Raw genomic sequence first — 68,341 nt, 5'->3', positions numbered from 1 at the left:
ATGAGGGAGGGTCTGCTGCTCATTCAGCCTTATGACGACACCAGTCCCTCCCTGAGACACAAGGCAGGAGTTTGCGGGAGTGCCACGTCCTGCCAAGGCTTATACACATGAAAACACAATAAATAAATATATAAATAGATGAGTCCTTTAAAAAAAAAAGACACAATTTTTCATTTTCATCAGAATGTCACCATCTGAAAGGCAGTTGTGTGTGTGCTGTGTCTGGGGAGGTTTATATGCTGTCTCTCAGAGTGGGCTAGACCTGGGAAGTTCTCATTCTACCCTGAAACTCCAGGCTTGACTGAAGTTTGTGAGGGCAGTGAAGGAATATTTGCTGGACTTAATAGAGTGCTCGGGTACACTTTACCTAGAAGGAAGCTTTACACTTGAGATTTGTCTCCTCAACAACATTCTGTTTGCTGTCTCTCTGTCTGTGTACTGTGGCAGGACTTTTGGGTAGAATATGTTGAGAATGATGTTGGTTCGGTTCTGTTCCTTCGTCTTCTAGAATGAATAGACCCAGGCATGATGGCCCACCCGTTTAATCCCTGTACTCAGGAGGCAGAGGCAAGTGGTTCTCTCTTAGTTCTAGGCCAGCCAAGGGCTACACAGTGGTCTTGTGTAAAAGACCAACAAAAGAAAGGGAAAGGAAGAAGAAAATGTAATCCTTGTCTGACACAATCTGGAGGCTCCAGGGTTTGATGAAAATAATTTTTTTTTTTAACAATGTCCCATATTTCAACAAATGCCTGCTTTGAGTGAGAGTCACGTAGAAGAACTTGACTGGGGGGGGGGGGTAATAGGAAAGATGAGAAAGACGTTGCATTCTATTTACATCTTGATAAGAGAGCTTATTAAGTGTTTAGGGAGGAGAAGTAAAGATCCATACAAAATGGCATAATAGTCATAGTGGATCCTTTCTGCCCCATTTCTCTCAAAAGAAAAATGTTGAAATTCATACTTTTTAAGATAGTTGATCCTCACTGAGCCTGGTGGTGTAGATGTGTAATCCCAACTACTTGGATGGCTACATCAGAAGTTCAAGGCCTGCCTGGGCCACAGACTAAGGTGAGTCCAGGCAGCTCAGTGAGGCCTTCTCTAGAAGTAAAGGAGGGTTGGGGATGTAGATAGTTCAGCGGTAAGCTTAGTACCAAAAAGGGGTGGGGGGATGACTTGAGTTTATAAAAATCTAAATCTTTATGGGGCCTACCCCAGCACCAGCTTTGTTAGCCAGTGATTAACTGACTGAAGTTCTCTGCACTAAAGATGAGTGGGTACAGCCTCACTCACTGGTTTTAGACAGTAGCAGTCTTTCCTATAGTTCTCTGACCAGTTTTCTTGAGGAAATGGAACTTATTACAGAAAAATGGTGGTTTCATTTATCTAGATGGGATTACTGTGTGCGTGTGTGTGTGTGTGTGTGTGTGTGTGTGTGTGTGTGTGTACGTGTGTACGTGTGTACGTGTGTGTACATGTACATGTGTGTGTACGTATGTGTTTTTCCACTCTTGCTTCTCCTTAGCCCTTGTTGAGTGGATGCTTTTGTCCCTGACTGCTGAGTATATCGTTTGTAGATTCACTGAGAGCTTATGTAGTAATGCTTGCCTTATTTTTCTCTTCCACTCTTGTTTTATTTTTTACTTTTTTTCTCTGTGATGTGACGTTTTCAGCTGATGTTTTGAGAGCAAATCCTTCTAATTTGGGAGCCCAGATCACAAGAGTGAGTTTTTCTATAGTGTCTTTAGCTGTATATCTTTTTTGTGTATGTGTCTTTCTTCCTTTCCCCCTCCCAATTCCAAAAGATCTGAAGCACATTTCATAAATATTAGGTAAGAAAATTCCTCTGTCTGTTGAACACCATGCCTTTCTAAAGCAATGTCCACTTTATATTGGGTCAGCTCCCTTGTCTTAAGCTGTTGGGAGAGCACAGGCTGATGGGTAGGCCTTGCTTTCACTTCTCATGTTCTGGAGTGTGGTGCACTGTCTTCATTGCAGATGGGTATGTCAGACTCTGTCACCAGCCTGTCTCATGACATTTCTTTGGTTTTTGTTTTCTTTAGTTTTGAGGAAAATTACACAGTAGCTTCTGAAAACAAAAGGCCCATTCTGTTACTGAATTTTAAGTAACAGAATCTTCTACTTTCCTGTGTTCTTCTTCCCTGGTGTTCTTCTCAGGGCTGTGAAGGAATGGAAAGCTACATTTTTTCCATTTTAGCAGACAGGCTGGATGAAAGTGGTCAGGCTGAGTTCTGAACATGCCAGGGTTGGAAGACCTCTCTAGACTTTAATAATTATAAGAAACCTCTGTTATCACTAAAACCAGACAAAACCCCCACACTTTTATGGTGGGGAAAGAAAGTATTTCTGTTTGCTCTGATTCTGATAACCTCCCATGTAAGCTGTACATTGCTTTTTTTAGATCTTACACCTTGGGTAATTTTCTGTGCCAGCCTAACCCCTTTCTGTTCACTTTGGCCTGTGTCACTACGATTTATCTCACATGTGTGTGTCTGGTTCTGCATCCTGGAAGAGCAGGTGATTGGTCTCTTTTCTTTCTTCCCAATAGTCTAAAATTTGCGTGTTGCTTCTGAAATCATTTTGTTTTGTACAATAAGGCAAATGACTTGCTGTCCTAATTACAAATGCCCATAATCAAAGTGTCATGCTCAAAGTAATCAGCCATTGTGTTTCTGAGTACCATATAAATATAATAGTGTATTCCATGCCAGTGTTATAACATTGGTTCAGGGTAAATATTATAAAGGCTTTGCTTCCATATCTGTATGTTAATTAAAATTGCTCACCTTCTGTTTCTTTCTTTCTATTAACTCAGAGACTAAAAGATCTCAAGCAGAGAGAGTTTGCCCGAAATGTCTCTTCAAGATCCCGAAAAGACGAGAAGAAACAAGAAAAAGCCCTTCGGCGGCTCCATGAGTTGGCAGAGCAAAGAAAACAAGCTGAATGGTAGGGAAATTTCATGTCAGGAATGTTCTATAGATAAATAGAATCCTTAAGATTTAAACTTACAGGGCTGGAGAGACAGCTCGGTGGTTAAGAGTACTGACTGCTCTTCCAGAGGTCCTGAGTTCAGTTGCCAGCAACCACATGGTGGCTCACAACCATCTGTGATGGAATCCAATGCCCTCTTCTGGTATGTCTGAAGACAACTACAGTGTACTCATATAAATAAACCTTTAAAAAAAAAGATATAAACTTACAAATTTAAAATTGTAATTCCAACACTGGGTGTAGTAGCTCATGCCTATAATCCTAGCACTTAGGAGTCTGAGGCAAGAGTATTGCTAAGATTAAAGCCATTGTGGACCTGATGAGATCTGATCTCAAAAAATATATATCTTAAAAATATTTAAATTTTGTGATGAGGAAGTATTGTGGAAAGATGGCTCAGCAGTTATGAGCACTGACCACTTCCAGAGGTCCGGTTCAGTTTCCAGCAACCACACAATGGCTCACAACCATCTATGAAGGAATCTGTTGCCCTCTTCTGGCATGCAGGTGTACATGCAGTGCAGAATGCTCATATGTAAAAATAAAGTAGAAGCTCTACAAGTGTTTTCATTGGACCTGGTGTATATCTCAGTACTTTACATAAGGATATATAAAGCCCTAGGTTTGATTCTGCAGTACCGCAGAAGAACGTTGGCATATACCTGTAGTCCCAGCACTCAGGAAGTAGAGGCAGGTGGACCAGAAGTACAGGGCTATGCTTGGTTGTGTAATGAGTCTGAGGTCATCCTGGGACACCTGAGAATCTGTCTAAAAAGAGAAAGGAGAAGGGAATGAAGTGGAGAACTCCTTGGAGTTGTCCTGAAGAGTAACTGGCTTACTCCATTAGACACAACTAAAAGATGCTTGCAGCCATATTATGCCAACAGCCACATTGGGGCTGAGTGATGAGTAAATGACGTCATTGTTTCTGTTACAAGTTCTCCAGCACAGCCGTGTGGATAAGCACAGCACTCTAGTTTATCACTTCAACATCCTAGCGCGTCTTTTCTGAGTCAGGTAGGATCACTGCCTTTTAAACTTTTTTTAACTCTACAGTTAGCAGGTGTCATTGTGTATGCCCTAATCTCAGCACTCTGGAAGTAGAGATGGGTCGATCTCTGTAAATATGAAACCAAAATGATCTATATAATGAGTTCCATCATCTCAAAAACAAATCAAAAACTTAAAAATTAAAAAGTTTTATTATTAAAAGGTTTGAGCCAGGCGGTGGTGGCGCACGCCTTTAATCCCAGCACTTGGGAGGCAGAGGCAGGTGGATTTCTGAGTTCGAGGCCAGCTTGGTCTACAGAGTGAGTTCCAGGACAGCCAGGGCTACACAGAGAAACCCTGTCTCAAAAAACCAAAAAGAAAAAGGTTTCAGCCAGGGCTATACAGAGAATCCTTGTCTCAAAACAAAAAAGGGTTTATTGGGTGTAGGACAGGATAGAGCACCTCTTTAAAGGATCCAAGTTCCATCTTCACCATCAGGAAAAATAAAAGACAAAAATTGAAAGTGAGGAGAGGGGGCCAGGCAATGGTGGTTACACGCCTTTAATCCTAGCACTTGGGAGGCAGAGACAGGCAGATCTCTAGGGGTTCAAAGCCATGCTGGTCCACAGAGTGAGCTCTAGGACAGCCAGGAGTACACAGGAAAACAAAAGAAGAGGAATAGGATGAGACAGAGCCCTGGCTTGAACATTCAGAAACCTTTCCGTTCAACCTCCAAAAGTGTTAACACCCTGGCGTGGGAAATACATGTACACCTATGTGTTTGGGTCACTCTCCAGAGGAGAGAATGTTTGCTTTGCCATTCCCCTCATTTCTTGGTTTGCTCTTAGCCTATACTTCAGATTTCCATTGTGTGTTTAATTTGTTTAGTTTTGATTATATGTGTTTTTCCATGCTGAAAGGAACCAAACATAAGTGGGAATTGGAGAAAAAAGTACTTAAACAACCTATGAACTCTAACGTTGAATTATACCACCTATAACATGATTGCAATTTTTTTTCTTTCTTTTAATGTTTTTTGAGGTTTTTGTTTGTTTGTTTTTTAGTTTTTGTGGGTTTTTTGTTTTGTTTTTTTTATTTTTCTTTGTTTTCTTTTGTTTTGTTTTTGAGACAGGGTTTTTCTGTGTAACCCTGACTCTCTTGGAACTTACTGTGTAGACCAGGCTGGCCTCGAACTCAGAGCTCCTCCTGCCTCTCCTTGGAGAGTCCTGGGATCAGAGGCGTGTGCCACCGTGCTTGGTTGCAGTTTCTTATCTGACAAATTTACAAACTGCATTTGCTTACTGCGTTTATACATGGATTCATGTGCCATGGTGTGTGTGGATGAAGAGGACAACTCTGTGCAGTCTGGTCTGTTTATCCACGTGTTTATCTGTTTCCATGGGGTCTAGGGAGTAAACTCAGGTCACTAGTCTTCTACGGCCACCCTTTTCCTGCTGAACCATCTCACCATCCCAATTTGCAACTTTTTCTATAGTAAATGCATCTTTCTTTGGCATGTTCTAAGGATATCTCTATGAAAGATGTATGTCAGGCTACCTTCTGGTTCAGGACATATTATACTTGTTTTTCTTCAGAAGCAGCTTTTAGCTCTCATTTTATAAATTAGCAGTTAAAAGATGACCAAGTGGGAATGATCAGTATGTAGGTTACTGGTTTGGCACTGGGCCCTATACACGTGACATCGTTTATTCATTGATATGAGGTAGAGTATGACACAGTATGAACATGTCTTACTGTATATGTCTGCTTGGATTCCATCTTTGAACAGCAGCGGCACGTTCAACCCACAGCTAGTGAATATCTAACTAATTGTCTTTAGTTACTGAGTTCAGATTTCAGGAAATGCCTAGATAGTCCATATATAGCAAGATAGGCAGTAAACACTGGCTTTAAAGCACCATAGTAGTTCTGTTGTAGGAGCTGGAAGGTTGCTTGTTACAGGCATCATTCTGAGTACCCCCTAAAGTATAATAGTTCCTGCAGTTCAGCAGGGGCCAACAGGATGGCTCAACAGGTAGAGGAGCCAAGCCTGAAAGCCTCATCGAGTCCTGAAGCCCATACAGCAGAAGGAGAGGACCAGTTCTACAAGTTGTTCTCCGACATCCATACATGTACCATGGCTTGTGTGCATTCACACACAATTAATAAAATGTAACAAAAAATACATTTAAAAAAAGAAATACATTAAAAAGAAAATTATAGAATTATTAATAAGTTTAAGCTGTGTGCTATATATAATGCCTAAAAGATGAATCATCCCTTTATTCACTGTGTCCATGCTCCCTGTCCATTGATGGGAAGACAAAGTTCACGTTCCCATAGCTTGCATTATGATGCACTATTATAACTCCTCTTACTGTTAATCTCTTGGTGTGTCAGCTTATAAACTAAACTTTATTATAATGTAGCCTCTCTCTATGAGTGTGTACATGTATGTGGTTAAGTTAAATCCAGTGTCATGTACCCACCTGTGTCTGTCTGATTGTCTGTTCTTCCCACCCCACCCTCTCACTCTCTCTCACACACACACTCACACTAAATAAATTCATGTCATCTTGAAAGTGGAGGGGCTAGAGAGGTTGCTCAGTGGTTAAAGACCCCTAGATGACCTTCCAGAGGACCTGGATTCAATTTCCAGTTCACAGTCTTTTATAACTCCAATCCCAGGGGATCTGATGTCCTCTTCTGACTTCCAAAGGCAATGCATACATATAGTACACAGGGATACATAAAAGCAAATGTGCACGTAAAATTAAAATAAAATGAAAGGGAAAAAGTTTTTTAAATATATGATTGCTCCAATACATGATTTGCTCTGTCTGCATGTATACTTGCATGCCAGAGGGCATCAGACCCCTTTATAGATGGTTGTGAACCATCATGTGGTTGCTGAGAATTGAACTCAGGACCTTTGAAAGAGCAACCAGTACTCTTAACCACTGAGCCATCTCATCAACCTCAGAGAAAACTATTTTCATTAAAAATTTAAAAATAAAAGGCTTGGTAACAGATTAAAGAACTGTGAGATGGTATTGGTCAAGAACTTGAGCTGTAAGATGATCCTTTTTGTGGGGCAAATAGCTTAAAGGATAGCAATAGCTAGCTGGCCTTGGAAATTTAGCCTGGTACTTGAATCAAATGAAACTTTGCCTACCTCTGTTCAATAAGTTCCATTCTTCAGCACATTGCTAGGGGCATCCACTCTGCATCTTTGAGATCAACCTATGATGAGTGGAAGGACAAAGACGACGAGTATTTTATAAGATCTATAACTTGAATCCTCTCTTTTGTTTTCTCACTTTCTCAACCACTGTATAGTGCACCCGGAAGCGGGCCCATGTTCCGACCAACCACAGTGGCTGTAGACGAAGATGGTGGAGAGGAGGATAAAGACGAGTCGTCAACCAACAGTGGTGCAAGTGCTGTTCCTTCTTGTGGCTTTGGATCTGACTTCTCCACAGATAAAGGGGGCCCCTTCACATCAGTACAGATCACTAATACCACTGGACTGTCCCAGGCTCCTGGGTTAGCCTCCCAAGGTATCAGCTTTGGCATTAAGAATAATCTGGGACCCCCGCTGCAGAAATTGGGAGTGTCATTTTCCTTTGCCAAGAAAGCTCCCGTCAAACTTGAATCAATAGCATCCGTTTTCAAGGACCATGCAGAAGAAGGGACCTCTGAAGATGGAGCGAAGGCTGACGAGAAGAGTTCTGACCAGGGAGTGCAGAAGGTGGGAGATGCTGACGGCACTGGCAATCTTGATGGAAAGAAAGAAGATGAAGACCCTCAGGATGGAGGGTCCCTTGCCTCAACACTGTCCAAATTGAAAAAGATGAAGCGGGAAGAAGGAACAGGGACTACAGAACCAGAATATTACCACTATATCCCCCCAGCACACTGCAAGGTCAAACCTAATTTCCCCTTCTTACTTTTTATGAGAGCTAGTGAACAAATGGAAGGCGATCATAGTACACACGCAAAGAACGCCTCAGAGAACAGAAAAAGTAGTTCTCCCAAGCCTAAAGTTTGCTGTAAGGCAGCAGCAAGCCAAGGAGCAGAAAAAACAGTTAGTGAAGTTTCTGAACCTCAAAAGGAAGCCACTGTGGCTGAGCCCTCAGAGCCTGGAGGCAAAGCTGAAACAAAGAAAGGCTCTGGAGGGGGTGAAGGTGAGCTGAGTGAGAGTAGGGAGACTTCAGAGAGCCAGGTGTGTGAATCCAATCCTAAAGAAACTTCTCCGACCCCCCCAGCAACAAAAGCAGGCCAGGGACCCAAGCATCCTACTGGTCCATTCTTTCCAGTTTTGAGCAAGGATGAAAGCACTGCCCTCCAGTGGCCATCAGAACTACTCATTTTCACCAAAGCAGAGCCTTCCATTTCCTACAGTTGTAATCCTTTATACTTTGACTTTAAACTTTCAAGAAACAAAGATGCTAAAGCTAAAGGGACAGAAAAGCCAAAAGATGTCGGAGGCTCTTCAAAGGATCACCTCCAGGGCCTCGATCCTGGAGATGGAGGAGAACCAAGTAAAAACAGGGAAGGGGAGCAGAGTGTAATAGTCTCTTCTGAAGGCAGAGTGGATGAACCTGCTTCAGGGGCTAGCTGTAGCAGCCTGAACAAGCAGGAGCCTGGGGGTAACCATGCATCGGAAACTGAAGACACCGGAAGAAGCCATCCTAGCAAGAAAGAACCATCAGGCAAGTCTCACAGACACAAAAAGAAAAAGAAACACAAAAAATCCAGTAAACACAAACGTAAGCACAAGGCTGACATGGAAGAGAAGAGTTGTAAGGTGGAGTCTGGGGAGAAATCTAAGAAGCGCAAGAAACGGAAACGAAAGAAGAACAAATCAGCAGCCACAGCGGATTCTGAACGAGGACCCAAACCAGAACCTCCTGGAAGTGGCAGCCCTGCACCACCAAGAAGACGGCGTCGAGCTCAAGATGATTCCCAGCGGGGATCCCTTCCCGCTGAAGAAGGAAACAGTGGCAAGAAGGATGATGGTGGAGGTGGTAACAGTGCCCAAGATCACGGTGGAAGGAAACACAAAGGTGAACCGCCAGCTTCCTCCTCTCAGCGGAGAGCTCGCACCAAGCATAGCAGCCGGTCCAGCCATCGGAGCCAACCCAGTAGTGGGGATGAGGATAGTGATGACGCTTCTTCACACAGACTGCACCAGAAGTCCCCATCCCAGTACAGTGAGGAGGAAGAGGAGGAGGAGGAGGAGGAAGAGGAGGAAGAGGAAGACTCTGGTAGTGAGCATTCTCGTAGCCGCTCTCGATCTGGCCGGCGCCATTCCTCTCATCGTTCCTCCCGGCGTTCTTATTCAAGCAGTTCTGACGCTTCTTCAGAGCAGAGCTGCTATAGTAGACAGCACAGTTACTCTGACGACAGCTATAGTGACTATAGTGACCGGTCACGCAGGCACTCTAAGCGCTCTCATGATTCAGATGATTCCGACTATGCCAGCTCCAAACACAGGTCCAAACGACACAAATACTCATCATCTGATGATGACTATAGTCTCAGTTGCAGCCAGTCCCGAAGCCGATCTCGGAGTCATACAAGGGAGCGATCAAGATCCCGAGGTCGGAGCCGCAGTAGCAGCTGTAGTCGCAGTCGAAGCAAGAGGAGAAGTCGCAGCACCACAGCCCACAGCTGGCAGCGAAGCCGAAGCTATAGCCGGGACCGGAGCCGCAGCACCAGAAGCCCCTCTCAGAGATCAGGCTCCAGAAAGGGATCGTGGGGTCACGAGAGCCCAGAGGAAAGGCGCCCTGGCCGCCGGGATTTCATTCGTTCAAAGATCTACCGCTCTCAGTCTCCCCACTATTTCCGATCAGGTCGGGGAGAAGGTCCTGGAAAGAAAGAAGATGGCAGAGGAGATGACAGTAAAGGAGCAGGCTTGCCCTCCCAGAATAGCAGTACTGGCACAGGAAGGGGGTCAGAAAGTGACTGTAGTCCTGAAGATAAGAATTCTGTTACTGCCAGACTGCTGCTAGAAAAGATCCAGTCCAGGAAAGTGGAGAGGAAACCCAGTGTGTGTGAGGAGGTGCTGGCCACCCCTAATAAGGCAGGGCTCAAGTACAAGAACCCACCACAGGGTTACTTTGGGCCTAAACTCCCCCCATCTCTTGGTAATAAGCCTGTTCTTCCAATGATAGGGAAACTTCCAGCTACCCGGAAGTCCAATAAGAAATGTGAGGAATCTGGCTTGGAAAGGGGCGAAGAGCAGGAACATTCAGAGCCAGAAGAAGGGTCCCCAAGGAGTAGTGATGTTCCGTTTGGGCATCAGTGCTCCTCAGAGGAAACAGCTGGTCCCTTATCAGACCCTCCCCAAGAAGAGCCAAAGTCTGAAGAAGCTACTGCTGATCACTCTATGGCTCCGCTAGGCACCCCAGCACATACTGACTGCTATCCTGGGGATCCAGCCATCTCCCATAACTACCTCCCTGACCCCAGTGATGGGGATACTCTGGAGTCTCTGGATAGTGGCAGTCAACCAGGCCCTGTGGAATCCAGCTTGCTGCCTATAGCCCCAGACCTTGAGCACTTCCCCAATTATGCACCTCCCAGTGGGGAACCTAGTATTGAATCCACAGATGGGACTGAAGATGCTTCTCTGGCCCCTCTAGAGAGCCAGCCCATCACCTTCACCCCTGAGGAGATGGAGAAGTACAGCAAGCTCCAGCAGGCTGCACAGCAACACATCCAGCAGCAACTTCTGGCCAAACAAGTTAAGGCCTTTCCAGCCTCAACCGCCCTAGCTCCAGCCACACCAGCCCTGCAGCCCATCCACATTCAGCAGCCAGCCACAGCCTCTGCCACCTCCATCACAACTGTCCAGCATGCCATCCTACAGCATCATGCGGCGGCAGCTGCTGCCGCCATTGGCATTCACCCTCACCCTCACCCTCAGCCACTTGCCCAAGTCCATCATATTCCCCAGCCCCATCTCACCCCGATTTCCTTGTCCCATCTCACTCACTCAATTATCCCTGGCCACCCTGCCACCTTTCTTGCTAGCCACCCTATCCATATAATTCCTGCTTCGGCTATCCATCCTGGGCCCTTCGCCTTTCATCCTGTCCCTCATGCTGCCCTCTACCCTACCCTGCTTGCCCCACGGCCTGCTGCGGCAGCTGCCACTGCCCTCCATCTTCACCCACTGCTTCACCCCATCTTCTCAGGTCAGGACCTGCAGCACCCTCCCAGCCATGGGACTTGAGTTGGGAGTTGGAAGCCTATGTTGAGCCAGGGAAGGTGACCTATTCTTCCCTTGGGGGTGTTGAGCCATTTATACCAGCAAGTAAAAGCTGGAACGGGCAGTGTCTTGACAGCCAAAGAAATGAGTTTTGGCTTGCAGGGATGGATTTAGATTTGAGGTTTGCTTTGGGTTTACTATCAGGGATATTTCCCCCTTTCTATTAGTCCCTCCCTCCTGTGTTTCTAAGCTAGGGAACACCAGTAAGTGCTACCCACACTCCTCTGCAGCAACATCTCCAGACTGTCAAGTAATCCTCCTTCCTCTACTTTCTGATCCTCTGCACTTCCCCTCTGTAAGTTCAAAACATTTTCCTCCTCTAATGGGTTGTCACCGAAGCACTTGCCATGGGCCCATCTGGTCCTGCCTTCTCAGTGCCACAAGGAAGGCCAGGCTGTCTCTCCAGTGGTGAAAACTCCACCACTTTTCGGCAGTGTCTTTGACTATCCCTTTGTGACACATTATCCCAGGTGAGGTGGAAGAGGGAGTCTAACCTAGAACCAAAAGCAACTCAGGCTGCAATTTGATCCAGTTTCCTTACAAACAGAGCCATGCATTTGGCACTATTGTCCTCATGCCCCTCATCCCAGAAGAGGCATCTACATATCCCAGACAAGAAGATCCTATCGTGAGTAGAAGCTATGCTGAACATAGGGTCACCCATGTGCTTCCCAGCACGGAGCTCGTGTCTGAAGGGTATGTTTTCTTCTGTTATGTTAATGTTTTCTTCTTAATTTATAGGATTTTTTAATGTAAAATTGCACTGAATTCTATAAACGTAAATGCTGCTTTTTGTAGCTCATATTAAAAAGGTTCCGTATTTGTAGTATACTGCAATAATATTTTCTACATCCAGCTCTTTAAGTGATCCTTGTTCTGGTGGCTTTCTGTAAATATGTTTGCCCTAGTTGAATTAAGAAACTTTAAAGGTTATAAAATAAAAAGAAAAAATAAAGTATTTGTTTGTTTTCTGCTAGATGCAAAAATGAGTAAGCATGTATATTTTATCAACCTGTATTTTTTGAAGTTATGAACTATAAAAATGTTGACACATTTTTTTTCTTTTCTTTTCTTTTTTTTTTTTTTTTTTGCTGGGACAAGTGTTAAATAATTTGCAGTAGTGGTTGGTTCGTCCTGCACTGGGATTCTTGAGTTGATGAGCACCAGGCAGCTGCTGGTGTCTGGAGGATGCTCAGTCACAGTGTTCTCCCTGATGTGCTTTGTTATACAGAGAGACAGTGGACTGCACGGTGGAGGGGAGGATTGGTTCAACAGCTTTATTCTCTGGAAGCAGTGACACTCACTCGGTGATTGTCTGGGAAGAGGGACCCTTTGGTTTCCCTGGGTACCTTGTTCCAGGCAGTCTCATTTGCCTTCCTAGTATTTAGCCCCCTCTGACAATTTTTTAAATGTGCCTTTTGGGTTGGCTAGAAACTAAAATAGAAATAGACCAGAGGATAATAAGAGTTGGGACAGTTTTCTCCTTTGTTGGGAGGTGAGCACATTTACAGGTAGGTCAGGATTTTTTGGCTTCGCAGTTCTCTGCTATCTGCCCAGCTCAATTTCTTCTTCTCTCCCATGACACTGACCAGAAGTCCATCCATCCCTCTCCCCTGTGGCCTTCCCCCAGGCTCTCGGCCCTCCTTACCCTGACCCAAAGGTGCTTGTAATGCAGGCCTCATCTCCTTTGTTAGTGCTCTTCTGGTGACTAGAACTGGTTAAGCAGTCAACTGACATAAGCCCTACTTGCCTAGACCAGGGTTCTCTGTTCCTGCCTTCTCAACTCCCCAAAGGAACGGCTTTGTTAGAGAAGCAGGCGCTGGGCGAGTGAGGCTGGTCCTTGGCTGAGTGAAGCTGGGTGAGTGAGGCTCGTCCTTGGCTGAGCCCCTCCTACCTTTGTGCTCCTTGTTGACTTACAAGCATCACTTTTTGGATAACTAGCCCTAGAAGAATGGCATCTATTTGAAGTGAAGGGACTGGTTCTTCTTGCTTTCAGCCCGTGTAAATATTTAAATAAAACAGTATTAACACTTCATGCTGCTTCCTGTTAGGCTGTAGATGGAGCCATGCTCTGGCCACCTCTGCCTTCCTGGAGGCAGTTTTCTTTAACTTTCAGAATACTGATTTTAAAACTTCAACAACAACAAAAGAAAAAAAGAAAAACAAAATAACCTGACTTTACATACAAGCATAACAGATTGTATTTAACTTTATCACATATGATAGAGATATATATACTGTAAAATGAGGGAAAGGAACTTTCTAATAAACCAATGCTTTGTGGAAACTTAGTGGAGTCTGTTGTGATTGCTGCTGCATAAGCTGGGGCAGGTGGGAGTGTGGGTTATAAACAGTATCCTCGTGGACACAATCAAATAATAACCCTCTAGGCAAGCTTGGAATGTTGAAGATTGTTCTGAGCACTCAGGATACCCAAGGATCAGGATTAATTTACCTTAAGAGGGAAACCTCTGTCTTTCCAGTCTTAGGCAGGTGACTGGGAATGTGCGCTTTTTGTTTTGTTTTTTCGAGACAGGGTTTCTCTGTGTAGCCCTGGCTGTCCTGGAACTCACTCTGTGGACCAGGCTAGCCTCGAACTCTCGAACTCAGAAATCCACCCGGCTGAATGTGTGCTTTTTAAGAGCAGTGAAATTACAAAATTCATCTGCCCAGCCTTTGACCTCCAGGTGAAACTGTATTACCAGTTACCATCTTCAACTCTCACTACCACTGTAATGGAGTGCTTTTGCCTGGCCTGTAAGCCTGGAGCCAGCAAAAGTCTTCATCCACACCAGGAGGTCACATCAGGAGGGGCAGGGAGAGCTGGTATGGAAGGTGGTGTCCAGTGATCTCTTCCCCTCTTCCTCAGCCTTTCAGAGCTGTGCGATGTCTGTCTCCTCCTTTCTTTTGATGCAGTTTGCTCTCTAGCCACCAAAGCTGAGTGCTCAGAACTGTGCTTAAAATACCAAATGTCTGTGTTCAAACAGTGTTAGAAAGTGAAAAGTGTGTTTCTGAGAGCAAGGGAGGTGGCAAGGAAGGGCTGCATAGACTGCTCTGTGAAGTCAGTTGTTTTGTTCCGATAAGGGTTCAGCCATCTAGTCTTCAACTGTGAAAGTACTCCCTCTTTTACACCCTTTAACCCAGAATTCTGTCCTACCCAGCTGGTCTTAACCCAAGGTCTGTCCTTCTCCATTCCTTGTAGCCACAGGCAGCCAGTATTATATTCTAAGTTGGAACACAGTTTATTGAATCTCTCTGTCTTAAGATGTCTACTTCGGCGATAAATGGAAGGGAAAGGTTTTCAGCTTACACTTCCACATCACGATTCATTAACAAAGGAAATCAGGATTCCTACTCACTCAGGGCAGGAACCTAGAGGCAGGAGCTGATGCAGAGGCCATAAAAGGGTGCTGCTTACTGGCTTGCTCCTCGTGGTTTGCTCAACCTGCTTTCTTTCTTTCTTTTTTTTTTTTTTCTTTAAAGATGTATTTGTTATTTATATGAGTACACTGTCGCTGTCTTCAGACACACCAGAAGAGGGCATCTGATCCATTACAGATGGTTGTGAGCAACCATGTGGTTGCTGGGAATTGAACTCAGGACCTCTGGAAGAGCAGTCAGTGCTCTTACCCGCTGAGCCATCTCTCCAACCCCTCAGCCTCCTTTCTTATAGAACCCAGGACCACCAGCCCAGGGATGCTCCCACCCACAATGGGCTGGGCCCTTGCCTCCTACAACCCAATCTTCATGGAGACATTTTTCTTTCTTTCTCTTTCTTCCTTCCTTCCTTCCTTTCTGTCTGTCTGTCTGTCTGCCTTTTTTTTTTCAGAGGGGGGAAGCATTTTCTTAATTGAGGTTTCCTCTTCTTAGATGACTTTAGCTTATGTCAAGTTGACAAAACTAGCCAGCACAATCTCTTTCCTAATTTTATCTTGTACTTGGATGCTAGCAAGCCTGTGGGGCTGGTTCTCCTACCACCTTGTACAATGAGGATGGAAGTCTCACCATCAAGCCTGCAGCCCTCTGCTAAACCTGGTGACTTCATCTCTTATTTCCTAACATCTTTACATAGCTGGCCGTGTTAATACACACCTTTAATCCCAGCACCCAGGGAACAACAACAAGCAGATCTCTTAGAATTCCAGACCAGCCTGGTCTGCATAGTGAAACCCTGTCTCAAATAAAATAATCTTTAGAACGTTCCATCTCTGATAAATAGATGTTCAAATTGCTCAGCATGGCATTCAAGTTCCCTCCAGTGTTGTGAGCTCCTGTCTGCCTTTCCTGCCCTCATACCCCTCCTGCCCCTTTAAAGACTCTTCATTTAGCCCTCTACTTAACTTCCTGAGCTCTGGTCCCCTGCTCTGGTTGTTATTTGCAGAGTCAACAAGACAAAGCAACTTGTGTTTGACTCCTGCTTTTGCTGCCTGTTGGCATTCTACCCATGGACAGTGTACCCAGAACTCTTCTGAGGCTAGTTTTTTTTCTTCCTGAAATAGTCCAAGTAGTATCCATTTTCTAGAGCTGCTTCCTATTTTCTGTTTTCCAAGGCTTACTTGCTGTCCCTGGTCCCCCCACCCCACCATGGCAGTCCTGAGTGTCCTGGGATTAACTGGCTCTGGACTAACTTGAGATCTTTGACTCTTGTTTTTGTAGCTTTTATACCTCAAACAATAGAAATTGTTTTCTAAAACTCCAGTACATGGAACCGGAGAAACAGCAGTTAAGAGGATTTACTGCTCTTGCAAAGGACCCGGATTCAATTCTCTGCATCCACATCAGGCAGTTAACAACTGCATGTAGCTCCAGACCCAAAACCCCCTGGCCTCTGTGACACTTGTACACACATGGTGCAGATAAGCATACACACATGGATAATACATGGATTGTTTTGTTTTTTTAGAAAAAAAATCAAAAAGCCTGTCACCGTGGTGCACACTTTTAATCCCAGCGCTTGGGAAGCAGAGGCTGGCAGATCTCTTTGAGTTTGAGGTCAACAGGGTCTACAAAGTGTCAGAATAGCCAGGGCTATATAGAGCAATCTTGTCTTGAAAAACAACAAAACAGAATCGACTCCAGTGCATAAACCAGGGTTAGCAGTGGCAATCCTGGAATCTCAGCACTCCAGAGGTGGAGGCAGGAAGATCTGAAGTTTTAGGCCAGCCTAGGCTAAATGAGACCTTGATTTAAAAAGAGGCCACAAAAGGGTGGGGGTAAAGGAACAAGGACAGGGAGGAGGCTCAGTGAGTGAAAGCACTCAGTGCGAAGCCTGATAACTAGAGTTCAATTCCTGAGACCACATGGTAGAAGAAAACCGATTTTCAAAAGTTGTGACCTACCACGTGGTGTGAGTTAATACTGGTCTACACAGAATAGACCAGCAATGCAGGAAGCACTCATCCGGGAACAGTGGGGAGACGGAGGGTCAGCAGACGCTGGTATACGACTGCATACCTGTCATGAACTTGGCACTGGGAACACACCACTGAAGAAAGCCCTGAGTAAAATCCAAAGAGCTTTTTGCTTAGGGGTAACCTGTTCAGCTGTGTGCTGAGGTGAGGGATGAGAGGAAGGGAGGAGTTAGGAGTTTTTCAAAGTTGGGTGGGGTGGTGAAGTGGGATAAGGCAGTGGTTAATCAGAAATAAAGGTAGAGCTTGGGGGGACATGGCTCGGTGGCAGAGCACTTGTCCTGCGGTCATAGGGCTATCTCTAGCATGGCAGAAAGGGAGAAAAAAAGACTTAAAGGAGGGTGTGGCTGTATTCCTATATCCAATTGCTTTGGGGCAAAAGGTGTGCAAGACCAGCAGGGAATGGTGCTCTTCTGCTCCCCACCCCCTCCACCCCCATCCATAGAGAAGGAGCTTTCTACTCAGAATCTGACCTGTCTCACTTTGTTTGCTTCTTCCTAAATCCCTTAGGAAGACTTCAGATTCAGTCTTTCAGCAACACTACATGCTGGGCTGTGGGCTAGACCACAGCAGAAAGGGACAGCAGAAAGGACCCTTACTCTCAAAGGATTTGGGTACTCAATCCAGTAAAAAGTACCATCAGGTACTGTGCCCATGTGTGTGTATGCCAAGGTACCAACCTGAGAACTCAGGAGGATTCTCCTAGACAGTCACTGCATCCAGAATAAATTCTGGAAGGATATAGATATATATCTTATTTATTTTACTTATTTATTCAGATACTCTCAACCAAAAAGGAGCAAAACTGTTTGCTTGAACAGCTGGTGCAACTGGTGCTCAGTCTCAAGGACTGCGAACATCATCACACCTCAGGATGATGTCATCTTAGCCCCATCTCCCTGGACTTAGGCCAAGATCCATTCATCACCCCTTTGCCCAGTATTGAAGGCACCAGTGTAGCCACACTAAGACTTGAGGAAAGCGATGGCCAAAGACTGTTGGCCAAGGCTGCCCAAAGGCTCCTGGGGGAGGAAGTGGATAAGTGTCCTACTCAAAGTGATGACAGCCTTGGGTCTTATCAGGGGAGAGCAGCTCCCTTACTCCTTCCTCTCCCTCTGGCCAAGTAACAGTGTTCAAGAGCAGAATGGTCAGCTCCATGGAGGAGGCAAGAGCTGTACAACTGTGAGCCATGGAGAAGCAAGAGAGGCCAGTGAGTTCATGGTTATACTTTCCCAGGAAGAGAGGGATGGTGGCTGGACTGTCTTAGTGACAGAGGAAAAAGGGGACTTCAGGGCACATGGCTGAGAAACGGAAACAACAGGACTAGGGTGGGGGTGGGGTGAGCTTTCCTGAAAAGAAGGGAAGAGCATCTATCCCCGGGTGGACCCTCCCCCTTCCTAGTAGTCATATAGACCATGTGGTCTAGAGGCTGTTGCCCTCTGCCATGCCTGCTGCTCACCCATGAGTTCCAGTCTGATAAGCTGAAACTTCCGGTGGTGGGAACTTAAGGGAAGGGGAGAGAGCTGGCCCATTCCTGTTTAGGACTTTTGGAGAGAAGGAAGATGGCCAGAGCTTCGTGTGCATGGCATACTCTGTGGTTTCTACAGTGGACACCACTGTTCTTGGGACCTGGTGTTGCTCCTTCAGCCTGGGCCTTGAACCTGGACTCTGTGAAGTTCTCCGTCTATGCAGGTCCCAATGGCAGCCACTTTGGCTTCGCAGTGGACTTTTATAAGGACAGCAATGGGAGGTGAGCACTAAAGAAAACATGGAGGTCTGCCCCCTAACATTGTCCCTGTGGTCTCTCGGTATCTCGTTGAACAAGGTCGATTCTAGGGTTTGTCTGAGTGGAGCTCCTGTCAGGAGTGCCAGAGAGGGACAGGTTCCAGGGAGGGTACTACGGAGGGGTAGTGACGGGGTGGTGGTGGTGGGGGGGGATGAACACAAAGCAAAAAAGGTAAAAGCTAATGGCTTCCCTTTCCCCCAATCAACAGTGACGGGACTTACTTTCCGTCCCTCCCCTGATCCTAAACTGACTGGCAAAGCTACAAGTGCCTACCCAGTAACCTTGCTTTCCCCCGTTCCACGTCTCATCTCCTCCCAATTTACAGATGTTTGGACAGAAGTAATAGATTACTAACAGTCAGTATGGATCAGGCTTTGAGGGCAGACTGCTAAGATTAGAGTCCTGGCTCATCTGCGTAGCTGTGTTTCTCCTGAGTGACTTATTGAGATGGACACTGGAATGCCCAGCTCTGGGGAATGGTAATGACTGTTCTCAAAGACAGCTGCAAGAAATTATTTCTTCTACCGAAGAGAGCCACTTCATCAAAAATCAGGTCCCCTTCCCAAGATGGCTTGCATCCAGAGACTCTCCAGGAAGGGGAAGGAACCTAGGGTCAGCTCAATTCTGATGATTCTAAAGGGTACATCTCTAGCTGAGCATGGTAGCACGTGCTTGTAAACCCAGGACTTGGAAGCTGAGGCAGGAGAACTCCCACAAGTTAAATAGCCAGGGCCACATAACAAGACTCCATCGGAATAAATAAATAGAACTCCTGGCCAGGCAGTGGTGGTGCATGCCTTTAATCCTAGCACTTGGGAGACAGAGGCAGGTGGATTTCTGAGTTCAAGGCTAGCCTGGTCTACAAAGTGAGTTCCAGGACAGCCAGGGCTACATAGAGAAACCCTGTCTCGAAATCCAAAAAACAAAAACAAAAAAAACAAAAAACCTCCTGAGCTGCTGGGTGTCACTCTAAACACCTTTAATTTCCTTTAATGGAAAGCAGAGGTAGGCAGCATCCTGTGAGTTCCAGTTCCAGGTTAGCCGGCTAGTCTACATAGTGAGTTCTGGGACAGCCAGAGCTATGTAGAGAAAGCCTGTCTGAAAACAAATCAAACAAAACCAAACAAATGAAACCCTCCTGGCTTCAAGAGCTCCTGAGTGTTTCAGTTCAACTCCTGTCTTGTCTTCCTCTGTCTCCTGCTTCTTTCCCCAAAGTCTGGTCACATGGACATAATTTAATAAGCATCCTGTGTGTTTATTAACACACACACTTTGACAAAAGCATGTTGCCGGGGCATACTAAATACCTCTCATACGTTTATTGTATTTCCTCTTCCAACAGCAGAAATGGTTGTGGTTACCTCCATTTTATATATGGCGGGCCTGATTTAAACAGATCTGCTAGGCTCCTCAACCTTGTCAGTACCACACAGTTAGCTTCCCAAACCTTCCCCCTTCCCACCAGTTCTCACTAAGGGATCTCTCTAGAAGTTTGACAGGCAGATATTTTGTCTGACCCTTGTTGGGAGGGAGTGAGGACTCGGGAAATTATTAAAGCCTTCCTATCCAAACCAAACCAACTGGTTTAGTCTCAGGCTAATTTCCTAAGAGTCCACTTTCAGCTAAAATGAAGAGGTTGGCCTTAATGGACTATCTGTGAGGAAAGATAGTCCAGTTTTTCCTTTGCCACACCTCCTTCCAGGTACTGCTCGGGTAGTGGGCACTGGGTAGGATAGACCATATCCTGTGTTCAGCCAGCTTTCCTACACAGCGTGTCCATCGTGGTGGGTGCTCCCAGGGCCCTAAATGCAAATCAAGATGAAACTGGAGGCGTGTTCCTGTGCCCCTGGAAGGCCAGTGGCGGCAAGTGCAACTCGTTGCTCTTCGACCTCAGTGAGTCTCAAGCATGGAAGGAAAGAGGGGAGCCAGGTGGAAATAGATGGCCGGGCTCCAGAGCTCCACCTTTTCTTGTGCCCTCCAGGGGATGAGACACGAAACGTAAGCTTCCAAACTTTCCAAACCTTCAAGACCCGGCAAGGCCTTGGAGCATCGGTCATCAGCTGGAATGGCGTCATTGTGGTGGGCACTGTGGACAGGTCAAAGGGAGCAAGTCCAGGGCAGGGACACGTTGGGGGAAGCCCGAATAAGCTCCCTTCCCCACCCTCCTGTGGCTCTGCTCTAGGCCTGTGCCCCCTGGCAGCACTGGAATGTCTTAGAAGAGCACGATGAGGCAGAGAAGACTCCAGTAGGAGGCTGCCTCCTGGCTCAGCCCCAAAGCGGGGGTCGCGCAGAGTACTCGCCCTGTCGCTCCAACATCATGAACTCCGTTTACGAACAGAGTTTTAGTAAGTGCTGGTCCTCCATTCGCTCTGCCCACTGGTCGCTGCAAACCCCGCCCCACCACCAACCTCGTGCTCTGGGAGCCACGCCCCTCCAGTACACCACGCCCCCTGAGCCCCGCCTCCACACCCTTCCCGCTCTGCATAGTTCTGCCTGCCCACACGGGACTCTTGGCTTAAGCACGGGTTCGGGTAGCCTCCTCCCTTGGCTGATCCCCCGCTTGCCTCTTGTAGTCAGTGACAAGCGATGCTGTGAAGCAGGCTTCAGCTTGGCGGTGACCCAGGCAAGTCACAGGCAAAAGCAAATAAGAGCTTGGTGGTTGAAGCAGGGGGATCACAAGTTTGAGGTCAGCCTGGGCTACATAGCAAGTTTGAGGCAAGCCTGAGCTTCAAAGTGAGACTGCTCTTAAAAGGAGAAGGGGTGGGCTGTGGAGGATGAGGGTAAGTGAATATGAGAATACCATGTAGGCAATACCATAAAGGCCCCAGGGAAGGGGGAGGCCTGGCGGGGAGCACCCTTTGGGAGGCAAGGGGGAAGAGGAATGGGATGAGGAACTAGGGGGGCGGGGAGAAGGGGGGAACGACTAGAAAAGCGGTTTAGAGTTGTTCCATAGGAGACCCTCTCACGACCAGGACTTCTTTTTCAGGCTGGGGAGCTAGTGCTTGGGGCCCCTGGAGGCTACTTTTTTGTAGGTATGTGCCCAGTAATCCAACCCACTCCCATCTCGCAGTCTGGGGAGACTCATGTTTCTGGGCTCCCATAGTCCTGTCCCTTTGCCCTTCCCAGGTCTCCTGGCTCGCGTTCCAATTGAGAATATCATCTCGAGCTACCGCCCGGGTACCCTTTTGTGGCATGTTCCCAACCAGCGCTTCACCCATGACTACGGCAGCCTAGTGTATTCCCACGGTTACCGAGGTAACCCTGGCAGCTCCTTTCTAGGCTTCCCAAAACCCTGAGTCAGGTCCTGACTCTGTTCAAGCCTCTATGCCAATCTTAGCTAGTCAACCTCAGCACAAAGGCACCCCGCCCTCTATCCCTGCCTCTTCCTCACACATGTCCAGTTCCCATCCACACTGGCTCGCCCTTCCATCTGTGGATTCTAGTGAGATCTCTGGCATGCCTCAATCCTCCTAGCTGCACAAGACAGTTTGTACTAATGACCTCGGTACTCATGACCCTTGAGCTCTTCTTCCTTCCTTTACTCGGAATCTGCTGAACTGTGCTGTGTCTTCAGGATATTCGGTAGCCGTGGGCGAGTTCGATGGGGATCTGAGCACTACAGGCAAGGAATGCAGTTATGGGGGCGGGAGGCGGGGGGAGTGGAGCCCTGGGGCAGGAGCAACGGCCGCACAATTTCCCCTGGGTCCTGGTGCGAGAATTGAATAAGTGAATACTGAGAATCTGATTTGCTGAGCGTTGCTCTCCCCAGAGTACATACTTGGTGCCCCCACTTGGAGCTGGACCTTAGGAGCGGTGAGTAGCGGCTCTCTCACCGCTTGGCGTTCCGAACCCCCTGACCCTAGTGCCATGCCCTTTCTCAATTAGAGTGAGAAGCCAAAGAGGGAACATAAAAGATACATTTTTGGTGTGTCCCTCCATGCAGGTGGAAATCTTGAACTCCTACTACCAGCCCCTGCACCGGCTGCGTGGAGAGCAGGTGGGGACAATGACCCCGTGGGGGTGGCCAAAGTCAGGGAATTGAAACCTACACACTCAAGCTAGTTCGTGGGATTTGAGGGTGACAGGTAAGTGAGGATGCTGAATGCAGAAGCACAGGCTGAAATGCTCTTCCTCTTGTAGATGGCTTCATATTTCGGGCACACGGTGGCAGTCACTGACGTCAACGGGGACGGGTAAGAAGAGGGAATGTCCCACCCCTACCCAGTTGGGTTTTTAATGGCCAGAGGCGGGAGTTACCATCTTCTCCCAAGGGTGCCCAAGAATTGCCCTCGTTCCCAGCATCTTCTTTCCTCAGCTGCACCTCACTTTGCCCATCTGGTCCACAGGAGGCATGACCTACTGGTGGGAGCACCATTGTACATGGAGAGCAGGGCAGACCTCAAGCTGGCCGAGGTGGGCCGAGTATATTTGTTTCTCCAGCCTAAGGGCCCCCAGGCTCTGAGCACGCCCACTCTCCTGCTGACTGGCTCTCAGCTCTATGGGAGATTTGGATCTGCCATTGCACCCCTGGGTGACCTCAACCGGGATGGCTATAATGGTGAGTGGAGGAGCTGCACTTGGCCATAAGAGGGCTAGTAGCCCTCACGAAAAGATGGACTTACGCCATATATGATGGAGTACACCTACAATCCCAACGTGAGGGAGGCTGAGACACACGCACCTTGGACACCTGGGCCTAGAAAAGGCTTGACTGCTGAGTGGAACGCGGGTACCAGAGTTCAAGGAATCCAGTTGAAACAGTTTGTCTAGACCCCAGCATGGTAACCCCTGAATGCAGAATGGAGTTAGAGATGCGGTGACTTTACAGAGTTTAGGGCTTGGACTTTTAGTGCTGGGTGGGAAATGGAATATGGAGTCAGAAAGAAAGGGGAGTGGGGTAGGAGTGAGGAACGGGGGTGGGGGGGCTCTGTAGTCCAGTTCTGGGCTAGCTGAATTTGAAGGGCTTGGGAATATTAAGTGGGAATAATACTGAGAACTGCCGTCATTGACTTTCCCCATTTCCATGAGAGAGCGCCCAGGGCAAGATAGAGAATTTGGGAGAGCGGATATGAATGTGGAGGCTGTGAAATAGGAAGAGGCCCAGCGTAGAACCAGGAGAAGTAAAAGCATTTAGGGAACCACCCAGAGGTGATGTCAGGAAACAGACAGAAGAGTCAGATGGATGGGAGAGAGACCAGGAGATCAGTGGCCCAAAGAATAGAGTAGTTTGAACAGGAGGAAGGAATGGTCTGAGGGACCCCCTCACTCCTGAAAGGAACAGTTAAATGAGACTGGATCAATATCACGGGCTTTAGCAAGAATGAGCTCATTGGTGGTGGTGACAAGAACCAACCAAGACCAGGTATAGTGGTGCAGACCAGCAATAAGGAGTGGAGGCAGTCGGACCGGAAGTCCAAGGTCATCATCCTCTGCTACACATGAGGTTGGAGAGCAGTCTGGGATACATTAAACCCTCTCAAAAAACCAACCAGCCAGCGAAGGGCCGCTTAGGGACCACGCAGAAGACCACAGCGGATGGGGCAGGATATGAATAGAAGAGGAGCACTCAGCAACAATGCAGACAGCTCCCTTCTCATTCTGACTAAGAAAGGAAAAGCAGGGCCATCATGGAACGGGGATGGGAACCATGGGAAGGTCATCTTTAATTTGGAAGGATGGGGAGTGTGTGGATACAAAGGAAAATAGTATTTCAAGGAACCGGAGGGGTCAGCCTGAGCAGGGTCCCTCTGATGCCTGTGGATGCAGATACTCTATCCAGAGGCAGGATTCAAAGGTCACACTGGGAAAGCAGGAAGAAACTGAGCAATGGATCCCTTACTGATAGAGGTGGGCCGACAGCCCGAAAGTAGGGAGATAACTAAAAAGAAGTACTATGAGGAAGTCCACGAGATGGATGAGAGGCCCCAAGGGTTCCCAGGAAGGCTACAGTGGGAGCCACATCTGCTTTGCATTTCCTGCAACCCTGGGCTGACCTTGAACTCAATGAGATCCACCTGTCTCTGCATCCTGAAGACTGGGATGAAATACTTTTATTTGAATTAAGTATACTAGCCGGGCGGTGATGGCGCACACCTTTAATCCCAGCACTTGGGAGGCAGAGGCAGGTGGATTTCTGAGTTCGAGGCCAGCCTGGTCTACAGAGTGAGTTCCAGGACAGCCAGGGCTATACAGAGAAACCCTGTCTCGAAAAACAAAAAACAAAACAAAAAAAAAGAATTAAGTATACAGTGATCTAGAAAATAACAAGACATGTTGTAAACAAAATCAGAAAACAAAGGGAGGGCGGTTAAGATACGTAGATATAGATCTAACCTAGTCTTATACGAAGAGCTCTTACAGTAATGTAACAAGGTTACGCTAAAGGACACACTTTCAGGGAAGGTCTTAAAGTCTTTAGTGTCATTGAGCTGTGATGTCAGTGAGCCTGTGATGTCAGTGAGCCTGTGATGTCATTGAGCTGTGATGTCATTGAGCTGTGATGTCATTGAGCTGTGATGTCATTGAGCTGTGATATGGCTATGATAGTTTTACACGTTAAAGATGAAATGGTTAACATCTGGAGAATAGGATTCAGTTCATTTTTATTTATTTATTTCTTGGTTTTGTTTTGTGTTTTGAAACAGGCCTGAGCTGGCCTGGAACTCAATATATACATCAGGCTGGCCTAGGACTCATGGAGATCTGCCTGCCTTTGCCTCCTGAATGCTGGGACCAAATGTGTGCACCAGCGCACCAGGCCTACCGCCACCCCCTTACTGGGGATCGAATGGAGGACCTCACATGTACTAGGAAGTTCTTTACCTCAGCCTAGGCTCAGTTAGTGAATCTTCTGGGACTCAGTGTTTTCTTCTAAAATGGAAATTACAGGACAGGGATGTGGCTGAGCTTAAAGAGCCTTGCCTACCATGCAGAAGCTCCAGCTCACCATAGATAGACTGGCTTTGACGGTGCCCATACCGCTCCTCCTAGACGAGGGAGGTAAAGGCAGAGGACCAGAAGTTCAAAGTCATAACAAATGACTCAGCTACATAAAGAATTAGAGGCCAGTGTGTGACATACGCCAACTTGTGTCAGGAGCATGGTGGCACACACCTTTAATCCCAGCACTAAGGAGGCCAAGACAGGCAGATCTCTTGAGAATTTAAGGCCAGCCTGGTCTACATAGCAAATTCCAGAACAGGAGGGCTACATAGAGAGAGACCTTTTCTTAGAAAAACAAAACCAAAAACCCTGTCTCAAATTAACAATAATAACAGGAAATAGGATAAAACACCCAATTATCAGGAATAAATGGAATATTTTGTTTGTTTGTTGAGACAAGATTTGTGTGTGTGTGTGTGTGTGTGTGTGTGTGTGTGTGTGTGTAGCCCTGGCTGTCCTGGAACTCACTCTGAATCAGGCTGGCCTCGAACTCACAGAGATCCACCTGCCTCTGCCTCCAGATCACTAAAACCAAAGTCCACCATGAGGCTGAGTACATGGAATCTTATCCCTGTATTTCCCTTCATAGAGAGTGAAAACTGTTGGATCTTTGTAACAATCTGTTAATACTTGGCCGATTTCTCTCCTGCCTCCTTGATATGGACTTTGCACCCTTCTCTTGGTCTCCCAGGACCTAGCAAACAGGGCTAGAGAAGCAGCTCTGGAGACACTGGCAGAATCCCCTGGGGAGACTCAATCACAAACAGCCACACTTTCTCTCTCCTTCCAGATGTTGCTGTCGCTGCCCCCTATGGGGGTCCCAGCAGTCAGGGTCAAGTGCTGATATTCCTGGGTCAGAGTGAAGGGCTGAGTCCACGACCCTCCCAGGTCCTGGACAGCCCCTTCTCCACAGGCTCTGGCTTTGGCTTCTCCCTTCGTGGTGCTGTCGACATCGATGACAACGGATATCCAGGTGACTGTGGGTTGCAGCCAGCCAGTCAAGACAGGCCTTTGAGCACTTGCTGGAAATGTGGAGAAATGCACAGCTGGGGGTTCATGTCTGACCTGATGCCAGCTGTGGGCTCTAATTTGTGTATATGTCTGGGATGCTTAGATTTGGCTGCAGGACAACTTGAACTTCCAGGGGGTACGGTATGGAGAATTTTTGGAAGATAAGGACTCGATCTCTGCCCTACACTAATGGCCACTTTTGACCTTTCTCCCTATGCCTGTAGACCTGATTGTGGGCGCATATGGGACTAGCAAGGTGGCTGTGTACAGGTGAGCATGGGCTAGGGGGAGGGGCCACATCAGAGGAGGAGGCTGAGTCACGAGGGACAGAGTGGTGAGCCTCCTCCAATCCCATCAGAGCTCAGCCTGTGGTGATGGCCACTGTCCTCCTGACGGTTCAAGACTTCCTGAATCCCACACTGAAGAACTGTGTCCTGGAACCGACGAAAACACCAGTCAGCTGGTGAGGAGGTGGAGGGCACTGACTTGGCAGGGTCTGGGACCTTAGGAGGCCCTAACCCACAAACCTGCTCTCATCTTTGCAGTTTCAACATCCAGATGTGTGTGGGAGCCACAGGACACAACATTCCTCAGAAGCTGAGTGAGTGATATGTGTGGGAGGAAGGGAGGTTTGGGTGTCCCCACTAGAGGGAGACCTGAATCCTTCCTGCTTGTCCTGTAGATCTAAAGGCAGAGCTGCAGCTGGACCTACAGAAGCCCCGTCAGGGCCGCCGGGTGCTCCTGCTGGCCTCTCAACAGGCGAGCCTCACCCTGAACCTGGACCTGAGCAGAAGAAACAAACCTATCTGCCACACTGTCGGGGCCTTCCTTCGAGTATGCTCAAGCTAAAATGGGAGGAGCTGGGTGTGTGCAGGGTTCTCCTGGAGCCAACCCTAGGACTCCAGCAAAGGGTGTGGGCACAGCAACAGATAGCCAGATTCTTGCCATATGCTAGGATGAGGCTGACTTCCGGGACAAGCTGAGCCCAATTGTGCTAAGCCTGAACGTGTCGCTGCCCCCAGAAGAGACTGGAAAAGCTCCGGCTGTGGTGTTGCATGGAGAAACCCATGTCCAGGAGCAGGTAGGAACAGTAGGATGACCGAGATCCCTGATAGGGAAGGACTTAAAACCATGTATTCCAAACCTTGAAGTCACCCCAAATCCCAGTGTCCCCCAAACATTGTTGTAACTCATAAGCCAACTGTCACCAGAACTTGGGCACCATCTGAAACCCTTTCGTTTGCTCCAAACCTTACTCTCTAAAGTCTGAAGAGCCCCCCTGGAGCTATGGTTGTTCTCTGAGCTCTGAGGTGACCCCTAACCTCACAAGCCCTCAGCTTACCCACACATCCTATTGCGTTCCCTAGACACGGATCATCCTGGATTGTGGGGAAGACGACCTGTGTGTGCCTGAGCTCCGGCTCACAGCTACTGCGTGAGAGAGCCTTCCTTTCTACCTACCCTGTACCTCCATGTCCCGGGGGACCCACTCCTTACCTGAGTCCTTTCTCACACCCCTGGCCTCTAGTCCTAAACCAAGCACTCCCCATACAGGGGGGACTCCCCGCTCCTAATTGGTGCTGACAATGTGTTGGAGCTGAAGATTGAAGCAGCCAATGATGGTGAGGGGGCCTATGAGGCGGAGCTGGCTGTGCGCCTGCCTCCAGGTGCCCACTACATGCGGGCTCTCAGCAACATTGAGGTGAGGTGCCACCTTGGGGCATAGCCAGCAGGCAGCCTTGACTCCAGCTTCCCACTCAAAGATCTACTGCTCTAATGCTTTGGCTATAAAGACGTATGAACTTCTCAGCTTTTAGACGCAGAGTGTATAGGTGCAATGTACATATGAGAACCCTGGCTAACGGTTCAAATGTCTAGAATCCTGTTTGTTTCAAAATCACCGAAAGGCTCAGGAAGCAAATGTTCCTTAGAATCACTCTCACATCTGCTGGGGAGCTTCGATGACAGCTCAGCTGTTCAAGTTCTTTTCACCCAAGCAGAGAACCTGGCTTTGGCTTCCCAGAACCTGCAGGGAAGGCCAGGCATGGCAGTGTGAGCCTGGAACCCTAGTGCTGGGATTTGGTGATGGGTACATCCCTAAAGCTCACTGGCCAGGCAGGCTAGCCACATCCTCACTTAATAAATAAACAGCTGCTGAGGATACCCGATATCAACCTCTGGTTTCCACATCCTGGCGCGCACACACCGCACTTACAATCTGCAGACTTCATCTTTCCCTCTAATGTTGGCAGGCACTTATAGAAAAAAAAACATTTAAATTAAGTCAAATTCAGACTTTGTGCATGCAGGTACGTGCATATGTATACAGCCCTGCAAGGATGCATATAACATGTGTGTACATGCCTGTGGAAGCCAGAGGTCAGTCCTACGTCATTTTTTTAAAAGATTTATTTTATGTATATGAGTACACTGTCGCTGTCTTCAGACACACCAAAAGAGGGCATCAGATCCCATTACAGATGGTTGTGAGCCACCATGTGGTTGCTGGCAATTGAACTCAGGACACTTGAACTCTAGAAGAACAGTCAGTGATCTTAACCGCTGAGCCATCTCTCCAGGCCCACCCCCACCCCTTTTTTCGAGACAGGGTTTCTCTGTGTAGTCCTGGCTGTCCTGGAACTCAGTCTGTAGACCAGGCTGGCCTCCAACTCAGAGATCCATTCACTTGCCTCTGCCTCCCGAGTGCTGGAACTAGAGGCGTGCACCACCACATCTGGCTTTACTTTGTTGATATAATTTGTAGCAACTAGATCACTCTGGGTAATATTTTTTTTATTTCCAATATGAAAATCCTTTAAAAATAGCAAAAATGATGCAGCAGCAGAGCAGTGCAGAAATAGAAGGTGGCAGTCCCTCGAACTCCCCAACCCCACAACTGTCTGGCAAGTCTTCTGCAGACATATAGGACACCCCATGCCCACACTGCTCTGTACCACCTGTCTGTGCACCTCCAGGGCTTTGAGAGGATGGTCTGTGCTCAGAAGAAGGAGAATGAGTCCAGAGTGGCACTCTGTGAGCTGGGTAACCCCATGAAAAAGGACACCCAGGTAAGGGCTCGGTGATGGAACTCCAGCTACAGCCCAGGGTGGAGAAGCCCCTGGGGGTATGCAGGTGGAGGATAATAATAGTGGCTTTGGAGCAGGAGGACTGGGCCCAGAGTGGACACTCGGGTGGTGACTTTGGATTTTCCCTCTTCCAGATAGGAATTACGATGTTGGTGAGCGTTGAGGACCTGGAAGAAGCTGGAGAGTCTGTGTCCTTCCAGCTGCAGATCAGGAGGTACTGAGCTGGGTAGCGAAGCTGCCTACCAGCCTTCCTCCATCCAACCCTCATACAGAAACCCTCCCACACCGGAAGGCCTTCCAAAGAGCCCTGTTCCCATTCTTCCTCGGTGACTTGTTTCTGAGTCTTGGGGTCCTAGTGGACATCCTTTTTCAGGTCTAATCAGTGTGGTATGCTCTTTGGGGTGGAATTAACTCTCCCTGAACCATCTAAAATTCTGCTGTCCTTCTTACCTCCAGCAAGAACAGCCAGAATCCAAACAGTGAGGTTCTGCTGTTGTCTGTGGCAGTCCAAGCTGAAGCCACAGTGGAGCTTCGGGGGTGAGAGACAAGGCATGGAAGGGGAAATGGCACTGGGGCCTACGAGAGGAGGAGGAGGTGGGCGTGTAGCTTGGTGTAACTCATGGTTAGCATGTGGAAGGGTCCGGTCCCCAGGATCTCATAAAAGGTAAAGTTCGTGGGGTCCTGGAGGATCCACCAGAGGTCCATCAGGGAGTCAGATGCACTCTGGGGGCTTGGGCGCTTGCAGGAACTCCTTCCCTGCCTCCCTGGTGGTGGCAGCAGAAGAAGGTGACAGGGAGCAGAATGGCTTGGACAGCTGGGTCTCCAGGGTGGAACACACCTATGAGGTAGGGAGGGGCCTCTGGGTAAGGGGGGGTAGGGAGTGGGGAAGTCCTGGGAGCTACAGCCTGGCAGCTGAGCCACCAGCCACCCCGCTGTCTCTACCCCCAAGCTCCACAACAATGGCCCTGGCACTGTGAATGGCCTCAGACTCGTCATCCACCTTCCTGGCCAGTCCCAGCCCTCGGACCTGCTCTATATCCTGGATGTGCAGCCGCAGGGGGGTCTCCTATGCTCCACACAGCCAGCCCCCAAACTCCTCAAAGTAAGGTTCTGGGAGAGAGAAGGAGCTGTAAGAGACACCAGACCAACAGCCCGAACAGGGTGTGGGTGCAGACCCTGGAAGCGAATTGATTGTTCCCTTGTCCCCCCAGGTGGACCAGAGGCTACCCACTCCCAGCCCTTCTTCCATTCGCCTGGTCCATCACGAGCGTGATCGAAGACAGGCATCCATGCAGGGACCCAAGCAGTCGGGGCAGCAGGACCCAATTCTGGTGGTGAGAAGGCTCAGCGGGTTCCAGCTGGGGCCCTTAGAAGTCAGAGGAGGTGGGAGGCAGTAACAGTGGTGTTGGTGAGATGCTGGGCTGGCTAGGGCAGAGGAAACGCGTGGGTTCTCTCTGTGTGTGTCTCTGTGTGTGTGTGTCTCTGTGTGTGTGTCCTTTTGTTTTCCTTTGAAGATATACCAAAGCAAGCCAATGGTAGTGCACGCCTTTAATCCCTGCAATCGGGAGGCAGAGGCAATTAGATCACTGAGTTGGAGGCCAGTCTGATCTACAGAACTAGTTCCAGAATAGCCAGGGGGTTACCCAGAGAAACCTTATCTTGAAAACCGGAAAAAAAAAAAGTCAAACCAATGTCACAAAAACACCGAGTACCGCAGGGTGTAGATGACCCCTGCCTCTGGGCCTCATCCCTGTATCCTTGGACTCTTGAGCAAACGGAATATAGAGGAAACCATCCGAATGAAGCCCAGCCAGGGACTGGTGCTTCCTGACCCTCCTGGTTCTCTGTGTTGGATCTTTGATGGGGGATGATTGGCAGGAGGGCCTGTGAACTTATGACACATCCCCCTCAGAGCTGCGACGGCTCAGCGCCCTGTACCGTGGTGGAGTGTGAGCTGCGGGAGATGGTGCGCGGGCAGCGGGCCATGGTCACAGTACAAGCCATGCTGGGGCTACTCAGGCTCCTCCAGGTGAGGCTGTCGCGGGTGGGCGGCGATGGGGCGGGGCCTGCGGAGGCGGGGCCTGTGAAGGCGGGAGCTGGGAGTTTGCTCTAGGTTTGAGCGGGTTCACACAGGCCTAGGGAAGATTTGTCTTGGGGCGGGAGTGGGGTAAAACCCGGGCGGAGCTCAAAGGAGGGAGTCCCGGGCTTGGAGTGCGGCCATCTCCAGGCCTGGAGTAGCTGCGGTAAGCGACCATCACCCCCGCCCCCCACAGAGGCCGCAAGAGCAGTTTGTGCTGCAGTCGCACGCCTGGTTCAACGTCTCCTCCCTACCTTACTCCGTGCCGGTGATCAGCTTGCCCAGTGGGCAAGCTCTGGTAAGAGACCCTAGATCTCCTGCTGTCAGCGCCCAGCCAGCGTGGGGCGGGACCTCGCCAGGGCTGAGGGGCGGGGCCTCTCTGGATTGAAAGACAAGGTCCGAAGAGGGGCGGGGTTTCTGTGGGACTGAGATAAGGTTGCTAGGAGATGGCTTGCCTGGGCATCCCAGTCACAGGCCCCCTGAAGTGACATCAGTTTGCCCTCAGGTGCAGACAGAGCTGCTTCGGGCCTTGGAGGAGAAGGCCGTTCCTATCTGGTGGGTGCTGGTGGGCGTGCTGGGCGGTCTGCTGCTGCTGACCCTGCTAGTTTTGGCCATGTGGAAGGTGAGGCTGAAAGGGAGGCACAGACTTCCCAGGTGGCCATAGTCTAGCAGATGGGGTTACAAGACCTGTCTCATTTCCATATCCGCTATTAGAATGCCATCTTTCTGAGGATTTGTGCTGGGCAAGTAGCATCCCTCCCATCCGCCCCACCCCCCCAAGCAGAACGCCTGAAATCTGCAGGCCTTCAAGATTCCGTCCCCCACAACCCCCTGCTGTCAGGAAGTCAGAGGAAACAGACCTGCCCTCAGAGTTTCCTGACTGCTATGGGCAGGGCTCACCTCCTGACCTAGTTAGGTTTCTGTTGCAGTGATAAAACACCATGACTAAAAGAAACTTGGGGAGGAAAAGATTTATTTAATTTTACACTTCCCAGTAAGCGAGATAAAACAAGGCAGGAACTTGGAGGCAGGAACTGAGGTGGATAGAGACCTTGAAGGGCCGCTGCTTAGAGGCTTTCTTCCTTGCTTGCTTTCTTATATGGCCCAGGCCCAACTGCCCAGGGAGAGCACCACACACAGTGGGCTGGGCCCCTACATCAATTAGCAATTAAGAAAAAGTCTCAAGGGACGTAAGGATGGGCTAAGAGCACTGGATGCTTTTCTGGACGAGCTTTCTGTTCCGACACCTACATAGCAGCTTACAACCCTATGTAACTCCACTTCCAGGGGCTCTGAAGGTTTCTTTAGCACCAGGCATGCATGCAGTGTACACACATGCAGGCAAAATGAAAATGCTCACGCTGGGTGGTGGTGGCGCATACCTTTAATCCCAGCACTTGGGAGGCAGAGGCAGGCGGATTTCTGAGTTCGAGAGTTCGAGGCTAGCCTGGTCTACAGAGTGAGTTCCAGGACAGCCAGGGCTACACAGAGAAACCCTGTCTCGAAAAACCAAAAAAAAAAAAAGAAAAAAAAAAGAAAAAAGAAAATGCTCACACATATCAAATAAAATTTAAATTACATTTTTATAAAAAGAGAATGCCTCAAAGGCATATGGCCACAGGCTAATCTGTCTGGGTAATTTTGTTTGTTTCTTTTGTTTGCTTTTCTGAGTCAGGGTTTTCTCTGTGTATTCCTGGCTGCCCTGGAACTTGCTCTGTAGACCAGGCTAGCCTGGAACTCAGAGATCCCCCTGTTTCTGTCTCCCGGCTGCTGGGATAAGAGGTGTGCACCATCATGCCTGACTGACCTGGGTAATTTTTAAGGTTCCCTCTTCCCAGGTGACTTTAGGTTTGTGTCAAGCTACTGAAGCTGACTGTGACAGGGTTCAATACTGTCCTTCCCCTTAGTGAGATGAGAGACTGAAGGATTTAGACCAGTGGTTCTCAACCGTCCTAACGCTGCAGCCCTTTGTATACAGCTCCCTGTGTTGCGGTGACCCAAACCATCAAATTATTTTTGTTGCTTCTTCATGACTATAATCTTGCCACGGTTATGAATTGTAATGTAAATACCCGATGTTTTTCAGTGGACTTATGTGAAAGGGTTTTCAACTCCCAAAGTCGTCTGGACTCATAGGCTGAGAACCTCCTAGCTAGACCCTGGCCCTGGTTCCTAAGAGGGTCACTCATTTCTGTGCGCTGTCGAACATAGGAATGAGTTATGTAGAGAGGAAAAAAAGTTCAAGCCAAGCATGGTGACAAAAATGTAATCTTAAATGTTTGAGAGTACAAGCTCCACAGAGCGTTCTAGGACAGCCTAGGCTGCTGGAGATCCTGTCTCAAAACAAAACAAAACAGGGGCTGCTGATGGCTAAGGGGATAAAGGTACTTGCCACCAAGTCTAATGACTTGAGTTCTAACCCTGGGACCCACATAGTAGAAGGAGAGAACTTTTTTGTTGTTGGCAGTGGTGGTTTTGAGACAGGGTTTCTCTACATATGTATCCCTGGCTGTCCTGGAACTCATTCTGTAGACTAGGCTGGCCTTGAACTCAAACATCTGCTTGCCTCTGCCTCCTGAGTGCTGGGACTAAAAGCATGCACCACCACTGCCCAGCTGAGAGGACCAATATTTAAAAGCTGTCGTCTGATCTTCAAACATGCGCATGCATAAATAAATAAAATATAACTTTTTTTCTTTAATCGATGAAGGAAGCATCTCCCAATTTAAAAAATCCCACTTCTCAGATGCTGGGGATACAGCTCCAAAGCATGAAGCATTGAGGCAGCTGATGGATCAGGCAACCTATCCCTGTGCCCTGACCCCAACTCCTGTGCCCTTCCCCCTCTAGGCTGGCTTCTTCAAGCGGAATCGACCGCCTCTGGAGGAGGAAGACGAAGACTAACAGCAGCGTGGGGGCGGGGCTGGTGGGAAGGCCGAGTGCCTGCTTCCTGTTTCCAGCCGGTTGCCTCTGCTCAGAACTCCATCGGTTCAAACTAATCCATGGGCCTTCCCTTCCCAGCAGACCTGGTGCATCCCTTTTCCTACTGCCTAATAAAGAGCTTGACACCAATATCCACCATGCTGCCTTGGGGTCTGAGAATAAGCGGGAGCTGGAGGGATATTTGTGGGGACTAAGGCTGGTAGCAGCTTGAGCAGAGTCAGTACTGACAGGGCAGCAAATGGCTGCTCCAGAGCAGAGAGCAGGGTGGCAGGGGTGAGCGAGTGAGAGAGGAATCAGAAGGGCCTCCCGTGAGACTCAGTGGACAGTAAGTTTTGGATTAGGAGCACCAGAGCAGTAGTGCTGGGTCCCTGGTAGACAGCTTTGTATCTCTTTTGTTTTGAGACAGAATCTCACTATGTAGCCCTAGCTGACCAAGAGTTCACTGTGTAGACCAGGCTGGCTCCGAACTCAGAGAGATCCATCTACTTCAACTTCCCAGGTACTAGAATTAAAGACTTGAGCCATCATGCCTGGCTCTCCAGTGTGCAGTTTAAGCTTAAAGCTTTAAGCATAGTTTTGGAGGGACAAACTTCAAAATAGTCCAAGACTTGGGAAAATAACCTTCACCTCTTTCCTCTCTTTCCCCAACAAAGACCTTTTTTTTGTTTGTTTGTTTGTTTTTTGTTTTTCCAGACAGGGTTTCTCTGTGTAGCCTTGGCTGTCCTGGAACTCACTCTGTAGACCAGGCTGGCCTCGAACTCAGAAATCCACCTGCCTCTGCCTCCCAAGTGCTGGGTTTAAAGGCATGCGCCACCACTGCCCAGCAACAAAGACCTTTAAAGTGCTGTTTTGAAGGAAGAGAGGCAGAAGAAGCCAGCTGGGCTAAGCTTGGGAAGGACAGTTATCACTCCAGGGAGGGGACAGCAGATGTCTCCTGCTGCCCCCTGATGCCGATCTTTCTGAGGAGACAGATCTTCCACTTTAAAAGTGATGAGGTATAGAAGGCGAATTTCCAGCTGTGGGGATCAAGGTCAGGTTGGGAGGGGGTAGAGGTCAGGCTATCCTCTGGAGTCAGGTGGGGTTTGTTGGTTCACATATGCCAGAAATGGTTGTTGAGCACCTAACATGTGCTTAGACTATTCCAAAGCCGGGCTGAGCAGTAAATAACGCTAGTCTCTAGCCCGTGGGACCTACGTTCAAGACAATGAATGAAGTAAACCAAGAAATGAAGGTGTAGTCAGTATTGGTCAGGGCTGTGGACGAGAATAGAGAGAAATTTCTGTAATCCCAGCTATTCTGGAGGTAGAGGCAGGAGGATCACAAGTTCACAGCCTGCCTGGACTACAGAGTGAGTTCAGGGATAGCCTGAGCTACAAAGTGAGTTCAAGTCCAGCTTAGGCTACAGAATGAGTTCAAGGCTAGCATGGGCAGCTTATTCTGAGATGATGTCTCAAAAAGTAATTGTGTGTGTGTGTGTGTGTGTGTGTGTGTGTGTGTGTGTGTGTATTATGGCTAGAGATATATAGCTCTGTTAGGGTATTCACCTAGCATACAGGAAACTCTGGTCAGGTTCAGTGCATGACATTGTGTAAACCAGGAGTGGTAGCACATACATGTTAAACCAGAATTCATGCAGTGAAGAGCATGTTAAACCAGAATTCATGCAGTGAAGAGAGTAGGATCAGAAGTTTGATTAAGTTAAGAGTTTGAGGCTAGCCTGGGCTACATTAGACTCTGTCTCAAAAGAAAGAGCTTTGAGTGTATGCCTGTACTGGCTGCTATTGCATGTCAACTTGACACAAGCTAGAGTCATCAGAAAGGAAGGAGCCTTGGTTGAGAAAATGCCTCCATGACATCCAGCTGTAAGACACTTTCTCAATTCTAGCACACTAGCCATCAGTGGGGGGAGGGCCCAGCCTATTGTGGGTGGTGCCAACCCTGGGCTGGTGGTCCTGGGTTTTATAAGAAAACAGACTGACCAAGCCAGGGAAAGCAAGCCAGTAAGCAGCACCTTCCATGGCTTCTGCATCAGCTCCTGCCTCTGGGTTCCTGCCCTGCTTGAGTTCCTGTCCCGACTTCCTTCAATGATGTATTGTGATCTGGAAGTATAAGCCAAATAAACTCTTTCCTTCCCAACTTGCTTTTTAGTCATGGTGTTTTTGTCAAGGCAACAGAAACCCTAAGATAATGCCTTTCCCCAGCGTACCCTACTCCCATTCTTTCTTTCTTTTTTTTTTTTGTTTTTGTTTTTGTTTTTTGTGTGTGTGTGTGTGTTTTTGGTTTGGTTTTTCGAGACAGGGTTTCTCTGTGTAGCCCTGGCTGTCCTGGAACTCACTCTGTAGACCAGGCTAGCCTCGAACTCTCAAACTAAGAAATCCACTTGCCTCTGCCTCCCAAGTGCTGGGATTAAAGGCGTGCGCCACCACCGCCCGGCGCTCCCATTCTTTCTTAATAAAGGTCCCTATTTCTATCACATTTTTAAAAAAGATTTGTTTATTCTTTTATTTATATGAGTACACTGTAGCTGTCTTCAGACACACCAGAAGAAGGCATCAGATCCCATTACAGATGGTTGTGAGCCACCATGTGGTTGCTGGGAATTGAGCTCAGGACCTCTGGAGGAGCAATCTGTGCTCCTAACCGCTGACCCATCTCTCCAGCCCTTTCTATCGCGTTTTTAAAAAGAAAAAAGAAAGCTAAGACATCATTCTGTGGGAAAGCATCTGCCTACTATGTCCAAGACCTTGAATTCAATCTACAGTACTGAGGGTGGGCAGAAAGACAGAGAAGGGGGGGGGGGTTGGATGAGGAGAAGGGAGAGGAGAGGAGATGAGGAGGAAGATGGAGGGGTGGAGTGGCGAGGCGAGGACATCAGTGGGGGCTGGTGGACTTGCCACTTTGCAGTGTTTTCAGAGGGTAGTCAGGTAGCCAAGGACAGGGCTTTGGTGACTGACTGAGAAATGGAAGAGATGCCGCGTGGAGCCGAGTGTTCAGAAAAGAAATTTCTGCCAGTAACAGGGAGCAAGTTCTGGCAAAGAGGAGGGTTGCTGTGGCTGTAGCTGGGTGGGGAGGGCCCTGGGGCACATGTCTGTTAGAGCAGGCAGGGGTGGTGGCTGAGCAGACACAACTTGGACATTGAACTCAATGTGATGTGTCCAGGGACAGGATAGGTGCGTAGATTCCCCCTCACCAGAGCCAGTACTTGTTTGTACCCAGAGGGGTAAGTGGTAAATTCTGAAAACAAGGATTTTTGACATCCATGCATGGCAAGTTCCAGAACAGGTTTCTAGTTGGGTGACTGAATATTTAAGTAAAGATTAAGCAGTGATACTTGAACACCAGCCAAATTTCCTCTCAAGTCAGTCAGTCATTGCACCTGAATGGCCCAGACCACCTATCTTGATCCAGCAAAGCACGTTAGCCTTGGTCCTCACAGACAAGAGAAATAGCAGCGGGATCGTAGTGGCTGGGATTTATATCTAAATGATTTTAAAACTGGGGTGCAGGGTGGGGGAAGGAGCTTTCTGAGATGTCTTGGCTCCATGCCAACTCTGGGCTGCCCAGAGACATCAGGAGATCCTTGGATGGAGGTGGCAGAAGCCTCTCTGCCTCACAGATAGCTCCTGGCTTCGGCGGTCGCAGGGATGATACAGTGGGCAAGCCAGGCAGATTCGAGGGAGCCCTGACAGATTGTGAAGTCGGCTTGAGACCAACACGATGAAATTCACCAAGGATCAGTTCTAACGCCTGTGCTTAGGTTTAAAAAAAATGGTTACATAAGCACAGGACTGGGAAATATGGTTACATGGAAATTTCTATTCAAAAGGGGGAGATCCATGAGAGCCCCTCCACGCTTGGCTGGCTACTCCAGGGTCTTCGGTGGGGAGGGGTGGGGGGGCAGGGACTGCAAGTTCAAAGACAGCTTAGTCTGTATAGTGACACACTGCCAAAAAGGAGGAGGAAGAGGAAACAGATGGAAGTGAAGGGAGGAGACAGAAAGAAGGAAAAGAGGGAAAGGGAAGAGGAAGGGACGAAGGGAAAGGCCTAGTGGCTTTGCCCCCTGAAGTGGAGAGACCTAGTCAGAGGGAAGCCTGCTGTGTCCTCTAGGGGAAGCCATCCTTGTCATAGGTCTCCTCCTGTGTAGGAAGCTGAGCTGAAGAGGTGACTTCATGACAGGGAGAACCATGCAAAAAAGGAGCTAAGGGATGGTGACAGCCAGAAATGATAAGGAGAGAAAGATTGTTAAGGGGTTAGTCTTCAAACGTGGGGTTCAGCGAAGGAAGATCCAGCTTGTCAATCATGATGCCGGAACCAATGAGATTCTCTTGTGGGAGAGGCGTCTGCTTCCACCTCTCTAAAACCTCTCTAGCCAGAAGTCTTCTGCAGAAGAAGGGGGTCTTATTACTCCAAGGGAGGCAAGCCCCTCCCTGGCCAACAATAGCGCCATTTATTGCACGGGTGCTCCTGTCAGACTTGTGTTGGAGTACCAGGAACTGGCTATGTAGATCAAGGTGGCCTTGAACTCCCAGAGCTCTGCTTGCCGGATTTAAAGGTGCATGGCATCCCCCCTGTCCCTCAACACACACACACCCGGGCATCTCAACTACACTTACTGGGTAGAGATTATTATGATTGTCACTTTAAAGGATACGTGAGGCTGAATATAGAGGCTCACATTTGAATTCCCAACACTCTGGAAGCGGAGGCAGGAAAGGCGCCATGAGTTCGAGGCCAGTCTGGGCTACCTAGTGAACTTCAGACCATCCTGTTTGAAGCAAGAGAGAGGGCAGGAAGGCTGTAAGGAACTTGTCTTGCCTAGCCTGTTTCTGAATGGAAGTCATGGGGGACGCGGGGGGTTGGTGGGGGGCGCTACATGACCACAGGTCAGCTTCCCAATACTGGATGGAGACCGTAGCCTTCTTAACACTACTGAGTTCTCCATGTGCGAGAAGGAGATTCTCACTCTTTCCAACTACAGCCCTTAGGAGTAGGCAATAGCCATTCTCCTACCCCTCAATTTTACACCACATCTCAAGAGCTCTCCAACCTCAACCCAGCTAATTGCCCCCTAATCGCTGCACTCCATTGCTGTCTGGAGTCTTGGGTTACCGGGTGGGGGCTGCCGGGTGGGCTACAGGCAGAGCCGGGCCTCGAGGGGGCGGTGCCCGCTGGCCCGCTGTGCCGGGTGCCGACTGCAGGGGGCGCTGGCGGCCGCTCCGGGCGGAGACAATCGCGCCGAGCGGGCGCCGCAGCCGGAGCGGGAGCCCAACCCGGAGCTGCACAGAGCGGTGCAGAGCTGGGGCTGAGCGGGGCCGGCCGAGCAGGGCCGGGCGGCAGCGATGGACCGCTAGGGCCCGGCCGAGCCCCGCGATGCCGCCGCCGAGTGGCCCCGGCGTCCTCGCGCGGCTGCTGCCGCTGCTGGGGCTGCTGCTCGGCGGCGCCTCCCGGGCTCCCGGCAAGTCTCCACCGGAGCCCCCCAGCCCGCAGGGTGAGTCTCGGCCTCGAGGGGCGGCGATCGTGGGCCTGTACCCCGTGATCGGCTGCCACCGCTGGCCCCCTCTTCACGATGCTAGTGACTTGGGGTGCATTCTGCTCCCAGGATGGGGGGAAGGCGACCTGAGATCGGTGTTTCTTGGGGAGAGACTGGGGGACTGTATGCTACGGGGGTCTTGGGGAGACACAATGGGGAGGGCGAGGGTCTCCAGGCTCGGCGCTGCCGCCTCCTCCGACTTGTTTTTCTCCCTCCTGGTCCGCGAGGCACTGCAGCCAGAGCTATTGTCTGCGGAAGACACCCGCCCAGGGGCGGGCTGGGGCGGGCGCCGGCTCCGCAGCCCCCCGTGGGTCCCTAGCTGCGACCCAGGCTGGGTGGGGGCGCAGGCATCGGCTGCCACCCTGGCCGGACTGGGGCTGCAAGGGGGGAGGGGAGAGGGGGAGTGGGTGAGGCTGTGGGCGGGATTGACTGCTCGGATGGGGTTTTCACCCAGGAGCCTGACAGCTTCCAGCCAACCTCCCAGGTTTAGAATTTGGGGTGCACCAAATAAACACTGATCAGCTCATGCTATAGGGAGGGGATGCACTGGGGGGAGGCTGAGAACAGGCGTTATTGTGATTCCTGGCTCAGGGCGCATGGCAGGGCTGTGGTCACGGAGCCATGCTGAGCTGGCTGGCGAGCTGTGGGCAGTACCAGCTGAGAGGGCAGGTGTCTGGGTCCTTGTCCACCCTGTCTCTTGCTACCTCTCCTCTACCCGCTCCCAGATCTCCTCCTCTTAGTTTCACTTATCCCCCCACTCCCCCAAAGGAGACCCTGACCCTCCTAACGCCTAATCTGGCCCACATGGGTGTGTGAGGTGAGGGTAGAGCCAACCCCTGCGGTGGGAGCTGGAGACCCTGACTCCACAGCTCACTCCTGGGTGCTCTGGGCCTCTCCCCTCCTCATCCCTGCTTTCCTCTCCCACCTTTCTGGTTCCTGCGCCACCACCCCACAATTGCTGTTCCTGCTCTTGCCTGTGGCTCCATCCTGGAACAGCGTTCTTTGCTCCTTACACCACCCCCCTACACACACACCAGAAGCTAACAGGAAAGGCGGAAGCGGGGGTGGGGGGTCTAGTTGTGGGAAGTAGGGTCCGGATGAAGGGAGGAGGTCGGATTTCCTCCTGAAATGAGGCAGGGCTAAGTGGAGAGATGCAGATACTGTATGGAATGTCACGCTTTGAGGATGGGGAGGGATCTTCCTGTGCCTCAGTCTCCCCTGATTTCTCGGAGAAGAGGCCCAAGCTTCTTAGGAAGCTCCTCCTCTAAGGCACTGCACCCCAGGGGAGGGAGGGCCCAGGGAATTGGCTGGAATAGAGCCAGAATTGGGGGCTCTCTCAGGCAGCTGGCTGGGAGCCCAGGCTGTGGGGAAGAGGGGAAACGCGCCTGCTAGACACCTGCCCCACCTCCTAGCTTGGCACTGACGTTCCTTCGGGCCTTACCTGCCCACCTCTGTTTTGTTTCCCAGCTCCCTCCCCTCTTTTGAGGCTTTGGCCCTCAAGCCAAAAGGCTTCCCTCAAGCGACAAAATTTCAGACTCCTGGATGCACTCTTCCCAGCTGCTCTCTCCAGCTGTTCCGAGCCTGGGATGGGGGCCGGGAGCAATCAGACTCTTTTAGCTTCTCAGAATTCCTACTGGGGCAGGAGACTGCCACTCCTTGAAGAGCCAGCGTGGGAGTGGGCAGAGTGGGTGCCCCACCCTGAAAAGCTAGACTCTGGCCTATCCTGGAGAGGGAGGTGGGCTCTGGGAATAGCTGCATGGGATGCCAGGACCAGGCGTGGTATTCTGCGTTGGAAGCCTGAGACGAGACACCTGTCACTGTTGAGTGTCAAGTCAGGGAAAGGCTTCCTTGAGGTTCTGTGGTTGCCCACGCCCCCGGCCCCTCCCCTTCTGCTCTGAGCTCCAGGCTAAGACTCCTTCTCTACATGGGATTTTCCCCAGCATCCAGTGCATCCTCCACTTGCCTCCTGAGCGTCTTAACTTCCCCATCTTTGACACTCATTAGGAAGGCAGGGGCGGGGCTACGTCTTGAGGGAGAAGCTGGCGTTGAGTGGAAGGGTTAGATGGCGAGGCAACCTGTTGAAATCCATGAGAGTAACTCAAGTCCTCGTCACCCATCCGAACCCGAGTACCTCACCTTCAGGGACAGCGTGGCCAGGTTACCCTGGAGACGAGGAGGTTGGGGAGAGGGTCACAGATAGCCTGGGAATCTAGAAGTTTATGCTTCCCTCCCAGTCCCCTGCACACTATTTCCCTTGGGCCTGGATCTGCTTTTCCATGTAGCCCTTCCTCATCAGGGCCCCAGCTCCTTTGCTTGATCTCTTGGGAGGAATGAGGGCGTTGCCATGGTGACTGACTGTAGCTGACCAGCTATAGAAGTGAAGGGAGGGATGAAGATACTCTTTTGGGCTTAGGAGTTGGGGCTGGCCCCTAAATTTGAAGGGAAACGGGTTTTGGAAAGGATCCTGGAAAGGGGGTGTGTACAAGAAGTCACAGGTTCCTTAGTGGCTTGACTTGATTTTTTTTTTCTTACTTGAGAACTCAAGCGGGGACCCAGCTTCCATCCTCCCTCTAAGTTACTTGATCTTGCCTTCTCCCCTCCACCTGAGGCTCCCCGTGCTCCCCCGACTCATTCTTTCTTGGTCCCCTCCTCTCCATAGACCATTGGTCTCTTAGGGTCGACTGACTAGCATTTTATATTCTAGAAGTAGACTGCTAGGTTCAGAGCTCAGATTTCTCACTTAATTGTAGTACAAGGACTTAACACCTTCTAAGCCTCACTTTCTTTATCTGTAAAATGGGCTGAGGGCATATTTTAACAAACATAGCATTTCGCTGGTTATAAGATATATTCCTATTTTGTGAACCAGTAAGAATGGGGGTGGGGTGGGAATGCTGTCAATTATAACAATGATATCACCCATCACAGGCATTGCCCGAGTTTAGAAATGTGAAAAAATGTGCATAGGCTAGCGCTGGTGAAAGGGGATAGCCCTCTTTCCTCTTCTGCCAGTTTTGCCAGAGAGCACAATCCACTGACAGAGGCCCTGGATTTAATCCCCAGCACCTCACTGGAGTCAGTCCCCAACCCCCCTATCCCCAGCAGCCCTCCTCCTCACTCCTCACCCCCTCACCCCGTCTTCCCACAGAGATCCTGATCAAGGTACAGGTATATGTAAGCGGGGAGCTGGTGCCCCTGGCCCGGGCCTCAGTAGACGTGTTTGGGAACCGCACTCTACTGGCTGCTGGTACCACGGACTCGGAGGGCGTGGCCACACTACCCCTCAGTTACCGCCTGGGTACCTGGGTGTTGGTCACTGCTGCCCGCCCGGGTTTCCTCACCAACTCAGTGCCGTGGCGTGTTGACAAGTTGCCGCGTGAGTGCAGGGGCAGGTGGAGGGGGGGTGCGGGTTGGACAGCAGCTGACCCACCATCAGCCCCTTCCCAAAATAGTCCTTGGGGGTGGAGGGGCAGTTCCCCAGCAGCTGCTGCCTGGGCTGGGGCATACTGGGCTGTGGGAGGATGGAGCCGCTGGGACGAAGACGAACGGGGTACCTAGGGAATGCTTCTTCTAGAGCTGACAGGCCACCCGTCTTGCAGTGTATGCATCGGTCAGCCTCTATCTGCTCCCGGAGCGGCCAGCCACCCTCATCCTCTATGAGGACCTTGTGCACATCCTCCTAGGCTCTCCAGGTAAGCTCCACCCCGCCCTCCGTTCCATAGCTCCTCTCCCTTCCTTGACTTATATGCAGAAACCTCTGCTTCTTCACACAGTAGCTGAGTTTCCTTGGGCAAGTCACTTAACCTCTCTGAGCCATACTTAATGCATATATGAGATGTGGAAGGGTAATACTTATTTCATCAAATTAAGGTAAAAAAATGCGCCGGGCAGTGGTGGCGCACGCCTTTAATCCCAGCACTTGGGAGGCAGAGGCAGGCAGATTTCTGAGTTCGAGGCCAGCCTGGTCTATGGAGTGAGTTCCAGGACAGTCAGGGCTACACAGAGAAACCCTGTCTCAAAAAACAAAAACAAACAAACAAACAAAAAAGAAAAGAATCAAATGTGTTAAGAGGAAAAAAAGACAGGTATTTAATAAATATTTATAGTTTCCTTGGGGCTTTTGTAATTTCTCTTCTCTCCTGCTTCCCACCTCCCTGATCTGTTTATCTTCAGTGGGTCTACATGTATTTATTGTGCACTTACATACATGTATTTATTTATTTACTGGGTGCCTGGCTGTTCTGAAGCCATGAGGGCTTTCTAGGGCAACTGAACATCTATCCAGTGGCCTGGAGCCGTCCTCGATGGTCCGTCTGCACAAGGTTTTAATCTCCCATTCTGCACCTGCTCTGTGCCATGCACACGGCTGGTGCTGGGCATGGGGCTGAGGAAGAACAGACCCACAGCTTGCCTTGTGGTCATGGGCAAACAGGAAGACAGACAAACACCACTGCAAACCCTGGGAGCATTACAGAGCAGGAGTGACAGAAACGCCCCTCACCTTTGGGGGGAAGTCCGGTGGAGCTAATAAAGGGAGCAGAGGGCAAGCTGAGGCATCTGGCTGGAGAGAGAGATGGGTGGAGTCGGCAGACAGGTAGGCGGGGCAGTGAGGGCTCAAGGTACTTTCTGGCCTCTGCAGTATACGGTGCTTGGCCGATACTACAGAGCCCCAGTGAGTTTGCAGCTTGAGCCCTCCCCAGTGTAAATTCTTATTGAATTATTGGCAGATTGATCGTTTGCCATCTGCATCTGGATGACCCCATACCAGAGGCCTCCAATGCCCCCCAGGGACTCTAAAATGCCAAACGGATCTTTGTTGCCCCAGAGCTTACCGCCCTCTGGTGGCTTCCTCGGCTTTCTGTGTGAGGTGCAGAGAGTTGGCAATACTGGTCAGAATGCCCCAGCCGCTACACCATTGTAGCCTGTGACCTCTGGGCCTCTCTCCTCCGTGTCCAGAAAGGCAACTCCCACTTTCTTTCTCCTTTAACCTACAACACCCCACATGGTAGCCCAGGCTCCCAACATTTAGTAACAGAGCAGGACAGAGTTGTGTGGAGGGGTGTGGGGTGACAGGGCCAGGCTTCAGGATGGTGGCCCTAGTATGTTGCTGAAGTTCTAGTTTCATTTCTGCATCTGTAAAATGGAGTTGATACCTCAGGGGGCTGTTAGGCTAATTAAGGGGGTTACTATACATAGCCTGCTTAGGACAGCATCCAGCATATACTGAAGCTTAATAAATGTTACCTATGACCACAGAGGATTGGAATTCTGTTTATACGTCTGCATGTCTGCTCCCGCAGCCTCAACACCACACACACACACACACACACACACACACACCCAGAGAGAGAGAGAGACAGAGAGAGACAGAGAGAGAGACAGAGAGACAGGAGACAGAGAAACAGAGAGAGACAGAAAGAGGCAATGTAAGCTGCTGTGTGTCTATGTAAATGGAAACAGTTTGGCGCTAGAGAGATGGTTCAGTGCTTGAGAGCACTTGTTGCTTTTCCAAGTACTTGGGTCCTATCGGATTCCCAGCACCCACATGGTACTGTCAGAGTAACTTGTCAGGGGAAATCTCACGCCCTCTTCTGGCCTCTAAGAGCACTGCACACCTGTGGTACACAGACATACAGACAAAACACTCATGCACATACAAATAAAGGAAAAATAATTTTTAAAACGTAAATTCTGTTCCTTGGCCACTTTTCTCTTTTTTTTTTTTCTAATTTTTGAGGCAGTATCTCAGAACTCTGTAATTCAGAGTTCTGGCCCGAGGCTCCCCATCCTACCGCAGACTCTCATGTGCTGACGTTACACATGTGTGCCACCAGGCCAGGCTCACTTGCCACATGTATTCAGGGAGTGCTAAATGGCAGCCCAGACAAAACACTTTTTTCCATCATGGCAGAAGGTTCTAGAGAATCTGTAAAGAACGGCACATACAGCCCAACCGTGGCAGTGCACACCTTTGATCACGGCACTCAGGAGACAGAGGCAGGAGGATGTCTGTTAGCTCCAGGACAGCCTGGTCTACAGTGTGAGTGTCAGGAGAGCCAGAGCTACATAGTGAGACCCTATCTCAAAGAAAAAAAAACATAAAAACAAAATAAAGAGAGAGAGAGAGAGAGAGAGAGAGAGAGAGAGAGAGAGAGAGCGCCTGAGCATGAAGACAGGGAATCTTAGTTCTGCATCCCATAACCTAACTCAATCCTGCCACTCAGATGTTGTTAGCTCAGGACATGACCTCTCTCTCTCTCTCTCTCTCTCTCTCTCTCTCTCTGTGTGTGTGTGTGTGTGTGTGTGTGTGTGTGTGTGTGTGTTTGAGTGTATTTCTGTGTACCATGTACAGAAAAGGTATTGGGTCCCCTGGAACTAGAATTACAGATGGCTGTGAGCTGCCCTGTAGATGCTGGGAATAGAACCCAGAACAGTCACCCTCTAAACCACGGTGCCTTCTCTTCAGCGCCATGACCCTCATCATTTATATGTTTATAAGGAAACTTAGAGGAAGCGAGTAATTTGTGGAAGGTCACACAGTCACCAGGACTGGGGGGTTTCCGGTATCACATCCCTTCAAGTTAACAATCTGTGGCTATCCAGTTCTCTCTATATTCCCACCCTCCCTGGCCTTTCCGATCGGCCTAACCCAGTGGTTCTCTTTTTCGAATACTTGCTTTCTGCTTTGGTCTGGGTCAGGCTACCACAGTGCCTGCTTTCCATCCAGGTGCCCGCTCCCAGCCCTGGGTGCAGTTCCAGCGGAGAGCTGCGCGCCTGCCCGTCAGCTCCACCTACAGCCAGCTTTGGGCTTCGCTCACACCTGCCAGCACCCAGCAGGAAATGCGGGCTTTCCCTGCCTTCCTGGGGACCGAGGCCTCTAGCTCAGGTAAGCCGTGTACTTAATGTAGAGGGGAGACACCTTCCTTCCTTAAGGACACAGCCATTAGTACGAGTGTCCTCTTCCCTCAGGCAATGGCTCCTGGCTGGAGCTGATACCCCTGGCTGCAGTGAGCGTACATCTCCTAACCGGCAATGGGACAGAGGTGCCTCTCTCAGGCCCCATTCACCTGTCCCTGCCTGTACCCTCAGAGCCTCGTGCCCTTGCCGTGGGCACCAGCATTCCAGCCTGGAGGTTTGACCCTAAGAGTGGTAAGTGTTAGGGGCAGGGTGACTGTGCCAGCGGCGGGGGCTTCTGTTAGAGGTTGCAGAACATTGAGTTTGATGAAGTCCTCTGGCCTCTTTCCAGGGCTGTGGGTACGAAATGGCACTGGTGTGATTCGGAAGGAAGGCCGACAACTCTACTGGACTTTTGTCTCCCCGCAGCTAGGGTACTGGGTAGCTGCCATGGCCTCCCCTACATCTGGTGAGATTGGTGGGGCAGTGGGGGAGGAGCAGCGGGGGAGGGGCATTATGGAGAGCTCAGGCCTCGTGAAAGGCAAGAAGGGCATCCTAAGCCCTTGCCTGGCACAGGGCTGGTTACCATCACCTCAGGCATTCAGGACATCGGCACCTACCACACAATCTTCCTGTTGACCATCCTGGCAGCCCTAGCCCTGCTGGTGCTCATTCTGCTGTGTCTACTGATCTACTACTGCCGGTGAGTACGCCTGGGGCCCGCCCCGCCTTCTCGCACCAGATCCCCAGGCCTGCGCTTGTGCTCTGCATTGGGGTCCCAAAGATGCTTCTAGGAGATCCTCAAAGTGCTCCCAGGAAAGAATGGCAATGCAAGACTCCAGAGACTGGTGGCTTTAGAGAAAGGGGTGACAGATGGCAGGACCTGCAGGTCTTGCCTCTGCAGAGAGACCATCTACAGCGGCTCCAAGCAGCCCAGCTGTCGCTCCCAGGGGACCCACAGAGCAGGCACTCCTAGCTGGCGTACATGGCAAGTTTACCCCCATGAAGCTGAGTGGGTGCAGCTCCCGGATGAATTTCTTTCTACAAACAGCTTCCAGGCATCATCTGGGTCCCCCACCATTTCTCTTGAACGGTCCAGGCATCCGCCGTCTCCACCCCACTGCTGTCTTCATCCCTTGTGTTGGCAGCTGTGGGGGTTTACGGAGATAATCTTTACTTTCAGCATTGCTGAGCGCCTGTCTCTTTCCCCCTCTGCAGAAGACGCTGCTTGAAGCCAAGACAACAGCACCGCAAGCTGCAGCTCTCTGGCCCCTCGGACAACAAACGAGATCAAGCTACGTCGATGTCTCAACTCCATCTCATCTGCGGGGGACCTCTGGAGCCCACGTCGTCTGGAGACCCCGAGGCCCCTCCCCCAGGCTCCCTACACTCGGCCTTCTCCAGCTCTCGAGACTTAGCATCCTCCCGGGATGACTTCTTCCGTGCCAAACCGCGCTCCTCCAGCCGACCGGCCGCCGAGCCTCCTGGTGCCCGCAGCGCTGAGGGTGCCGGGCTCAAGGGCGCCCGCTCTGTCGAGGGTCCTGGCGGGCTGGAGCCCAGCCTGGACGAATACCGGCGGGGCCCGGCGGGGGCCGCGGCCTTCCTGCATGAGCCTCCCTCGCCACCACCGTCCTTCGACCATTATCTGGGCCACAAGGGGGCGGCCGAGAGCAAGACCCCCGACTTTCTGCTGTCACAGTCGGTGGACCAGCTGGCGCGGCCGCCGTCCCTCAGCCAGCCCGGCCAGCTCATTTTCTGCGGTTCCATCGACCACCTCAAGGACAACGTGTACCGCAATGTCATGCCCACCCTGGTGATCCCTGCACACTACGTGCGTCTGGGCGGAGAGGCGGGCGCCCCGGGAGTGGGCGACGAGGCTACCCCGCCGGAGGGCTCGGCCGCCGGCCCCGCGCGCCCCTTCCCGCAACCCGACCCCCAGCGCCCCCTGATGCAGGGCCACGCGGGTGCGGGAGGCGACGGCGGTGGCGGCGAGGGCTGGGGCGGCGGGCGCTCCGCACCGGTCAGCGGCTCGGTCACCATTCCGGTGCTGTTCAACGAGTCCACCATGGCGCAGCTGAACGGCGAGCTGCAGGCTCTGACCGAGAAGAAGCTGCTGGAACTGGGCGTGAAGCCTCACCCGCGCGCCTGGTTCGTGTCCCTGGACGGACGTTCCAACTCGCAAGTGCGCCACTCCTACATCGACCTGCAGGCGGGCGGCGGCGGCCGCAGCACCGATGCCAGCCTGGACTCAGGCGTCGACGTGCACGAGGCTCGACCTGCGCGCCGCCGGCCCGCGAGGGAGGAGCGGGAGCGCGCACAGCCACCCGCGCCGCCGCCGCCCGCGCCCCCGCGCCTGGCGCTCAGCGAAGACACAGAGCCCAGCAGCAGCGAGAGCCGCACGGGCCTCTGCTCGCCAGAGGACAACTCGCTAACGCCCCTGCTGGACGAGGTGGTGGCACCCGAAGGCCGGGCGGCCACGGTACCCAGGGGTCGGGGCCGCAGCCGTGGGGACAGTTCTCGCAGCAGCGCCAGTGAGCTGCGGCGCGATTCGCTCACCAGCCCAGAGGACGAGCTGGGGGCGGAGGTGGGTGACGAGGCTGGCGACAAGAAGAGCCCGTGGCAGCGGCGGGAGGAGCGGCCGCTAATGGTGTTCAACGTCAAGTAGTGCGGCCCGGGGGGTCGCCCACCGCCCCTGCAGGTCCCCAGAGTGCGCGTCCCGGGATGCTGCGGTGGAGGGGTACACGCTCTTAGCCGGGAACTCAGGGGTCTACTGAGCTCATCTGTGGTATGTGCTGGGGAAGTGTCTTGGGAAGGGACCCTGGATTAGCCTCCAAGCAGAGGGCGGTGGGAGGGACCCGGTCCCCTATGAGAGGGGCTGGGGAGGAGGGCTGGGGTGGGGGAGCAGTGCCTGTATAAACGAGGCTGTACATAGAAAGATCTATTGTGGGCAAGCAGGAGAGGTGAGCCAGCCTCAGCTGCTAGGGTGAGGGCTGGGAAGGGAGGGACAATCTCTGTGGACCCTTGGGAGGGGAGGGGTGCTGCTTGGGTGTCACAGGGCTGGTGGCTGGGGCGGTCCTGGGGACTAGAGGATGTGATAACACTCTGGACAACAAAAAAAAAATATAAAGCTGGTGAGGTTAAAGATGTGTGCGTATGTCTTTTTTTTTTTTTCCCTATGGGAATGCTGGTACTGGAGGGCCCTGGCGCATCAAATCAGACACTGTTAAGAAAGTGTACAAACTTTATTGGAGCAACACGCGCACGCGCACGCGCACCGCACACACACACAAGCAAGCTCACACAACACCTGTGGATCGGGGAAGAGCACCTGGCCACGAGGTCCACAGAAACTCGAAGAAATGGCAGTTTGATACGGGGCTTTTGCCACAGCCTTCTTTCCATAAAAGAAGGTCTTAGTTTGAGGCCCCACCTCCCATGGTGATGGGGTCACTCAGAATGAGTAGGCCAGGGAGACTCTAGGGGAAGAGGTGCTAGAGAGGCCTGAGTGGTGAATACCCTCGCAACAGGGTTCCCAGGACTATGGAGTTCTTTAGTCTGTAGCCCTTCCTTACAGTAGCGGTCTTGCGGCTGGATCCCTCAAAAACATGTCCCAGCGAGGGGTCTTCTTTCGCAAACACTTGGTTCCCTTAGCTGAGCAGTGGAAGCCAACGGGGCAACAGTGACGTCCATCTATACAGCAGACACCCTGGATGGTCAAGGGAGAGTAAGTACTGGGCAAGGCAGAACACAGCCCGTGGCCACACCCAGCCCCAGGGTTAGGGACAGCACAGACCTTTGGGTAGGGACAACAGGCCCAGCCTCCTTGACTGTCTTTACAACAGGTCTGGTTATCATGGCAGAAATGGCCTTCTCCACACTCCACATTCCCAACCTTCGGACCGACGGTCAGGCGCACCGAAGGCTGGATGGAGCTTACATCCTTCTCACAGGTCCTCGCCTTCACGTTGCAGGTGTACCCGGTCGGGCAGCAGTGCTGCCGGTCCTGACAGCACACGGCCTGTGGAGCGAGGGAACCGAATCACACTTGGATCCCAAGAACACAGCTCTCTTCTCCCAGGGCAGTGGGTGGAGACTCACATGGGGCAGCTGGCAGCAGGCCCAACTTCCCTTCAGGCTTGGACAGCAGGTTTGTCCTACTGGGCAGCTGGTATGCTGGTCACAACCGATATCTCCAGTTTGGAGCAGGGCTGTCCGGCGGGCGGGCATCTTCTCCAGGCCAGCCACCATTCTGTCTCCCTTCTGACAGTTCCCCTCAGGCAGGCATGTGAAGCCCTGAGGGCAACAATGCTGGTCGTCTAAGCAGCAGACAGCCTAGAGGTGGGCAGAGAATAATGTTCCTACAGAGGACCATGGGAGTCAACCTCTCCTGCTCATAGCTTTTCCCGCTGGGGACAAGTCACAACACTGGGTGCCACCCTGGACTAGGCAGAGTGCAGTAGAGTAAGGCCACAGGACTCTTGCCACCCACCTGCCCAGGCCAAGATGCTATCTCTACCCCCTCAGAGCTGCCCCCACTTCCCATGTTACCTCTGGGATGGGACAGCAGCCCCAGTCCCCAGAACTCAGTCTGCAGCAGGTATTGTCTGTAGGACAGCTGGTGAAGGCATCACAGAGGATATCACTCTTCAAGATTTGTGGGTCTGGCTGGCTGAGGGCAGCTGTGACCTTCTTCATCCAGGGTACCTGGAGGACACCCAGCTCACAGGTTCCTTTCTCTGTGTGACACTGAAACCCTGCTGGGCAGCAGTGAATGTGGTCCTCACAACACACGGCCTAAGGTATATGGAGAGAAGCCAATAAACACTAGAACCAAGCTAGCTGTCCCCTCAGCTTGGACCCCGTGCTCAATACTCCCAAGTACCTTGGCAAATGGACAGCAGCCCCAGGCCCCAGTGTTGAGGCGGCAGCAGGTGTACCCATCGGGGCAGCTCACCTCCATGTCACACTTCACCTCCTTCACTGTGAGGTGGATAGAGACCAAGTCACCAAAGACAATGGGACCAGGTGTCGAGAATGGAGCACACAGCTATCCCTGCCACAGTGAACCTCATGCCAGGCCAGTGTAGAGGGTCTGCACCTGCCCAGTCCCTCCATGCAGCCATCAAAACCCACTCAATCCCCCATTCCATAACTGAAGAGAACCCGTCTTTACTGAGCAGATGAAATGGCGTCCAGTCTGGTCCTGTACCTGGGTATCCAGGCAGCTTGGTCAGGAGATCCGTGGTGTAGTCCTTGGATAGGCACTTACTCTGGATCAGGTCACATACAGTGTCCTGGGGGCAGCAGTGCAGGTGGTCGGAACAGCAGATGGCCTAGGTTGGGACAAGAATAAGTCTCTGAACTCTTTAGTGAGCATAGGAAGAAGCCAGGCTGATAGCAGTACGCTGCTCCAATCTGCCACTAGGGGGCAGCATGAGCCTTAAGGCTCCCGGAGATCAGCCCAGTGCCTGGAGCCCCCTTGTAAGGATATGTCCGGGCCCAGGGGGATCCAGCCATTCACTCACGTTGGGCATTGGACAGCAGCCATACTTCCCAGTGGGTAGCTCACAGCAGGTAGAATCATCAGGGCACTGAGTCTGAGCATCAGGGCACACCACAGAAAAAGGCAAAGCCACTGAAACAGCAATGAGGCATGAGGGAGGGGCTGCCAGGATGGAGGGAACTTTTTCCCAGCCAAGAGTTAAATGTGGGTTCACCCCCGGGGAGCTGGCTGGGTGGCTTCTGGCCTCCTCACCTGCCCTGTTGGTCTTTTGTGCAGGGAACTTCTTTAGTAGGCTGTGGGTGCCCGTAGGTGAAATGCATCGGGTGTGGACCAAATCACAGGAGGCCCCATGGGGACAGCAATGTACTCTGTCTTCACAGCAAGAGGCCTGAGACGAGACAGATGGTCCTAAATCCATCTGCATCGGCCCCAGCTGCCAGGTCTACCCCTCTACCCGCTAGTCACCACCATTTCCCCATACCTGGGGCATGGGACAGCATCCCCAAGAACCATCAACCATAATGCAGCAGGTGGCGGACTCGGGACATTCGAACTGACTACCAGGACACTGGACAGCACCCAAGAGGTTATCTGCAGATAGAAGAATCCAGAATTCCATTAATCCAGTCAGTAAAAATCATTCCCAGTACCATCACTGAAGAACTGCAGGTCCAGCTACAGGAGGTTTAGTGGTCGGTCCTAGGGCTTAGGTGATCTCTCAGGATCCCACCCCTACCCCCTACTGCAGAATGACAACTAAGGCATCCAGTGAAGCTGCGGTGGTGTTAAATCACTCCAGCATGGCCTCTTCACATCCCCAAACCCCTGGAGTTCTGCATCCTTGTCTGTCACCTTCTTCTCTCAGAACTGCCCTTCTGTTCAGGAATCAGGGCCACCCAGGCAGTTGGGATCCTGGGCACTACAAGGACCACCCGATGTCCCTCCCCACATGTCCCCCTCCCCTGTGCCCCACAGCACCTGATATTCGGAAGCAGGATTTCCCATCCGTACTACAGTGGAAGCCCTGGGGACAGCAGTGGTGGCCGTCACCACAAGATACACCCTATGGACACGGAGAAGCCCATGTGAGCAAGACCCTTCTGCCTGGGACTAAAGAGTGAAGGAAAGGAGTAAATCCAGATCTTAAGCATACACACCCACCCCCCAATTCCCCAAGCCAATGGCGCTGTCACCTTGGAGAATGGACAGCAGCTGGAAGTCCCGGACACAGTGAGAAGACAAGAGTAGCCAGCAGGACAGTGGCCACGGGTCTGGCAGGGGCCATCAAGATGATGGCTTGTTATTATAGGCCATGTGTCCTGGAAAGAAGAGATGACATCAACCGAAAGATCTGTGCCAGTCCTCCTCTGGCCAATCCAAGGTAGCCAGCCCTTCAGAAGGACTGGGCCGCCAACTAGGGCATGAGACACTCACCAGAAGAGGGTTGCAGCAGCTGTAGTTGGCTCCTCCCTGGTCAAGACAGCAGGCAACAGGGCAGAATTGACCATCTGGACACTGTGTCCCAGCCGCCAGCCCTGCCGCTAAAGCCAGCCAGCTCACCAGAATCCACATGGTCTGCCTGCAAATGCCAAGCAAAGTTTGGCAGCCATCTTAAAGCCTGTGGCACCTTCTACTCTGAGGCCATGCACTCCCCTGTGCTCCAGCCAAGGCCCTGGATTTAGAGTCTTCTCAACAAGTGAACAGGGAAGCTAGCCGACCTGTGAGTCAGCGTCCTACCTATGTGCGCCGCACAGGCGACAGCTCGCACACACTGTGAGCATGAATCCTGGCATGGACAATCTCAGGTGTTAGGCCATTCATGAGGACATGGATCAACACTTCACGAACGGCCTAACACCTGAGACTCTGGGTGGGTGGGTGGGTGGATGGGTAGTTGTGGAAGTCAGGAAGGCATATGGCTTTTGTGGCATTGATCTATGGGACTGTGGGCTGAGAGGCAGAGGAGACGTTAGCAGACACAGGCGCATGGCCAGCCTCCACCCCTAGCCTGGTATTGAACTGCCACCTGTAGCTTTCAAAAGCCTTGGGGGACAGTCATCCGTCACATGATCACATGGGAAACTGAACAGTGGAGAAAGTTGTCAAAAACAGAAGTACAGTGGCCAGTGGGGTCTGGGCTGGCTTCCCTACAGACCAGCCACTGCCTACCCACAACTGTCCCCACCCCACCCAAGGGAAGGGGACACAGAGGCTGGGTCAGCCTCAAAGCTAACTTCATGATGAGCCCTTCCCGATGACATCACCAGGGCCCTTTTGGACTTCTCACACAGACTGCCTCTGTCTCTTCCTGCTCAGAAATCGAAACTCAGCTGCAAGTGGGAAGACCCAGTCAGTACACTGCTTCACTGCTCCTCAGCCTCAGCAGGAGGAACCGAGCCTCTCACTTCCCTAATAAGCCTCTTCCCAGCTCAGCTGGCCCACCCAGCAACTCAGAATGAAGGGCCGTAAACCCAGCAGTATTCAAAGGCCCTCTAGGGAGCCATTTTCCCTCTCCTTATTGTATTTCTCTGCAACAACCATGCAAAGCAGTAATTATAATATTACTTTCACTTTTCAAATCCATGCCTAAGGATCAAGTCAGGGAAAAGAGACAGGATATTGGACTGGACTCATATGCCAACTGGTGTCCCTGAACATTACCAGGGAAGGACCCTGAATCCCAGGGGCCAGAGGTCTAAACAGAGGGACAGGGCAGAGCATTCTCAGGCAGGTGGCCCAAGCAGGATAGAAACAGAGTGGGTACAGGAACTTCGTAGAATCTACACTTGAGACTTAGTACTGGAGGTGACACTCTGATCTATGGCTGAGTGCCTTAGAAATTGTACCCTGTGTCTCAATCCTTCAGTCTCTGCCTGGACACTGGTGACTATGAAAGGCAGGAAGTACCACCCACGCATGCCAGGCACGCTTTTGATCCCAGCATTTGGGAGGCTGAGGTAGGAGGGTGGCAAGCGCCTGGTCAGCTTGGGCTACAAGGTGAATCCCAGGCCAGTCTTGGCTACTTTGAAGGATCTGTCACCTTCTCTCTCTCTCTCTCTCTCAATCTCTGCCTCTCTCTCTCTCTCTCTCTCAATCTCTGCCTCTCTCTCTCTCTCTCTCTCTCTCTCTCTCTCTCTCTCCTTCTTTAGGTCTTTTCAAGTGACCTTTCACTTAACGCAAAGAACAACCCAGAAGCCATCTCCTAACCAGGAAGGGGTAGGGGAGACCCGATTCCTCTCAACAGGGCTAGGGAGTGGTGAGCCCCTGGCCACCTCTATACTACCCAGCTAAAGAACAGGAGCCTTTCAAAGCCCTAGCTCCGACATCTTCCACTAGGTGGCACCCACCAACTCCGAGTGTCAAGGGGAGATGAATTTCCTAAAAGGTGAGCCAATCCAGATGAAAGGGAGCATGGAAAAGTGGCGGGGAGAGGCGGAAGTTAGCTCTCTCGCCCCCAAGAAAGGAAATAAAGCTGACACAACCCAGGGATTCAGCCATCACGCCCAGGTCCTGCTCCCAGCTCCTCTGAGCTCTGGGGACCAAAGCGCGAGATCCACACCCACTGCACGCCGCCGTGGAGACCACTTGCAGCATCAGATAGAGAAAGAGCCGGGACCTGGAGAGAGGTGGGAGGGACAGACAGAGAGGTGCTGGCCTAAGAGTGGGGTGGTTCCTGTCCTGGAGAAAGGCCTGCAGCTTTCCGACATGCTGGGCAAGAGAAGCCTCTTATGGGGGGGGGGGGGTCTCTACAACAACTGCCCCCCCCCTCCAAAAAGGAAAAGAAAAAACAACCTCATTAGTGCATCAGAAACCTCTAGGGCAGTTTCAAGAAGCAGGTCTTCTCTTGTCTCTGAGCTGAGACTCCAGAGGACCCTCAGTTGCACAGCAGCCTGGTCAGGCCTCTGGACAGTAGCCGGGGAGATGTCTGCAAAGCGTCCTCCTACCTGCGTCGGGGTCCGCGCTCCCTGGGAGGCATCTGGCGGTCAGCTCCAGGACTAGGGCTTGGCCGCGCGGTGGCCCGCCCACCTCAATTTCCATTAGCCATTTCTTGGAGATACAGGGCTTCCATTGGTTACTTGTCTACGTAGAGGCGGGACTCTCCTGAAATGCTGTGTTTCTTTTCTACTCAGTTCACATTCCTCCTCCCTTTCCTCTCTCCCCAAACCCCATTTCTAAGGATCATGTGATTAAAGAATCATATGACAGCATAGCCCGCCTCCTCCAGGGCAGTGCTTGCTCGTTCGGTTGCTTTTTTCCCCTCGGGTTCTGGTGGCGGCGCCCGGCCGGGTATTCCAGAGATGAGACAAGGCGAGTCTAAGGCCATCGACGGTTAAGAGAGCTGCCCTGAGGGCACGCGTTCAAGGTCGTTCACGGGAGGGTGTCTGCTTCTCGATCCGGACTTTTGTACATTCTCTGTCTTTACACGCCCTGCAGCCAGGACTACGAAATAAGTTGAAAGATGGGTGTGAGGGTGAAGATAAATAGTCCCCAGGTTTGAATAGGGAGAGTGGCTTAGGCTAAATCTAATAAAGGTTCAAGGGCGAGTACCAGGCATTATAGATGTGTGTAGGGAGGAGGCAGGAGATTGGCTCAAGGTGGGGGAAGAAGAGATTTAAATCCAGCTTTATAGCGCTACATTAAGTTGAATCTGAGAGAATTCTAAGAGGCTGATTAGGCAGGACAGAGGAACTTGAAACTAGATGGGAAAGACAGCCTCAAGCAAGGGTTGAAAGCCACGTTCACGATAAGGGCCGTTGGGCATATGGCCATTAGGCATGAACTAAGTGTGTGGTGTGTGCTTGTGGAGCAGGCTGGTGGCTGTCGAGATGGAAGTGGTTTCCTTGTTTTCAGCTATCTCCACCTTCGAGGAATTGTTATGGTGGGTGAACAGAGAAATTTTAGCAGTAGAACAGATTAGCCAGAAACAAGAGCCAGACTGCTGAGTGCCAAAGGGCCTGGGCCAGACAGAGACGAGTGATTGGAGACAGGCCAAGAAGAAGACATGCTCTAAGAAAGGCCAAGGCCAGGCCTTGGAGAAAAGACTGTGTTTGCTTTCAGAGTGGGAGATAGGTTACCCCCAACCCCAAGCCAGGGACCTTTACTGGGAGGCCAGCCAGGACCTTAGGGGTGGGTCAGCCATACAATTCAGGACAGTGGGAGTCTTGCATAGAGAGGACTGCAGGATTGTGGAATTCCATAAGGGCTTCTTACACTGGAGCTACAGAGTCCCAGAAAGTGTGTAAGACTGGTGTGGAGAATCTAGCATCATTCTGCCCCCCCTCATGACATTAGCATAGGTGTCCCATGGCATTCATATAGGTATCCCAACACAGACCGTTGCTTATGCTTCTAGTGAGACTCAGCCATGCTGCGGAGGCTGAGGAAGGGGTGCTGCTCAACCCCAGGAGTTAGAGCCTCAGCAACATTGCAGCTCTCCCTCTGAGTCAGGGTTTCCTGTGTTCCGGACTAGCTTCAACTTGATAGATAGCTGGGGATGGCCCAGAACTTCTCGTTTTCTGCCCCCACCTCCCAAGCGCTAAGATTGCAAGTGCAGATAGCCACGTTTAGTTTGTGCGGTGCTGGGGTTAGACCTGGGGTCTTGTGCCTGCTAAGTGAGTGCCTCCAAGTGAGCTGCCTCCCAGCACTGCCTCAAGAGAAAAAAAGAATGGAGGGGGTGGGGGCGGTCCGCAAGCTCAGCAGGAAACATCACTTATCAACAAATCTGATCCCTTTGATTCACAAGGCTAGAAGAAGAAGAGGAGGAGGAGGAGGAAGAGGAGGAGGAGAGGAATGACTTGCAGAAACCATGAATTCTGACTTCTGCACCATAGCATGAGTCCACCCACAGACTTACTGGGCTACCACTTACTGGTAGTGCTCTCAGTTAGCACAAGTGAGAGGTTCTGGTTTCCATCTGAAGGAGGGAGCGAGCCAGAAGAGGCTCGCATATAGCAGAGAACATTTAGCCAGTCAATCTCTCTGTCCACCTTGGTTTGTTTTTCATGACAGGGTTTCTCTGTGTAGTTCTGGCTAGCCTGGAACCTGCTCTGTAGACCAGGCTGGCGTCAGACTCAGAGATTCACCTTCCTCTGCCCCCTGAGTGCTGGGATTCAGAGGCGTGTGCCACCACCGCCACCAGCTTGTCTACCTTGTTTTTAAGGCAAGGTCTCTCATTGTTTTTGCCTCTGCGCTGTGTGCTTCGTGCTACCTGGCATTTAAACTTCCAAATGATTTTTTTTTTTTTGGTTTTTTGAGACAGGGTTTCTCTGTGTAACCCTGGCTGTCCTGGAACTCACTGTGTAAATCAGGCTGGCCTTGAACTCAGAAATCCGCCTGCCTCTGCCTCCCAAGTGCTGGGATTAAAGGCATGTGCCACCACCGTCTAACCCCAAATGATTTTCTTCACTCTGCCTCCCATCTTGCCATAGGAGATCAGCCTCTTTAAATTTTTATTACTTTTCATTTTGAGATGGAGTCTCCCTAAGTTTTCCAGGCTAGCCTTGAACGCACTATGTAGCCCATATAGACCTTGAACTTGGGCCCTTTAGCTGGGATTATAGACATGAACCAACAGGCTCTGCCTCTTCCTCTCCACCCCACCTGGAGACAGTCTGACAGACCTCAAACTCCTTTTGTACTCTAGACTAGCCTTGAATTTCCTGATCTTGATCCTGGTGCCTCAGCTTCTTAAGTGCTGGGATTACAGATTTGAGCCCCTTTTTCCAGTTTACCATCTTCTCAGTTACTATTTTAGAACTTAGATAGGTTGTAAGCTTTTTTTAAAAAAATTTAAACTATACGTATGTATGTATTATGTATGTATGTATGTATGTATGTATGTGTGTACGTGCATTTTATATGCACCATGTGTGTGCAGGAGCTTTTGGGGGCCAGAAGGTATTAGATCCTTAGAGCTGAGTTACAGCACAGTGTGAGTGCTGCAACCCAATCCTCTTCAAGAGCAGTAAAGTGTTTCTAACAGCTGAGCTGTCTCTCCAGCCCTAGAACTTAGTTTTGTAAGTGCTTGTTGAGAATGGAAAATTATATTCTGGGGCTACTAAAAACATATTTTTAATAAAATAAATAAAATAAGATAGTATAAAAATTTTGCTAAAAAGCAGAAATATTGGGGTGTTGTGTAGCTAGTTCCCCTGAAATGAAACATCACCTCTTAGAGAGAAAAAGAAAGCTTGCATAAGACTTAAGTGAAAAAAAAAAAAAAGGTAGACAGATGCCCAGGAGGAAAACTCAACTTATAAGGCCTAGGAAAATCCTGAAAATTACAAGATTCACAGGGCAACATCCAAAGGTCATGTCACCAGGGAACTCTAGAGATACAGCTTTCCTGGGGTGTCTCTAGTACTTGGGTGACCTTCTTGGTGATACAGCTGTCTTTGAATCACCTACACTCCCATAAGTAGCCTCATTAAACTCAGGTGTTCACTAAGTTAAAATTGGGTGATTCTGGTCTGACATTCGTGGCTTATCAGGAGTGGTCAGATATTTGTTCAAGTCTCAAAAGTCACACAGCATAAAAAAGGTCCTTTATAACTTGGTTCTAGAAAACCCAAGTGTGGATCCCAGGAAGCCCACAGTTTCTGTGAAAATGTCCCTTGTGTCACATCAGAATCTGATCCAGGTGCTTCCTAAAAGTAGCAGTGAGCAGTCTGACTGCAGCCCTTTGTGTCTGCCAGCTAACCACATTCTCCAGACAAGTGAGCAGCTTCACCATCCAGGAGACTAACGACTGTTGGCTGTATGTCAGGGTACACGTCCCTCCTTGTTAGGAGCCGCGTCCGCCATTGCAAGATGGCGCGGGTTTCCTGCTTCCTGGTTCTTCTTGCGAGCCTTGCTTGAATGTGCGCCTGCGCAAGGCGCGAAAACCAGTATGCTAATTTGGCGACATCATAAGAGCCAATGAGTGTGTGGCACGTCTCCTAAAGCTCTATATAAGCCATAGGCTTTTGGGGCTTGGGGTCCCTCGCCTCACTACCATCTAAAAGAGCTGTAACACTAAAAGAGCTGTAACAATAAAACTGCTGTCAGAAGAATCCTGAGCATGGCGTTCTCCTTTTCGGCGAGGCGGCGCCCCGTACCTCCTGGACGTCATTCATTGATGAGCATCTTGGTTGTTTCTGCTATTGCAAATAGCACCACTATGAATATTCATTTTTGCATGTCCATCTTTCCATTCCTCTTACATAGCAGTGAAAATCTAAGGTCATATAGTGACTGTAGTTTCCTCAATTCTGTGCTGAACCTTTTGAGCGATTGTGAGAATGTTTGTCAAAAGCAGCCGTGCCATTTTGTATTCCCACCAGCAACAAACACATGAGGATTTCAGTTCTCTCCAACTTTTTTTTTTTTTTTTTGAGATAGAGTCTCACTGTGTAAAGTTCTGTAGACTAGCCTGGCCTGGAATTCACAGAGATCCACCTGCCTCTGCCTCACAGGTGCTAGGATTAAAGGCACGTGGAACTGTACTCAGCTTTACCTAACCTTTTGATAGAGCCTCAACCACCCACAGAACTGGTAAACAGCCATTCCCGCCTTCTGGGCCCCTGGGATATACCTGTCTCCACTTCCTCCCTCATGACAATGGATGTTCACAGTCCTCACATTACGAGCACTTGACCTGCTAAGCCATCTCTCTATCCCTAGCCTCTGTTTTGTTTATTTTTTTTATAATCTTGGAGTATGTCCAGCAAGCAGTCTACCTCTGAGCCACATCTCCAGTCCCTGTCTTAAGTCTTTAGAGGGAGTTGGGAGGTTCAAGCCCCTAGAAAGCTAATGATAGAGGGAAATTCCAGGCCCATCTTTTTGTGTGATTCAGGCCTTCCATGGATTAGGGAAGCCTCACTTGAATGATGAAGGGCAGTTTGTTCTACCCAGAAACCACTGACCTAAACTTAATATTATTCAGCACACACATGGGGGGATACCAACAGTTACCCTCTGCCTTGTTTTCCTTTTACTGGACAAAGTGTTTGGGTGTTCTGGGTATTGCGTATTTTGCAGCCATTGCCTGTCACTTGTGTTTTGTGACATTGCATCATCAATTTTTCTTTGTAACTTCTGCTTTTTTTTTCTTTCCTCTTGCTTGGTCAGAATTTATAAAATAGGAACTGGGTATGGCCCCAAGTCATGTGTATACTTGTGTGTGAAGTCCTGACTGTCATTATTATTAACGCATGCTGTCCATTTCCAGCCTGATGCCCAGATGCCAAACCTATGCTGGCGCTGGCATGAGGCTGCACAAGTGCCAGGATATCCTGCTTTGGATGGAATGATGGAAACATAGCCATCCCCAGGAAGGATACACACACACCCTCCTCTCTGCTTCCCGCAGGGCCAGCCCAGTGCAGCCTTCAGAGCTGCATGGCCAGGTGAGGGCTCTCCCTCCTGTGAACTTCTTTTCTCAGCCTCCCCCTAGTTTTTCAACAGTCCCTTAGGCTTTCTTCAGTCAGGGTTACTGCTCTGTCCCCGATAGAAGAGCCATGACTATATCTTACTGGGTGCTCCCCAATCCCCAGGATCTTGACATCCCAGATAAAAATATAGAATGCCTGTTTAAATTGAATTTCACGTTCTAAAATATAGAATGCCCACTTAGATTGAATTTCACATTCATTTGATTGTTCTTGAGACAGTGTCTCATTATAGACATAGCCTTAGCTGGCCTGGAACTCACTCTGAAGACCAAGCTGGTCTCAAAGTCTTAGTGATCCTCCTGCCTCTGCTTTCTGAGGGTTGGGATGGAAAGCATGTATGTGATGCCACACCCAACTCTAAAGGTGAGTTTCCTTCAGCATAAGTACGTCTCATGAACAAAAAATAAAGATAAAGACAATTAATAACAAAAGCACGACCCATGCAGCACTTGAGACGCACTGGGAAAGTATTCACTGTGTAGCTGAGACTGAAATTTTACTTGTGGTTTTGTGTTTTCACTTGCTGTATCTGCTTAATCTTGGAAGGACAAGGCTAAAGAGAGCACAGAAGCAGCCCAGCCTCCCATCCCCCTACTTTGCCTCTCTTGCCTGAGTCATGCTGTCACGAGCAGTTCTTGCCCTCCTTTTCCAGGCCCCTGTCTTCCTCTTGAGACAGGCCTTCCAGCCCTGGCCCCAGGACACACAAGGTAGGATGAGTCACGGCACAAAAGACTGGTTTAACAGGGGACCCTGTACCTCCTGTGTAAACTGAGTTATACAGTCACTCATCTTCCATGGTCGGGGTAGGAGAGGAGGAGAGATCCTGGGAGATGGTCCCAGAAAGTTAGCTTGGAAGGAAGACTGGGGCCCAGGGATTCCCCTCACTTCACAGAGGGGGAAACTGAGGCCCAGAATCAACTCAGGCTGAGGTCTGGTGAGCTCAGGAGATATACAGTGTCCATGGTTGAGGCAGGGGCACCTTCACAAGGAAGTGGCCAGAGCCATGGGCTTGGTTGATTCTCTCCTTTCGGCGTTTTCTTTGTTTGTTTGTTTGTTTGTTTTGAGTCAGAGTCTCATTCTGCAGTCCTATCTGACCTGGAGCTCCCTATGCAGACCAAGCAGGCCTCAAAGTCACAGAGATCCACCTGTCTCTGCCTCCCAAGTGCCAGGGCCAACCATATGTGCGAGCACACTGGGCTCCAATAGGCTTCTTGAAATTCCATTTTCTCCTCTGTATTGAGGATGAAAGCTAAGACTTCATTCATTTCACTGTACAAGTGCTCTGTCCTTAACTACACCCCTGCCCATGAAGTTCTGAATATTTTTCGAACAAAGGGACCCTGCATTTTCATTTGCTCTGGGCCCTGAAAATGATGTCGCCTCCTGTCATGAATGCTAAGCCTAGATTCCTCACAGCTTCCAGCATCTCTGATTTAAAATGCAGTGCCAGCCAGGCATGCTGGTGAGAGCCTATGATTCCAGCACTCAAAAGGCTGAGACATGCCAGGGCAGGGAGGTGGGAGTGGGTGGGTGGGGGAACTCCCTCATAGAAGCAGGGGGAGAGGGAAGAGGCTAGGGGGATTCCAGGGTGAGGGGACCAGGAAAGGGGATAGCATTTAAAATGTAAATAAATAAAATAATCTAATTAAAAAAAAAGAAAAAGAAAACAAAAAGAAGGCTGAGACAGGAGAATTGCTTCAAGTTCAGTGCCAGCCTGGATTACAACCTGGGGTAGATAGCAAGATAGGTCTCAATCCCTGGCCCTCGAGATACAATGTGAATTCCTGGAACCCGTCCTCATCATAAACAGTACATGCCAGCTGCACAGTCTTGGAAACAGCATCTCTACTCTAGTTCAAGGTGGGACTAGGAGGCCGAGAGATGGCTCAGCAGCTCAGAGCACTGGCTGCTCCTCCAGAGAACCAAAGGTCCATTCCCAGCCCCCAAATGGCAGCTCACTACTGTAAGTTCAGTTCCACAGAATCTGATGCCTTCTGATGCCTTCTCTGGTTCCCATAGGCACCAGTCACACATGTGGTGCATAGACATACATGCAAAAAAAAAAAAAATCCATGCTCATTTAAAAAAATGTGGAGCCAGGCAGTGGTGGCACACGCTTTTAATCCCAGCACTTGGGAGGCAGAGGCAGGCGGATTTCTGAGTTCGAGGCCAGCCTGGTCTACAGAGTGAGTTCCAGGACAGCCAGGGCTACACAGAGAAACCCTGTCAAAAAAAAAAAAAAGTGGGACTGAAATTTTAACAGGTTTCCAGGAGCCTCCCTTGTTAGTCTAGTTAGATTCAAAACAACAGAAACAAACCTGGGCTGGTGAGATGGTTTAATGGCTAACGGAGTTTTGCATCATGTCCGATGACCTGAGTTCAATCCCTGGGAGCCCGTACCTGGGAGGATAGAACTGAGTCTAGTAAGTTGTCTTCTGACCGACGAGTGAACCCCATTCCACTTTCACGCTTCCGTGCATTCACAGCCACATACATGCAAGATAATTTTATATATATAAACTGAAGAGAAGAAAATTTTGTTTTGGCTGTTTCCAACATTTTGGGATTCAAAGTTGACTGGCTCCATTGTTTGGGGACTTGGAACCCCTTGGCATTCAGGACAGACAAACGGCAAGGGGACAGAGTGTGTTGGAGATAAGATACATCCTTCCAAAAGGCCCTTTAAGCTATGATCCATTTCCCTGCGTAGCTCTGGCTATCTTGGAACTCTCTGTAGACCAGGCTGGCCTCCAACTCAAGACCCACCTGCCTCTGCCTCTTGAGTGCTGGGATTAAAGATGTGCACCACTACTACCCTGTGTTGTGGATTAACTTTAAGGACTTAGCACTCTTCAATGGCACCACCAACTATGGACCAAACCTTCCACACTGAAGCCTCTTGTGAGGGGACACGTCAGATCCAAGCCTGATGTGACCCTGACCCAGCGCTGTGTCCTTTCCAAGACCTCTGGCCTTAAGTCCTGCTGCTGATAGAGCATCCGTCTTTAGGAAGAAAGAGATATTGAATATTAGATATTGGAACTGGAATGGTACCCTGGGCTGGAGAGAGCCCTTTCTCTAACGCCTGGAGGTGTGCTGGGGTAAGCCAGCCAGACATCTCTCCTACACGGAGAGCCATGGCCCCTGCTCTGCTTCCCACTAGCTATTGTAATTATCTGATCCTGATCACTTTTAGAGGGTACTGCCGAATCCCCAGGCGTTCGGGACGCCTGGCTGGTAGTAGACTTGCAAACAGACCCAGGGAGTAATTTCTCAATCAGCTGTCGGCTCTTTCTCCATCACACATTTTGCTGCAAGAATTTTTATAACCAAATTGCACTTGTCTAGGACAGAGAGATTCATTCTCTAATTAAATGCTCTGATTAAAAGCTTAGTGATAGCCAGGCAGTGGTGGCACACGTCTTTAATCCCACTACTTGGGAGGCAGAGACAGGCGGATTTCTGAGTTCGAGGCCAGCCTGGTCTACAGAGTGAGTTCCAGGACAGCCAGAACTACACAGAGAAACCCTGTCTCAAAAAACAAACAAACAGCTTAGTGATATAAAATCTGATTCCACTAAAGTTAGGAGGAAAAAAAAAAAAAGCCCAAACTCCGACCAAACAAAACACAAGGACTCAGCTCCTCCTGATGCCGTCCCCTGTATCATGTCTAAAGACACTGGGACTCTTCTCTAGAAAGTGGTCGCTACAAGATCAGTGACATACAAGATCAGTGACCTACAAGATCAGTGACCTAGGTGGTGATGAAGGTCCCTCCCTGTGTCATGAGCCCTGAAAATGTGGGGCACTTTCCCCACTGTGGGCTTTCCTCTGAATGTAAAGATCATTGGGGGAAGCTAGGCAACCCCATGTCTCTGAATTGCCTTGAACTCTGGGCTCAGAACCCCTCTGTGGTCAAGGGCACTCAGTTCCAGGCATGGGCCACGGAAATGAGAGCGACCTGGACTGTGTACACTGCAGTCTTCCCGACTGTGGGGCTGAGAGGAGCTGGAAGAAGGATAGAGAGATGAGAATCCAGTGAGCTGTGAATGTCTGTACTGCACCACATCACAGGGTCTGTCTGTCTGTAAGGCTGGCGACTATAAGCCCCACTTCACAGGTGAATGAGATACCAAAGGTTTGGTCCCAAGTCACCCAGCTAGAAGGTGGTGTCAGACCCTGAGTACAAACTAACAGACCCCAGAGCTTTGGCTCATGTCAGCAAGCTCCTCTAGGCTCTGACAGCCCCTCCACTTGCTGCCCATGTCCCCACAACTCCTCCAATGCTCCTGAGCTCCACAGCCATGTTTGAGGCAGGTTCTTCTGGAGTTGGGACATAGCTCTCTGAGGGACTTGGAGAGGCTACTTGTGTGACCCTGTTCCTAGGGAAACACGAACCAACATTCATTCACCCAAGTCAGTGAATCAACAATACAACAAAGTTATAATACCACCAAAGTCCAAACTGGTGGACAAATGAATTTATCAGGGTTTCTTACAGGAGTATGGCTACAAGTTGCTTACAAGGACATGGATGACTAAAAGACAATTGTGCTGAAAGCCTGCCCTAGCGCAGAGGACAACTCATGAAAGTTGGAACACTGGAGTTCTGATCACAGCTTACAGGAAACTTTATAGATAGGAGAGTCTCCTCCTCAGAAGCCCTTACTGCTAGTACAATATTAGCAGGGGAGGGGCTTAATGAATCTTGTAAATTTCAAGGACTTCCTGAGACTTGTGGGTTGTTTCCTTCCTGACTCTTAAGGAACCTTCCTACAGGATAGACTGTTTTCACTGGGAGGAAATTACCATACAACCCTCTACCCCTTCTTCTAGTTCTTACATTCTCTCTGCTCTATTTGCCATGATGTTCACTGAACCTCCAAAGGAGTCCTATAGGTGTTCACCTAAGGCTAAGCATTGGGCCACTACGCTACCACAGCAGCCTATTGTTTTCAGGAGCTTTGCTAGTAGTTATGAGTCTCTGGGGTGCACTTCACATTAAAAACAAAACAAAAACAAGTTTTACAGAGGCCATCGAGATGGCTCAGGGGTAAATGTCCTTACTACTAAGGATGATGACCTGGATTTCATTCCCAGGACCCACATAGTAGAAAGAGAAATAACTTTTACCAGTTTTTCTCTTAACACACACACTAAATCCATGTAATTTTAAAAATTAGCAGGCTGGAGAGATGGCTCAGTGGTTAAGTACACTGACTGCTCTTCCAGAGGTCCTGAGTTCAATTCCCAGCAACCACATGGTGACTCACAAACAACCATCTGTAATGGGATCTGATATTCATATGAATAAAATAAATAAATCTTAAAGAAAAAAAAAAACAGCAACAGCTGGGCAGTGGTGGCGCACGCCTTTAATCCCAGCACTTGGGAGGCAGAGGCAGGCAGATTTCTGAGTTCGAGGCCAGCCTGGTCTACAGAGTGAGTTCCAGGACAGCCAGGGCTACACAGAGAAACACGTCTCGAAAAAACAAAACAACAACAACAAACCAACACTCAAAAAAATTAGCAAAAGAAGTTTCCCTCTGATTGAGGCCAGCAGTAGCAACGATCCATGGGGTGTAGGCACTTGTGTTTAGATGGCAGTCTGACATGCACATTCATCCTTTGAACAAAACAACAGCAGTTCTTTCCCACTGGAGTCTCTGACCTCCCCAGTCACAGGTTTTTGTCCTAACAGTACCAAACATGAATTCCCTCCTGTTGTGCAGATGTAAATCAAAATGGGATTGTTGGTTGCACCAAAAACACTTAGTGCCGGTATTGCATCTGCAGGCACACTTTCCTTGGCATTTTGATCATGTAGCATGCAGGGACCACCACAGTCAAATAGGAGTGTAGATGACAAGTCTCCCCTAGCAGCCTGCACAGTGCCTTCCAACATTAAAAAAGCATACCAGCAAGCTGGGCAGTGGTGGTACACACCTTTAATCCCACCACTTGGGGGGCAGAGACAGGTGGATTTCTGAGTTCGAGGCCAGCCTGGTCTACAGAGTGAGTTCCAGGACAGCCAGGGCTATACAGAGAAACCCTGTCTGGAAAAAACAAACAAACAAAACAAACAAACAAACAAAAAAAGAATGCTGGCAGGAAAAGGGTTTCCAGTTCACTCTCAGGTCGATTTCTTCAGGTATGTGTTGGTTTTAGCAATAGGGCTTTTCTTCTAGTTCTGGCATGCCACCAACAGCTATGGCAATGTCCTTATTATGTTGGGGACTTCTGGGGCCTCCTCCCTGGCCAACAGTTCATAGAGCTGCAGACCACCTTGCCATTGGGATTTTTATTTAATAACCTTATGATTTTGGTGGTGGTCATGGTGTCTTTCCCCATGAAGGATATACTTTTTAAAATGTTTGCTGTGGGCTGGAGAGATGGCTCAGTGGTTAAGAGCACTGACTGCTCTTCCAGAGGCCCTGAGTTCAATTCCCAAC

General features: G+C 50.2%; 4 protein-coding genes and 1 long non-coding RNA gene across 9 annotated transcripts in view; 3 read left to right on the top strand and 2 right to left on the bottom strand.

The window, feature by feature from the left end:
- Gpatch8 (G-patch domain containing 8) overlaps window positions 1–12,264 on the top strand; it is a 74,235-nt gene extending 61,971 nt beyond the window's left edge. For all 3 annotated transcript variants that reach the window (XM_028780449.1, XM_028780450.1, XM_028780451.1), the window contains 2 exons: window positions 2,834–2,964; window positions 7,339–12,264. In XM_028780449.1, the coding sequence (XP_028636282.1) occupies window positions 2,834–2,964; window positions 7,339–11,242 (4,035 nt within the window). In that variant the 3' untranslated portion in view covers window positions 11,243–12,264. The remainder of the gene's footprint in view (window positions 1–2,833; window positions 2,965–7,338) is intronic.
- Window positions 12,265–18,248: 5,984 nt separating this feature from the next.
- Window positions 18,249–34,667, top strand: Itga2b (integrin subunit alpha 2b). 2 transcript variants are annotated; one of them, XM_028780494.1, is made up of 30 exons: window positions 18,249–18,436; window positions 20,244–20,365; window positions 20,454–20,551; window positions 20,655–20,817; window positions 21,046–21,095; window positions 21,459–21,504; window positions 21,599–21,727; window positions 22,047–22,094; window positions 22,242–22,285; window positions 22,416–22,469; window positions 22,613–22,665; window positions 22,819–23,030; window positions 26,205–26,387; window positions 26,650–26,695; window positions 26,784–26,888; window positions 26,971–27,026; window positions 27,108–27,259; window positions 27,381–27,506; window positions 27,793–27,860; window positions 27,980–28,127; window positions 29,401–29,493; window positions 29,646–29,725; window positions 29,968–30,048; window positions 30,257–30,356; window positions 30,461–30,613; window positions 30,723–30,845; window positions 31,424–31,540; window positions 31,785–31,886; window positions 32,094–32,210; window positions 34,439–34,667. In XM_028780494.1, exons 1-30 carry the CDS (start codon window positions 18,249–18,251, stop codon window positions 34,490–34,492), a joined length of 3,111 nt encoding a protein of 1,036 aa, XP_028636327.1. In that variant the 3' UTR covers window positions 34,493–34,667. The 2 variants fall into 2 exon arrangements, with proteins under 2 accessions (XP_028636327.1, XP_028636328.1); XM_028780495.1 differs by lacking the exon at window positions 32,094–32,210.
- LOC114632051 lies at window positions 29,202–31,558 on the bottom strand. Its single transcript, XR_003713035.1, has 3 exons — window positions 31,450–31,558; window positions 30,539–30,621; window positions 29,202–30,349 (listed from the first exon to the last, which is right to left on the bottom strand). It is a non-coding gene; the product is annotated as an uncharacterized LOC114632051 (long non-coding RNA).
- Window positions 34,668–39,750: 5,083 nt separating the features above from the next.
- Window positions 39,751–50,097, top strand: Fam171a2 (family with sequence similarity 171 member A2). Its single transcript, XM_028780565.1, has 8 exons — window positions 39,751–40,019; window positions 43,210–43,437; window positions 43,661–43,753; window positions 46,789–46,947; window positions 47,031–47,210; window positions 47,308–47,424; window positions 47,532–47,658; window positions 48,174–50,097. The coding sequence occupies exons 1-8, from the start codon at window positions 39,902–39,904 to the stop codon at window positions 49,618–49,620; spliced, it is 2,469 nt and encodes an 822-aa protein (XP_028636398.1). The 5' UTR covers window positions 39,751–39,901; the 3' UTR covers window positions 49,621–50,097.
- An 81-nt stretch (window positions 50,098–50,178) lies between these two features.
- Grn (granulin precursor) lies at window positions 50,179–56,462 on the bottom strand. 2 transcript variants are annotated; one of them, XM_028780470.1, is made up of 13 exons: window positions 56,403–56,462; window positions 53,893–54,037; window positions 53,652–53,777; window positions 53,437–53,521; window positions 52,940–53,049; window positions 52,711–52,846; window positions 52,481–52,590; window positions 52,165–52,288; window positions 51,838–51,935; window positions 51,504–51,749; window positions 51,054–51,287; window positions 50,749–50,973; window positions 50,179–50,661 (listed from the first exon to the last, which is right to left on the bottom strand). In XM_028780470.1, the coding sequence occupies exons 1-13, from the start codon at window positions 56,432–56,434 to the stop codon at window positions 50,524–50,526; spliced, it is 1,809 nt and encodes a 602-aa protein (XP_028636303.1). In that variant the 5' UTR covers window positions 56,435–56,462; the 3' UTR covers window positions 50,179–50,523. The 2 variants fall into 2 exon arrangements, with proteins under 2 accessions (XP_028636303.1, XP_028636304.1); XM_028780471.1 differs by having other exon boundaries at window positions 56,251–56,419.
- Window positions 56,463–68,341: the final 11,879 nt, after the last annotated feature.

This window comes from Grammomys surdaster, unplaced genomic scaffold (assembly GCF_004785775.1).
Source record: "Grammomys surdaster isolate TR1022 unplaced genomic scaffold, NIH_TR_1.0 371, whole genome shotgun sequence".
NCBI lineage: Eukaryota > Metazoa > Chordata > Mammalia > Rodentia > Muridae > Grammomys > Grammomys surdaster.
The sequence above is the reverse complement of the archived record's forward strand: the minus strand, read 5'-3'. Positions and strand labels throughout refer to the sequence as shown.

What these genes read in the sequence shown, in the direction of transcription:
- Grn (XM_028780470.1), bottom strand. Translation starts at nt 56,434, where the DNA reads ATGCCTCCCAGGGAGCGCGGACCCCGACGCAG. An exon ending in GCTGCTGTCCAATGCCCAAC is followed by an intron (nt 52,289 to 52,480) that starts GTGAGTGAATGG and finishes GTCCCAACCTAG; the next exon opens with GCCATCTGCTGTTCCGACCA. An exon ending in GCTGCTGTCCATTTGCCAAG is followed by an intron (nt 51,750 to 51,837) that starts GTACTTGGGAGT and finishes CATATACCTTAG; the next exon opens with GCCGTGTGTTGTGAGGACCA.
- Fam171a2 (XM_028780565.1), top strand. Translation starts at nt 39,902, where the DNA reads ATGCCGCCGCCGAGTGGCCCCGGCGTCCTCGCGCGGCTGCTGCCGCTG. An exon ending in CATCCTCCTAGGCTCTCCAG is followed by an intron (nt 43,754 to 46,788) that starts GTAAGCTCCACC and finishes CTTTCCATCCAG; the next exon opens with GTGCCCGCTCCCAGCCCTGG. An exon ending in GACCGAGGCCTCTAGCTCAG is followed by an intron (nt 46,948 to 47,030) that starts GTAAGCCGTGTA and finishes CTCTTCCCTCAG; the next exon opens with GCAATGGCTCCTGGCTGGAG.
- Itga2b (XM_028780494.1), top strand. Translation starts at nt 18,249, where the DNA reads ATGGCCAGAGCTTCGTGTGCATGGCATACTCTGTGGTTTCTACAGTGG. An exon ending in TGGGGATCTGAGCACTACAG is followed by an intron (nt 22,095 to 22,241) that starts GCAAGGAATGCA and finishes TGCTCTCCCCAG; the next exon opens with AGTACATACTTGGTGCCCCC. An exon ending in ACTGACGTCAACGGGGACGG is followed by an intron (nt 22,666 to 22,818) that starts GTAAGAAGAGGG and finishes TCTGGTCCACAG; the next exon opens with GAGGCATGACCTACTGGTGG.